Raw genomic sequence first — 70,705 nt, 5'->3', positions numbered from 1 at the left:
GGTATGGTTTTCATTAAGGTTCTATAACTTTTAGGGTGTCTTTCCCCCTTTTTTTGAAAATCAGCCAAATTTTCTCAGGCGCGTAACTTTTGATGGGTAGCACTAAACTTAATGAAAATTATATATTTGAAATCAGCATTGAAATCTGATTCTTTTGATGTATCTATTGGTACCAAAAACTCGTTTTCTAGAGTTTTGGTTACCATTGAGCCGGGTCGCTCCTTACTTACAGTTCCTTACCACGAACTGTTTGAAATTCAGGTAATATGAAGATGTATGTATTGTACGAGGATTTAGGAATCTTTATCTGCCTGAGCAGTATTATTCATAATGAGCGGGTAGAAAAACATGGCAAAATTAATCATTGCGTTTATGGCGTATGCAATAGCAGGGAAAAAAGTCGGCCTATAGTAGGCGTAACTCTAGAAAAAGTAATATTATAACAATTAACCCATCAAAAGACTTTTTTATGCTGGTTCTAAATATAAAAAATCATGAAGTTTAATGTTATCCATAAAAGCTACGAACTTAATAAAATATTCCAGATTTTCAAAAAATGGGACAAACAACCTCAAAAAGGGATCCTCAGGGTGATTGTATGGAACAACGGTCGTAGAAGACCGACAGAGGGCTCATTCCAACGGAAATGAAAACTTCTAGTTTTAATTAACCAAAAAAATTGAAGGACAGCTAGCCACCCTCCCACACCCATTTTTCCGATCTAAATTTTGATATAGCCATTGGGTTAAGCATAGTTTTAAGCTCCAATAACTATTCCCTTGGGAACAACTTAGCCTCACAACCTCTGGAGAATGGGCTGTAAATAATGCAGTTTACCAATTGCTTACATATAGTATTTGTTCTTGGGAAACACAGAAATTTTTAGGAGTAAATTTTCTGTGGGAAGGGGAACTTCTATGGGCCGAGTTTTCCGGGAAGAATTTTTCGGTGAAATTTTACACGGCAAAAATTTTCCTGAATTCAATTACGGAATTCTTTTTATTTGTCTTACTTTCTCTTTGGCTGCTCAATTTTGCATGTCGAGAGAATGCTCCGGGGAAATTGTCCGGGGTAAACTTTCAGCAAGGAGGGACTTGTTTGGGGAAAATTTTTGTGGGAAAGATTTTCCTTGGGGGTATTTTCCGCGAGATTTACTTTCCCTGGTGGAGGGAGAGGAATTTTCAAGGGAAAACTTTCCACGGAGGAGACTTCCGATGTGATTTGAAAAGCGATTGGGAATTAAATGAAAATCAAAGTTTTTTTAATAAAGGAAGGAGAATTTTTCAGGGGGAAGCACCCAGGGGAAAATTTCAATCAATATTCAGAAAAATTCAACTAAACATTTCAAGCAAATACCTTAGCCACTCCAAGTATTTTGCAGATGGGCCTTTTTGACTACCTGGATGCATATATTGTCGTTCAATTTAGTTGAACATCCCCCAGTATTTTTTGATAATGTAAACTCAACATCCTTAGACCTTCATGAGGCAGTGCAGATACTTTCATTTTGACAACCTAATCCACATAGTACCTTTTAATTTAGTTCCACATATCCTTTGCATTCTCTGAAAGTTCAAACTGATATCCTTAGTTGTTTCTGGGATATTGCGCAAGTGCCCATATGACAACCAGGGTGCAAATAGTGTCTTTTAATATAATTAATAAAAAAAAAACTTTTTTTTAGCATTTTCAGTTCATATTTAAGGAGGTACAATCTCTAACGAGAATTTTTTTGAGAGGATATAAATATTATAAGCTAGCCAAAAGTTTTTTGGCGATGCATTTGGGGCCAAGTGAAAAGTAGGTCGTCCCCAAATGGGGCGAGAAGAGAACAGAAGATAGAGGGTAAAGAGTAAAGGCTCGAATAGATTGAGATGGAAAAGCTTGCAAAGTTCTGTTGGCCTCACGCAGGACCGTATCTATGATTTTCTTTTTCGGAGGGTTGGAGTTTACACAAGATTTTTTTTTCCGGGGGGAAGATAACAAAAAAGCTTTAAAAACGCATCAATTTTTTTTTGTTACGCTTTCACGAGTAGGACAAGCATACCTGGGGGGGGGGATCAACCCCCGTAATCCCCCTGGATACGACCTTGGTCTCAAGGGGCTTGATCTTACAGTGAGTTGTTAGTAAGACTAGTTTTAGTAGTTGGAATTTGCTTATTTAATACTGTTTTTAGGTGGATTAATTAAAAAAAAATTTCCGAAAAATAAGTTTTTCAAAGAAAAGCAAAGGTCATTTTAAAATTAAGCTCAGCAGATACAAATACTTCTTAAAATTGAAACTCAAAATGACCAGAAATAACTATTAAAGAATAAATAAAACCCAAAAACAAACAAAAATTAAATAAACAATCATAGCCAAAAACATACAACAAGTAATAATCTAAAAGAATAAATAGATCTTAAAGCAAATAATGCTTAGATTGAATATGAAAATCAAGCTTAAAACAAAAACAAAAATTCCTATTGAAGTATAAATGAAACTTAAAACGAACAGAAATTATATAAACAATCAATGCATACAAATATACAATAGATGTTAATATAAATTAATAAATAAAACTTAAAAAGAGTGAAACTTAAATTCAATATGTAAATCAAGCTTAAAACGAACAAAAATCACTACAAACAAGAGTTTGGATATCGCCTCTTTCTCTCACTGTAAAAGTCTCAAACCTACTGCGTCATTGGCGCTTTACTGAAAAGCAATTTTATTACAAATATTTCCTTTTGTACTTAATATTGAAAATAAACATTAAAATTATAGTAACATTTTGAACTGATGAGCTTTCAGCAATTAATATCATTATACATCAAATATTCAGTTTAATTTATTAGTTCTTTCTAAGGTTGTTCAAGACGAATATAGATTCACTACAAACAACTGTAAATAAAAACCAAAAGCCTACTGCGTCATTGGCGCTTAATTGAAAACGAATTATTTTGCAAATATTTTCTTTTCCATTTCTTACAGCATTGAAAATGCAAATAAAATTACAATGAAATAAATTCTTGAACTGATGGATCTTTCAACAATTAATATCATTATACATCAAATATTCAATTTGATGTTGTTATATGCCCCCACGGCATAACTTACAACGCCTACCCCCGGGCCCTTGCGGGCTGTGTCAACACCGGAGTTTTTGTTATCTGGACTTTGAACTATTTTTAAGAAAATGTCTATCTCAAAGAGCATTACTCATAACGCCTGCCTCCGGACCCGGGGGGTTGCGTCGACACAGGAATTTTTCTTATCTGACCTTTGAACTACTTTTAATGAAATGGCTATTACAAAAATTTTATCGGATGGGCTTGGAAAAAAGGGTGTATGTGGGGGGGGGGTCTAGTTACCCTCAGATATCTTTTGACTCCTAAAAATTGAACTAGAACTTTCAATTTCCAATCAAATGAGTCCTCTCTGAAATTTATACGAGCACCCCTTTCATAAGAACCATATACGCCCCCAGGACACCACTTACAACGCCTATCCCCCAGGCTCTGGGGGGAGTTTTGGTTATCTAATTTTTGAGCATTTTCCAAAAAACTGGCTATCACAAAATTTTTAGCGGATGGGTTTGGGGAAAAAAGGGCGGGGGGGGGGGGTAGTTGCCCTTAAATCTCTTGACTCTTAAAAAGTGAACTAGAACTTTCATTTTCCAATTAAATTAGCCCTCTATGAAGTTTATACGAGAATCCCTTTCATAAGAACCATTTTTATCAAAATATATATCTCAAAATTTTCATCAGATGGGTTTGGAAAAAGAAGGCGTGGGGGGAGGGCTAGTTTCCTTCGGACATCCTCTGACAATTAAAAAGTGAGCTCGAACTTTCAATTTCCAATCAAATGAGCCCTCTCTGAAGTTTATACGAGCATCCCTTTCATAAGATCAAGCATGCCCCAGGGCACAGCTTAACGCCTGCCCCGGACCCTGGGGGGTTGTGACGACACCTGAGTTTTGTTATCTAACTTTTGAGCAATTTTTAACTTAATGGGTATCTAAAAAATTTTATTGGATGCATTTGGGGAAAAAGGGGCGTGGGGGGGGGGGGGCTAGTTGTCCTCCAATCTCTTTTGACTCTAAAAAACTGAACTAGAACTTTCAGTTTCCAATCAAATGAGCCATCTCTGAAGTTTTTACGAGCATCCCTTCAATAAGAACCATATATTCCCCCAGGGCATAACTTACAACACCTGCCCTCGGGCCCTGGGGGGCTGTATCGACCCCGAAGTTTTCGTTATATGGTCTTTGAACTGTTTTTTTTTTTAAAAAAAAGCTATCTCAAAGTTCTTATCGGATGGGTTTGAGGAAAAAAGGGCGTGGAAAAGGGGGCTAGGTGCCCTCCAATATCTTTTGACTCTTAAAAATTGAACTAGAACTTTCAATTTCCAATCAAATGAGCCCTCTTTGCAGTTAATACGATTATCCCTTCCATAAGACCCATATATGCCCCCAAGGCATACCTTAAAACACCTGCCCCCGGACCCTGGGGGGTTGTGACGACATCGGAATTTTGTTATATGATCTTTGAACTAATTTTAACAAAATAGCTATCTTAAATTTTTATTGGATGCATTTGGGAAAAAAGGGTTTTGGGGGGAGCTGGTTACTCTTCAATATCTTTTGACGCTTAAAAAGTGAACTAGAACTTTCAATTTCCAATCAAATGAGCCCTCTCTTAAGTTTATACGAGCATTCCTTCCATAAGAACCATATATACCCCCAGTGCATAAATAATAACCCTTGCCCCTGAAGACTGTGGGAGAATGTCCTGCTCAAAGATATAATTTCTAGAACTTTCAACGACGTTGAACAAAATGGCTATATCAAAATGTTGATTGCATGTGTTTGGGGAAATGGTGGACGTGGAAAGGTTGTTAGTTGCCTTCCAATCACTTTCGACTATTCAAAAAGGATCTAGCCATTTAAATTTCCAATTGAATGAGCCCTTTTTGAAGTTTCGACGACAACCCTTTCTATAAAAACCTTATACGCCCCAGGGCATAACTTACAGCACTTGCCCTGAGGGCTGTGGGGGAGTTTCCTCCTCATAAACCTAATTTCTCTGTGGAAATTAACTATGCTGAACAAAATGGCTATCTCAAAATTTTAATTGGATGTGTTTGGGGAATTGGTGGGCGTGGATGGGGTGTTAGTTGCCTTCCAATCACTTTTGACCCTAAAAAGGGCACTAGAACTCTCGATTTCCAATCGAATGAGCCCCTTTTGAAGTTTCTACCATTGCCCCTTCCATATGAAGTGCCTCTGGGAAAGATAAAACAATAAATAATATAAGCATTGGAGCCGTATGGCCTTTACTATAGGCAACGCTATAGCGTTGCTTCTGATCAACGTTCCCTTTCAAGATGCTCTGAAAGTTTCAAGCTACTATCCTTAGCTCTTCCTGAGATATTGCAGATAAGTCCTTTTGACCATCTAGATGCACATGGTGTCTTCTTATTCATATCAACATCCCCCTGAGTTTTCCCTGAAATTTTTGAACTTAGTTTCCTTAGATACTTATATAGAGACTAAATTTAGATTCAGGAGAAAACTTTTACCTGCCTTTAGTATACCATTAAAACAATCAGTGACAATTCTAACTACAAGTTAATTAATTTACGAAGGACTTTGGAGAGATTCAAAATTCAAAATTAATTAATTAATTAAGTCTGATACTTATCACATTCAAGAACTTCGACAATATATTATTTTAAGTTACTTTCCTAACTTGTTTATTTTAGGAATCTAACTGCTGGACTTTGTAGAGACTAAATTCCTATTCAAGTACCCCAAACCCCCAAAAAAAGGGTTTGAAAAAACCTAGACGTTGATAAAACTTTATTTGTTATGGTATTAAGCGGTGAATACGAAATCTTTGAGCTGAATTTGATGGTTATTGCTTTGCCCCTTCAATAGAATTTTCTATAGGGCACACCCTTAAAAAGCCAGGCAGCTGGGTCCAATACAATCAGAGCAAGATGGCCAATTCGTTGCCTACGCAGCAGACAGTTGACGAGAGCCATCAAATATTTATGACACCAATTAGTAGGTATAGTCCCCATGAGTTAAGATACTTTTTTTTCTTCTCCTTTTTTACAAAATTGAAACAGATTATTGACCCTCTACTACACCAGTACCTACTCAATTCCTATAGTAAGTTTTATTGCGCTAAAAGCCTTAGACACTACAAAACAAACAGAAAAAATCACATTTAAATAATTGTCAATACATAAACATTACATAACATAAACAAAGAAAACACAAATCACAAAAATCTACCTCTGTGCTCCATGGCCAACCTGAGAAATCGTCCTAAACTTTTAATACTTGCAAAATATACATCCCTCATTATATTCACCAGCCATCTCTCATCAAATCCACACTTTCAATACACTTCTTCTCTAAACTCACTTAATTTTACACATTCATACATCACATGATCCATCCATTTCCATCCATGCTTCCACACGTCGGGCAAAAGTAAGGACCATCTTGCCCTCTCCTCTTCCCTAAATACTTCCTTCTTACCCCAAGTGGTAAAATATCCCTTCTTATTCAATTATATACTTCAATTCTTTTTTTTAAATTCACCAAAAAACAAAACTCCTTCACCGACCAGTAGAGGCGAAGGGGATCAGAAAGGCTTCTTTAATATTGCCGAATCTGTATCTTTTGATCTCGCAGAATATTACATTTGCAACCTATATTATGTCCGCACTTGTTTTTTTCCTTTATTCTATCTTTTTGTTTAAAATGTAATAACAGTCTATCCCCCGGGAGAAATGATATCTACATCCCACTCCTTATGTTGATGTCCGGCTTAACTGTTTGTGCCCATCTGTGAACAGATTTTTTTATTTTATTTATTATTATTATTATTATTATTGTGAGTGAGGGAATTTACGCACGTAAACTAGGGCTAGCCCTAACACAAAGGTCAAATAAGCATTTCCCTATCTAAGATAGGCTAAAGTTAAAAACCAATTTGTACCAATGAAATTTATCCAAAAAATAGCTAAGCTATCTTTGACATTTTACAACTTTTACATTTACAGTACTAGCTATGATTTAAACATAACTAAAATAAACAAAATAAAAAACAACAATTACACGCAACTACAAACACATTACATAATACCGCTTAAAATCATTTTTTGTTCTTCCCTCGGTCATTTCTAGAATGATTTCTTAAGAACGATTTATATATAGATTATATAAGCAGGATGTATTTCAATTTTTGTTCATGGACTGCTGCCTGAATTCACTAAGGGTATTCAGAAAATCCAACTAGAGAGCGGTGAACTGCTTTACCAAAATTGCTTAAGGAAAAAAAAGAAAACAAAATATGCAATTTTACTATAATGTACTTTACTATAAGTGCTATTAACTTTCGCAAAATAAATAAAACGTGTGTGATAAGTTTCATTTTAATTATAAAAAGATGCTAAAATAAGGAAATAAATTAAAGTTTTTTTTTTTTTTTGAAAAGACGAAACTAAGTCTAAACGATTTCTCCGAAAACAACCTTCTTCAAGAAATTCAACGCAGAGGTTAGATCAAATGAGGGGCTTTTGCCTTCCTTGAACGGTAACGGCGGATAACCTCGGAAAAATCCTGACACTGATCTAACAGCAAAAACAGGATTGTCAATAACGTGCAAAGGTAAAAATAAACAAAAACAAATCAACTGGATAAGCGTGTTGCCTTCCCACTCTAGCTGTTCAAAGGTCGGGATATTTTCACCATATTTTCGTTTGTATATATCAAGATTTCCCAGCACCATCAAGAATGGCAGCCAACATCATCATAAGTACCAATAATACTCGTGTCGAAATGACAGTACTGTTGACATTTGAAACTTTTAAGGAGACTGAAACAGTCGTGAAAATGGTTGAGGACGGCTCTGTGGCGATTGCTTCTCCTGGAAGATTATTCTACGTGGCAAGAAGACTACGTTAGAAGATCTAAAGGTGTTGTTATGCCCGATTCCTCGGTATTCTTATTCATGAGAGAATATCTTTTTATCACCATATTCACTTGACAAAACAAATGTATGCAGTAGTTCTAGTTTTTTAAAGCACAGTGGCGTAATTTTTTCAAAATCATGGGAGGGGGGGGGGGGGGAGATTTGGAGCCAATTTTCAAAAATCAAGAGCAAATAACAGTGAAAAATGAAAAATGAGCTATATAGTACCATAAAGGCAAAGATATACTAAAGAAAACTGACCCCTTTCTCAGGATACTTGAATTATGCAGGCTTACCTTAGTTTTGACAAGATTTTGAACAAACTAAATTTTAGCGGGGGGCAAAATGGGGTCGGTGGGGGGACTGGGGTATGAAGGAGCACTTGCCCTTCCTGCTTCACAGCAAATTATGCCCCTGCTAAAGTATATAAGTATATTTTTCCTGGATTGATTTTGAGAATCTTATTTCATTGTTTGATCCAGCTGTATATCTCTTATTGTCCAACTACACGGGTTTCAACTATATAATCCTTTGTGAAACCACTTTCATAGGGTTACAGGCCCCCCATAGAGTAAAAAGGGGAAATGAATAGACGTTTCTCAGAAGATATGACATTCATATAGTAAAAACCCATGGGCAAAAAACCGATATTTTGGGAACCAGGTTTTCCTTACCTGATTCAGATTCATCACATTCTTTCGTATACACCTTTTACTTTTCTTACCACACGTGTCTTATTATAGACTCATTTTTTTTCTTTGGTGAATCTTCTTGTCTTCGGAATTAAAAAAAAAAATCGGCAAAGTCTCCTAATTCCATGAGTAAGATGGGATGTTAACCTTTGACTGCATTTTTATAGTTTGGAATAGACATAATGAGTGCTCAAAATCCTTCCTTGATCACTTCCTTGGTAAATAGCTCAAAATCTTCAAAATAGCTCAAATAGCTCAAAATAGCTCAAAAATAGCTCAAAATAGCTCAAAACTGCTCAAAATCTTCTATCACTTCCTTGGTAAATAAAAACATACTTAATTTTTGAATATATGAGACAGGAATTTCACTTAAAAAAGAACAAAAACCAAACAATAAACAAATGCACGCTACTAACTGAACTGCTAACACGCAAAGAAGAAATAGATAATAGATGGAAAGAGTATTTCCACGAAATATTAAACTTTACCCCTTCTGCAGGTCCTGCAGACCCCCCCAAATGGTCGACCCCTTTTCAAATTGGACATAAGTACAGAACCAATTAGTTTACATGAAGTAGAGATAGTACTATGCAAACTAAAGAATGAACAAAAAGCTGGCATCGACGGTATACATCCTGAACTATTGAAATACGGTGCTGGGGATCTAACTGAGCCGCTACACCAAGTGTTAATTCAGATATGGGACATTGAGGATATTCCCACAGATTGGAAGAAAGGGGTCATAGTGAAACTATTTAATAAGAGTAGAATTGCTGATTGAAACAATTGGCAAGGTTGAAGGTGAGCTTTTTTCAAAATTCTCCTGCATTCGATTTCAAAATATCATTTCGCTTTTAGAACTAACAAAATATCATATACCATTTATGATTCGCAGAATCAGATATAAATGGAGATTTTTCTCAATAGATAGTTATTTCAACATGTTTTCGAATGTTTGATTACTACTGACCGGGTTCATTCTTTACTAGGTTGCCCTTGCAGGGAAACCAATGATTATTCTCGATGACGTCATTTTTAAGGAAGAAATGGCACCGAGAACGGCACCTGTGGTGCCATTTCTCGGGTTTTTGAAAACTGGGAAGCGAGGAAGGTTAGCAATGTAATCTCCAGGGTCAAAAGTCCTAAATCAGAGGTTTAAAATCACCCCTCATTTGCGCTCCCCTTAGGCTTTAGTAAGTTTTACAGAATCAGTAGCTCACTAGCAGAAATAGCAAAACGCTCCAATATCGAAAAGAATAATTGGAACACTCAAACGGAAGGTTGTGGAAGTTGAAACCCGTGCATGTTTTTCATATGCTATTTCTCTGCAGTCATGGTTTAATTTTTCAACTCAAGACACCAATTTTGATATCTTTCAATAGCTGATGTTGAGTTTCATTCATCTACCGGATAAAATTTTTGGTTTTTGCTCTTTGTCTTCTTTTCGATTAGAACTTCTTAAAAAATCAATAAAAAAGAAGTTTTTTTTTCTTAGCAAGTTTAGATCATATTGTATGAAAAAGTCTAAGCAATATCACAATTCTGGCTCAGTGGAGAGGCCTTGGTCCTGGCTCAGTGAAGGCCAGTGAAGGCAGATCGGAAAGGGCCTTGGTCAATTTGTGGGCTTGTCACAAAATTCCACGCTTTAGGGGTAACACAAACACTCAGCATACTCCTTCCTACCACAACTTTTATGTAAATTAATTTCCTCCTCTCTTTAAGATTGCAATGCCATCTACCATCTACCGGTCAAATTGCTGTATGTAAGCTGGGACAAGTAAAATGGATTCATCGGATGTAGTGGTGAAATTGGCCTTCTAAAGATATTTCTTCTCGAACGTTTGTTTGTTCTTAATGAACCTTTCTACTTGTTAAATCTGTGCAGTAATACTAAATGGGTTAAAGTCCACTTGCGCAGATTTTCTCTACTGTGGAACAGCCAATAAATTGTCTCCAGAAACTCGTGTTGCATTATATATAGTATTTGACTTTGCCTGACTTTAAAACAAAACCCAATAAACGATCAACTAACAATCTATGATTCTGAAAAATGAACTTACACCCTTTGGTATAACAAACAGGAAAAGACAGATTACGGTCCTATACTTTCTCGTCAAAAAGTGTGCTTTTCTTCAATTGGGTAATTTTTGTGACATATTTTTAAGTCAATTTGACTCAGCTCAATAGAAACTTAAACTATAAAACGGAATTTTGATAAAAATTAACACATAAAAAGATTGACTTTTTATGCTGATTTCGAATATATAAAATTCATTAAGTCTAATATTACTCATCAATAGCTACGAGTCTGAAAATATTTGCCTGATTTTCGGAAAAGGGGTAGAACACCCCCAAAAATTAAACAATCCATAGGAAATTAAACACTATAAGAATTCGACGTATCAGAAAATCCTGCTGTAGAAATTTCAAGCTACTCTCTTCAAAAATGTGGAATTTTACATTTTTTGCCTGAAGACAGATCAAAGATGTGTGTTTATTATAATCTTTATTTTTCCTTTCGCCCTGAGCCAGTGATCCTAGAAGATCAGGAGAAGAATTATTCGGACGGGAATTCAAAGTTCTAGTGCCCTTTTTAAGTGCCCAAAAAGATTGGAGTTAAAGAACTAGCCCTCCTTCCACACCCATCCCCCTATTGACATCTGATTAAAATTTGGAGATTCAATTTGGCACAATTGAAAGGTCCACCAACTATGCCTCTTGGCATGAAATGACCTCCAACAGCCCCATTGGAAAGGGCTATGAGTTATGCAGTTTACCCACTGTTTATACAGTGTGTTTGTTATTGAGAAATATACGGACAGTTTTTGGATAGAATTCTCTGGGGGGAAGGGGGTCCACGGGAAGTGTTTTCTGTGAGGAAGAAGTTTTCCAGGGGGATTTCGAAGTAAACTTTAACTGGAGGGGGAGACCTACTGGCATGATTTGTAACGTCAGAAATCAAATTTAATTAACAAGCTTTTCCAACAGAAAGTAAGGAGCAACACTAAAACTTCGAATGAACAGAAATTATTCTGTATACGATGGGGGCTGTCCATTGTTCATCCCTCGATCTATACGTTAGGAAATTCAATTCTTTAATTACAATTCTTTAAGAAAGGCTGCTCAAACACAAGAGCCATTGAATCTGAATGAGAATTATTTTTAAAGAACTTTAAGACTATAGGGTAAAGTTTGTATATTTCTATTTACTTTCAGTTGTAAAACTTTTTTTTTAATTTATGTTAGAAAGGGAAGCAAAATACCCTCCAAAACTTTTTTTTTTTTTTTTTTTTTTTTGTATAAATTTTAAAGCCAGTACAAGGACGAGACGTTTTGTGTCACTACATTTTTGCAGGTTATCTCTCCTTTTCTTTGAGAAAAGTAATCTAAATTTTAAGGTTTATTTATTTTTAGTGGAAATAGAATTATTTTCTAATGTGGGAGTCCCCTCAGTAGGTATATGTGTTTTCAGATCAATCCACTAAAGCAATTTTTAGATGGTAATTTACTTTATTCCTAAATATTAAGTGATATTTCTCTTACTAAAGTCAAAAACAAAGTCAGATTATGTTCAAAAAGTTTATTACGTTCTAATTGTATTAATCATATTTCACCGTTTATGTAAATATTGTTGATACGCACCATACAGTTCGAAGAGTAATATGTACCTCATAAACTATAACCCAGGCTACAATGGTCTTTTGGGTGATCAAGTGTATGCCGTAATCAATGCACAGTCAATAGTTTTTATGAATCTAAAATTTCTATTATTTAGAAATTCTGAAATTTTTCAAAATGGATATTCCATATAATCAGTCACGTTTTGTGATGATGAAGTTTATTTAAAAAAAATTCGCCCGGAAGTCTTTAAATGGTTTTAATCAGTACTACCCAGGGTGTGGAAGTTGACACTCGCTGCCTCAACTCAGGAACCAAATCGGAAGCTTTTTCAGGAGCTAATTATTTTGTTTTCAAAATAATAAGCCTTGAGTTACTATCGGCCATGGTTCATTCATTGCTAGGCTGCCAGCTACCACTGCAACCACGATTACGTACGCTGGTTGCATTTCAATTTCTTTCATGGACTGCTGCCTCAACCTTTTTTTTCATCAAGATAACTTTCATACCTGCATAGAGTAAAAGTACAGAGTGCCAGGGACCCTGAAAAAGGAAACACTGAGACTATTAAAAAAAGTCCAACTCGTAGATAGGGTAAAACTGTTTTATCAAAATGCCTAAAGGAAAATCCACAATAAAAATGAGAGACATGCAATTCTATAGTAACGTAGAAGTGCTAGTATAGAAATAAATAAGACGCTTCTGAGGAATTTCATTTAATTATTAAAAAAGGATAAAATTAGATAATAAATTAGTGTACTTAGTTTTTTTTCGAAAAGACAGTAAGTCTAAACAATTTCTCCGAAAATAATCTTCTTCAAAAAATTCAGCGCAGAGGTTACATCAAATGAAGGGCTTTTCGCTTCATTGAACGGTACCTGCGGATGGCCACGAAGAAACTCTTGACACTGATCTAGCAGCAGAAATACAGCTTTCAATAACAACCGAAGCTGAAATAAAAGAAACAGATTCAATTGGAGAAGAACGTTACCAGAGGCGATTTTAGGGGGGGAGCCTTGCCCTGAGCGCAAAAATTTTAGAGGCACAAAATAGCAAAAAAATAATATAACGGTCAAAATCCTGTTATAATTTTTTAATTCTATTTTTATTAAAATAAAGTAGAGGGCACATGTTGGCAGTGAGTGTAAGCAAATTGAACCCGAAATTTTATTTCTCCATTATCTTCATTACCATTTCTTGAAAATAAATGTAAGTAGACCGAATTTAATCAATTTTTTGTGTGTGATGTATGGTATTCAAGTTTTATTAATAAATGAAACTTTTGACAAAAATTTGGCCCGAAAATTTGTAGGAAACGGGAGAGAGGGCTAATCAAGATTTTGTCCTGGGCACAGGGGAGGCCAGAACCGCCATTGATCGTCACAAATCAACTCCAGCCTTTCGAAGGTCAGGACGATTCACCATATTTTTACTTTTTTATATCAAGATTCCCAGCACCAGCAAAAACGACACCCAATATCATCACTAGTACGAATAACACTCATAATGATACGACAGAATTCTTGACATTTGTCATTTTTAAAAGACTGAAACTACTCGTAAATATGGTTAAAGACGCCCTTATGGGTTAATTGCCCAACCGTCTGGGTTCTTAGTTTTTAGTACCCTATCCAAAACAGGACAAGAATACTCAATCACGAGCCAGATATCTTGAACCAACGGTGACGAAAATTACTTAATCACAAAATTTTTTTGTGAAAAATTGCAAAAATACTGAAAATTGCATAAATGGATTCAGTATATATAAGATTGTACAGAGATGGGACAAAATTTTAGATGTTCGATTTCGATTTAGGTGTTCGAAATTTTAGATGGGACAAAATAGGTAGAAAAAAATCTTATCCGTCCAAAAAATTATTGCTTCTGTCGCATTTTAAAGCTGCTTCTACTGAAAAGTAAGTTGAAGATAAACAAAAAGAATTACCAATTAATTTAAAAAAGAACAAAAGTGAACAAATGGATTGAAAAAAATTCTAAACAAAAAAAAGAAAATATATCTTCTCCTTCTGTTAGAAAGTAGTGACTTTTCAGTTAAAACTATTTAGACCTCTTACTTTTCTTTCCTTACATGTAGAACTATTAAAAGTCACTGTTATTTACATGTCTTGTAGCAGGTCTTTTAGTTCCAGGACCTGGATAATCCAGGTGTAGATTGATATTCCAGTTTAACGACGATATTCCAGAATTATCATGAAAGGACGACCATCGCTTAAACATTGTTCTTCATACAAACGTTCAGCATAACAATGCTTCAAGAAAAGGAGCTCATTTAGGTATATTTGCTTTTCAAAATAAAATAGACTTGACAACAGTGAGAGGAATCAAATCACCCTCTTGTCATTGAAGGTCAACTTGGGAATTTTTGAACATTTTAATAGCTTTGAAAACATTTGTGTTATTTTACTATCTGATTTTTTTTTTTTTCAATGAAAAATTTTTAAATTAAAAAAAATCTAAAATTAAAAAAAAATCAGCTTTTTTAAAAACCAATGATAGGCTCTTTAGTGGCTTTTTATACTTCTCAAATTTTTTGATTACAAGTAAAAATATATCAATTAATAATCGATTTTCAAAACCAAAACAGAATTAATAATCAATAGTTAAGTTTAACCTAAAACAAACAAAAATTACCACAAATAGGAGTAGGGTTTTCTCCCTTAAGTCTTCTAAAGACCAGAACATCAATGGAGCTTTACAGTCTGAACAGCCAGGCTCTTAATTGATGGCGAAAGTTTGTGGTATTTGAAACACTTTTGACAGTTTATTTTAAAGGGTACGCTGTACAGGCGTCATCACATTACATTTTACCATATAAAGGTCAATCGTTTTATTTCTGATATTGCAGTATCTACAATATGGGGATGAGGGAAATCAGGTTATCGTATTTCAGATATCAAGAGCTTTATCATCTTCAGCTTCCTCAGCATAAAGAGAAAAAGCAGAAGAACTTTTAAAACACAGTTCTACCTTGTCAAGCTTTTCTTATAGAAGAAAGGCTTAAAAAAAACGAAGAAAAAATTGTAAAAGCTAAAAGCAAAGCCTGATTAGTTAAATCTAATTTTTTCCATCTTTTTCCATCATTATTTCCATCTTTTTTCCAAAAAAACATCAATTTTTTCCATCTTTCAGTAGAAGTGTTCCACAGTCCAATTTAATCAAACAAACAGTCGACAGTCTTTGGTAGATTTCAACGATTACATCATAAGACCCAAAACCAAAGGGCGTCTTTTATTCTAAAATTCTTCTTTCGCTTGACAATTTTATTTCAAATCGCATTTTTAAATTTCCGGTTACCATGGGATTCACTTCGCTCTTTGCTAGGTTGTAGCTACTGCTGAAACAGTGATAAATTGGAAGAAATGTAAAAATATCGCATTTACTATTTCAGAGGAGCAATTGTTTTACTTCAGGTTTTCGAAGATTCAAATAAGAAACCATCCGTAAGAGTTACGCAGGAAAGTTGAATAATGAGCAAAATTAAGTCAGATAGTCTTTCAGCTAGACATATTATACATTTAGTCCAATCATTGCGGCTCTGCAAGGCCTCAATCAAGTGAGCCTCAAAAATTACTTATCACAGTAAAAACTGCAGTATTCCCTTGATTTAAATGACGTGCATCCTATATATTTTTATTTTTAGGCTTGATCCTGTATTATAATTGATTATGTTGGGCCACATAATCAATCTCGGGCCACATAATCATTATCTTAATATATAAATACATCGTAAATAATTTCTAAGACCACACTGGCTAATCTTGACAAAACGAAACAATATTAAAAAAAGAGAAAAAAGAGGATTATACAAGCCAGTGAAACATATGAACTAAAATACAAATATTTCGGTCAAGACCTCCACTTGACCGTCCTCAGTGCAAGATAATAACATCAAAATTACTAATAAAACTCCATGGAGACTATAAAAAGAAATTCAAACCTTGAAACGAAAACCAACTAAAATTTGAAGACCCTCTCCATGTAACGGTGAGAGGGTAACTGAATGAAAAAATACAGTACTGAATGGGAATTCAATTTTTCAATTTATACAGAGCATCTTTAAAAGCCAAACGCTTTCCGGTTAAAACATCATCAGAGACTAGGTTAGGTTGCAAAATGTGACTTTTTTTAATTTAGTGATAGGGTTGGTTTTCAATCATTGAACCACATTTTAAAAGACCATAAAAACCGACGTTTTTTCCTTAGTAACATGATTTCTAGAGTTCGACATTTTTTACAGTGTAACCTCTCGTCACCAGATTTTCAACAGATTTCTAAAATAGCTCAAAGTTCTTTCCGTCACGGCTTTTTTATGGCTAGAGCTCGTTTATCATAAAAGTTTTTAAAATTACAATACGAAAAATTTCAAAATTCCAGACGTTTCCTCCCTAGATTCTGTCCTGGCCCGGCCAGTGAGAACCTATCTTCGAAAGTTCTTACACCGGAAGAAATCCATATCTTGTCTAAGGGACCAAAATTTTGCTTGCCTCATCCACGAGTAAATTTCTCAGAGATAGTATCCAGTGTGGAGGCGGGTATATTTGGCTCAAGAGGTAATGTGGAAAATCCCGATTTACTTCGAGGGGAGGTTGTTAAGAATCTTCTGAACTTCACTCCTTATTCCTCAAATTCAGAAACTCGGGAAACACAAATTCTGGTAAATTTGAAAAGAGACCCAGACATCTATATCACCAGGGCTGACAAAGGGAATAAAATTGTTATCCTTGATAAAATTTCATATAATAAAAAAGTTACGGATATTTTGTCCGACACTCACACTTATAAACGTATAGAGTCAGATCCCACCGACAAATTCACCCGTGAAGTACGAAAAGAGTTGGCAATTTTACAAAAAGAAAGACTCGTTACTCCACAAATGCACAAAATGTTTTACCCTAAAGGGTGCTCCACTCCTAAAATCTATGGTCTCCCAAAAATTCACAAAGATGGAGTTCCTCTGCACCCAATTGTGGCCTCTTATAGTTCGCCAGCTTCCAGACTGGGAAAATGGTTAGCCACAATTTTTCGTCCTCTTATGTCGACGCAAGCTTCTTACATTAAAAATTCAGTACACCTTGCGGAAAAATTAAAAAACCTTGATATAAAAAAAGACACAATTTTGGCCAGTTTTGATGCCATTTCGATGTATACATCATGTGATATAAAAAAATGTGAATTTGCCCTTCAAAAGAAGCTAGAAGATAATATTGACCGGATGGATTACAAAACATTAGATATTGAAACTATTACGCGACTTGTTCGCCTTTTCAATAGATATTCCTTATATTTTCGGTACAACAATCAATTTTTCACCCAAACAAATGGGCTCCCTATGGGTACAAGCCTTTCACCTTTTTTGGTCACTTTTTACATGGAATTTATTGAAACCTCCGTTTTGAATACTTTTCCTCTGAAACACCGGTTCTGGGGCCGGTTTGTCGATGATGTGATCTCTGTCTGGAATCACAGAGAGATAGAACTTAACGCTTTTTTACTTCATCTTAATAGTTTCGATTCCAACCTTCAGTTCACCTTGGAACTAGAAGATAATCATAAACTGCCTTTTTTAGACGTCTTAATCTTCAACAAATCTCCCAGCCTTGAATATTCAATTTATAGAAAACCTACACACAATGATAGGTATTTGCATTTCTCTTCCAACCACCCTCCTTGTGTAAAAAGAGGAGTAGTTAGATCTTTAGTTGATCGCATCATAAGAATTTGTTCAAAGGCTCATATAATCCCAGAATTAAATTATCTGAAGGACATTTTGTTTTGCAATGGATATCCCATCAAGTTACTGGAATCCATCATAGAAAAAAGACAAAAGAAGGCAGAAAAAGATTTATCATCTCCACAACCTCCAACGGATATCATCCCTTTAGTGGGTGATAAGAAAGTTTTTACTGTTTTGCCCTATTTTCGCAAATTAGGTGACAAATTGCAAAGAATACTTAAAAAACATAACTTAAATGTTACCTTCAAAAATTCTAATAAAATCCAGAACTTTTTTAACAGTGGTAAAGATAAAACGAGCCCTAATTTGGGCAGTGGTGTTTATAGGGTTCCTTGTTCTTGCGGCTGTTTCTATGTTGGAAGAACCCATAAGCAATTGGGGGAGAGATTGTTGGAACACAGGTCCTCAATCGACAAAGCTATGGAGCTATGCCAAAGGCCTGAGACTTTTGATTCCGCCTTAGCTCAGCATGTGTATGACAACCCGCACCATTTCGTTTTATTCGATAATACCTCCATTATTGCCCCTGTTGAAGGCCTCATTCAAGTTTTCAGGGAGGCAGTTGAGATAAAAAAGTACATTCACCGAAAGGTTGCTCTCAATAGAGACACGGGAGAAACTTATTTAAGCCCCATTTATAATGAACTAATAAATTCTGATCGTTTTTACTTAAATATTAAAAAAAGTCACATTTTGCAACCTAACCTAGTCTCTGATGATGTTTTACCCGGAAAGCGTTTGGCTTTTAAAGATGCTCTGTATAAATTGAAAAATTGAATTCCCATTCAGTACTGTATTTTTTCATTCAGTTACCCTCTCACCGTTACATGGAGAGGGTCTTCAAATTTTAGTTGGTTGTCGTTTCAAGGTTTGAATTTCTTTTTATAGTCTCCATGGAGTTTTATTAGTAGTTTTGATGTTATTATCTTGCACTGAGGACGGTCAAGCGGAGGTCTTGACCGAAATATTTGAATTTTAGTTCATATGTTTCACTGGCTTGTATAATCCTCTTTTTTCTCTTTTTTTTATTATTGTTTCGTTTTGTCATAAATACAACGCCGGTGTAAAACCCACAAAGTAAGCTCGGCAAGCTCAGATGGTAGAACACGAGACTCTCTGTCTCAGGTTTGAGGTTTGTGGACTAGAGCTTAAAATCGACTTCTTTTTTTGGTCAGTAAACCGTACAAATATTAATATAAAAAAAATTATTCAATCCTCACGAAGGATTATACGCTACAGAGACTTTGAAAGAACACCCTTCTGTCAACAGTATGTATGTTCAGTTTCCAAACATCTTTGATAAACACTACTTATGCTCAGTCTTCTGTCCTTTTTGGTAAACTGTACGTAAAGTCCGTGCTTAACCCTCCTCTGATCAACAGTGCACATAATCCGTCTAAGACCACCTTTGGTCAGCAAGGTGCAACAAACTCCTTCGACCAGCTTTGCGAACGCTTGGTCTAAATCTTCTCCCTCCCCTATAGTGCATATACTCCTTTACGTCTGTCTTTTATAAACAGTGGATGCGCTCTGTTTCCGACCCCTTCGTGTCAAGTAGACCAACGACTCCCTTTTAAAAACAGTACGTGCGCTCTGTCTCCAAACTCTTTGGGCTAAGGGAACGAACATTCCCCCTCCGACCTTATTCGGTCATCAGTACAGAAACTCGGTCTACAATCCATTTAGACATGATCCCGGTCAAAACAAACCACATATTTCATAGAGGCTATTTGTCAATATGTTGCACCTAAAGTGGCGTAGGCGGCTCTTAACTTCGTAAGGACATAAATATTGCATCTTTCTGACTCGTGATCATTCAGGGTAAAAAAAAGGTAAAAATTTAAAGGATACAGCACTATACTCTTAAAGTTCAAACCGGAGATGCTGATCTCCGTCTTAAGACCCTTCAGCCAGGAAGTGTAATGGGGAGATGGGGCCAGCCATCCTGTGCTTTAGCACACCCTTCCTGCTTACCTTCCCCAGATTTCTCCAGGTACCAACTTAGAGTATGGATCGACTGTGGCTGAGTTTACAGAGTCACGCCACTGACCCCCATCCCAAACCAAATAACTGACCACACCAGGAATCGAACCCTCACCTTTCGGACAAAGGACTCTAAATTCAGTGAGCCATCCACTTGGCTAGGACGAATTTGGAATACAGGGGCCACAGGTGTTCAGGAGCGACTTGGGAATACAGTTAAAGGGCCTAAAAGAGGATCCTTATGATGGAGCCCCTTCCAATCGTACGCCTAACTTCAGAGATGTTGAGAGGACACACCACTTTTTATGGTGATATTCCACGGATCATTTTGGGAGTGACCCTAAATGACACAACAACTGTCCTAAATCAAAGAAATAGAGTAAAATTTCATACACATGCATAATTTTCACAGGTCAGTAATTTAGGATTTTTGAGACCGTTGACTACAAATTCATTGCGGTAATAAACCTTAATTAAATTACACGGGCTTTTCAATCTATATGGTTAGAGGGCGTGAATAGCGTTTAAATTTCACTTAAAATCGTAACAAATTTGAGCTGGTTGATAAGAAATACGAGGCTACTATTGCAATGAAGACGTCCAAAATTTAAAAAAAAAATTAGTAAAAATTTCACTACAGGGCCAGAAACCGATTTTGGTTATGAGATTATGCGAGAGCGTCTCCGTAACAACCCACAAAAGAACAAAAAGAATAAAAAAAGTGGATTTGCGAAAAATCAAATTTATGCAAGATACTGGTGCTTGACTGGAGGGCCCAAACTGGAATCCTTGGACAAGTGAACTTTCCCGCCCCCCCCCCCCCAACATTGACTATGAGACATGCGACGTTTGTTTCCGAATTATAATCGTTTAGTTACTATTTCGGGAATGGATCAACATGATTAAATCTTAATCATCCAGAATTATGTAGATCGCAGTGTGGCTGTCATATACAAAAAACATTTAATAAATATTTCTATATTTAGTGTATATCCCCCCTCCGCTGATATTTTAACCACACTATTTTTTGGTATTTTCATCGAAAATGACTATTGTGCGCTATTTTCAGAGTAAAAATACTGAAAAGAAAAATTGGCCCATCCCCTAGATTTTTATAAATACATGTTTGTCCATTCTCCTAATTACTGTGAATTTGCGTCACTTTTAATTTATATAAAACTGTTTAAATTGAAAAATCACAAAAAAATAGATTATTCCCTAAAACGTAAATCGCAAACTTAAAGTATCAAAGAGAGTGTGAATAAAGTCTGATTGATTGAACTAGTTAAATGGATTTACACAACCATATCATTGGCAGCGCAATAACGCTGCCTAAGTAAATAACGATGCTGGCACAATGTATTTTTTTTTTTTTTTTTTGGTGTCTTGGTCTTAGACCAGGGCACTTCGTATCGAAGGAGTTGTCACGGAAACTTCGAAAACGGCTGATTCGATTGGAAATTGGAGTGGCGTGTATCCTTTTTAAAAGTCGCAAGTGATTGGAAGGCAACTAACACCCCTTCCACGCCCACCATTTCCCCAAAAACATCCAATCAAAATTTTCCGTTTTGTTCAGCGTGGTTGATTTCCAGACAGCAATTATGTTTTCGATGAGGACATTCCCCCACAGCCCTCAGGGCAAGGGTTGTAAGTTATGCCCCGGGGGGCATATAAAGTTTTTATAGAAAGATTTGTCGTAGAGACTTCGAAAAAGACTCGTTCGATTGGAAATTCAAAGGGCTAGTGCCCTTTTTAATAGTCGAAAGTTATTGGAGGGCAAGTAATACCCCTCTCACGCCCAACTTTTCCCCAATCCCATCCAATAAAAATTTTGAGATAGCCATTTTGTTCAACGTAGTTGAAAGTCCTGGAAATTATGTTTTTGAGGAGGACACTCCCCCACAGCCCTCAGGGCAAGGGTTGTAAGTTATGCCCTGGGGGGCATATAAGGTTTTTATAGAAAGATTTGTCGTAGAGACTTCGAAAAAGACTCGTTCGATTGGAAATTCAAAGGGCTAGTGCCCTTTTTAATAGTCGAAAGTTATTGGAGGGCAAGTAATACCCCTCTCACGCCCAACTTTTCCCCAAACCCATCCAATAAAAATTTTGAGATAGCCATTTTGTTCAACGTAGTTGAAAGTCCTGGAAATTAGGTCTCTGCGGATGACATCCCCCCAGCCCTCAGGGTAAGGGCTTTAAGTTATGCCCCGGGGGTATATAAGGTTTTTAATGAAAGCTTTGTCGTAGAAACTTGAAAATGGGCTCACTTGATTGGAAATTGAAAGGGCTAGTACCATTTTTAAGAATCGTAAGTGATTTGAGGGATTTTTCACACCCACTTTTTCCCCAAACACATCCAATCAAAATTTTTAAATAGACATTTTGTTCAATGTAGTTAAAAGTCTTAGAAATTAGGTCTTTGAGGATGATAACCCCCTCAGAGCCCTCGGGGCAAGGGTTGTAAGTTATTCCCCCGGGGACATATAAGGTTTTTTTTTATAGATAGTGATATTGTAGAAGCTTCAAAAAAGGTTCATTCGATTGGAAATTAGAAGGGCTTGTACCCTTTTTAATAGTCAAAAGTGATTGGAGGATAAAAAAACACCCCTCTCCAACCCACCATTTCCCCAAACACATCCAATCAAAATTTTGAAATAGCCATTTTGTTCGTAGTTCAAAAGTCTGGAAATTATGTTTTTGAGGATGACCCTCCCCCCCCCCCCCCCAGCCCTCAGGGCAAGGGTCGTAAGTTATGCCCTTGGGGCATATACGGTTTTTTTTTATAGAAAGCCTTGTCGTAAAAACTTCAAAAAGGAATCATTCGATTGGAAATTGAAACGGCTAGTTCCCTTTTTAATAGTCGAAAGTGATTGGATGACAAGTAACCCCCCTCTCACGGCCACCATTTCCCCAAACAAATCCAATAAAATTTTGAGATAGCCATTTTGTTCAACGTAGTTGAAAGGTCCAGACATTATTTCTGAGGATAACAACCCCCTCAGAGCCCTCATGTAAAGGGTTGTAAGTTATGCCCTGGGGCATATAAGGTTTTTATAGAAAGCATCGTCGCAGAAACTTCGAAAAGGGCTCATTCAATTGGAATTTGAAAGGTCTAGTGCCCTTTTTAATAGTCAGAAGTGATTTGAGGGCAACTAACCCCCCTCTCGCGCCCACCATGTCCCCAAACACATCCAATCAAAATTTTGAGATAGAAATTTTCTTCTACGTAGTTGAAAGTTCTCAAATTAGGTCTTTGAGGATGACCCCCCCCCCGAGCCCTCAGGGCACGGGTTGTAAGTTATGCCCTGGGGGCATGTAAGTTTTTTATAGAAAGAGTTGTCGTAGAAACTTCAAAAGGGCTCATTCGATTGGAAATTGAAAGGGCTAGTGCCGTTTTTAACAGTTGATAGTGATTAGAGAGCCACTAACCCCCCTCTCACACCCACTTTTTCCTCGAACGTATCCAATCAGAATTCTTACATAGCAATTTTGTTCAACGTCGTTGAAGGTTCTGGAAATCAGGTCGTTGAGGATGACAAACCCCTCAGAGCCCTGAGGGCAAGGGTTGTAAGTTATGCCCTGGGGTATATGAGGTGTTTATAGAAAGTGTTGTCGTAGAAACTCAAAAACGGCTGATTCAATTGGAAATTGAAAGGCTAGAGCCCTTTTTAATAGTCATTAATCAAAAAAACTTTTTGCACAAAATAAGTTTTTCAAAAAAAAGTAAAAAACTCTGTTAAACCAAAAATGAACAAAAATAGAATCAAATAATCAACCAAGCATACAACTACCACAAGTCAGTATCAATAAATAAATTAAACCCAAAACAAACAGAAATTAAAATAAGTCAAACTCAAAACGAACAGAAATTAATCCGAGTCGGGTTCCAAGCCCTATGTTTTCTAAAAGCCAGAATATAATTTGTACTTTACTGAAAAAAGTTCAAACGAATTTACTGAAAAAAACGTGCATTGTCAGTTTGAAATACATATGCTGATTTTTATACCTTAAAATCTTAATTAATTTTTGATTTCTTAAAGCTAACACTTTCCATATGACATTATATGCCCCCGGGGCATAACTTACATCCTTAGCCGTGAGGGCTGTTGGGGGTTGTCATACTCAAAAAAATAATTATTCGTACCGTACTATTCGTACCGTAGTAGGACCCTTCAACTACGTTCAACAAAATTGCTATATCAAAATGTTGATCGGAAGTGTCAGGGGAAATGGTGGGTATGGGGGGGCATTCGCCCTCATTTCGCTTTTGACTATTAATAAGGGCACTAGCCCTCTCGTTTTCCAATTGAATGAGTTCTGTTCGAAGTGTCAACGAAACGCTGGCAAAGACCTAATTTCCAGAACATTAAACTACCTTGACCAAAATTTCTGTCACTAAATTCTTAATAGATATATTTGGGAAAATGGAAGGCATAAGAGGGGCATTAGTTGCCCTCCAATCACTTTCGACTATCAAATAGGGGACTAGCGCTTTCAATTTCAAATCGAATGAGCCCTTTTTGAAGTTTCTACGACAACGCTTTCTACAAAAACCTTATATGCCCCCAGGGCATAGCATACAACCCTTGCGCTGAGGGCTGAGGCGAAGTGTCATCCTCAAAGACATAATTTCCGGACTTTTCAACTACGTTGAACAAAATAGCTATCTCAAAATTTTTATTGGATGTTTTTGGGGAAATGGTGGGCATGGGAGGGGTGTTAGTTTTCCTCTAATCCCTTTTGACTACTAAAAAGGGCATTAGCCCTTCATAGTTTTCAAAGTTTCTATTACAGCGCTCTATAAAAACCATATATAGCCCTACGGTATAACCTACAACCCTTGCCCTAAGGGGCGTGGGGGGGGGTGATCATCCTCAGGCATAATATCCAGAACTTTCAACTGCGTTAAAAAAATGGCTATCTCAAAATTTTTATTGGATGTGTTTCGGGAAATGGTAGGCGTGAGAGGGAGGTTAGATGCCCACCAATCAGTTTCTACTAGCCTATTAAAAGGGCACTAGCCCTTTAAATTTCCAATTAATTGAGACTTTTTTGAAGTTTCTACAACAACTTTTCCTTTAAAAAACCTTAGATACACCCAGGACATAACTTATAACCTTAGCCCTGAGGGCTCTGGAGGGAGTGTCATCCTCAAAGACCTAATTTCCAGAGGTTTCATCTACGTTGAACAAAATGGGTATCTCAAAATTTTGTTTGGATGTGTTTCTGGAAATGGTGAGCATGATAGGGGGGCTAGTTACCCTCCAATCACTTTCGATTATTAAAAAGAGCATTAGCCCTTTTAATTTCCAATCGAATGAGTCTTTTCTGAAGTTTCAACGAAAACACTTTCTATAAGAAACTTATATGCCCCAAGGGCATAACTTACATCCCTTGCCCTGAGGGGTTTGGGAGGTTTGTCATCCTCAAAGTCATAATTTCCAGAACTTTCAACTACGTTGAACAAAATGAATATCTCAAAATTTTGATTGGATGTGTCTGTGGAAATGGTGGGCCTGAGAGGGGGCGGGGCGTTAGTCGCTCTCAAATCACTTTCAACTATTAAAAAAGGCACTAGCCCTTTCAATTTCCAATTGAATGAGCCCTTTTGAAGTTTCTACAACAACGCTTTCAATAAAAACCTTATATGCCCCCAAGGAAAAACCTACAACTCTTGCCCTGAGGGTTGTGGGGGGGGGGGGGGGTGAGGGTTGTCATCCTTAAAGACCTAATTTCCGAAACTTTCAACTACTTTGAATAAAATGGCTATTTAAAAATTTTGATTGGATGTGCTTGGGGGAAAAGTGGACGTGAGAGGGGGGTTAGTTGCCCTCAAATCATTTTCGACTATTAAAAAGGGCACTAACCCTTTGAATTTTCAATCGAATGAGCCCTTTCCAAGTTTCTACGACAAAGATTTCAATAAAACCGTATATGCCCCCAGGGCATAATTAATAACTCTTGCCCTGAAAACTGTGGGGGGAGTGTCCTGCTCAAAGGTATAATTTCCTGAACTTTGAACTGCGTGGAACAAAATGGCTATCTCAAAATTTTTATTGGATGTGTTTGGGGAAATGGGCGTGGAAGGGGTGTTAGTTGCCTTCCAATCACTTTCGACTATTAAAAGGGGCACTAGCCATTTCAATCGAGTGAGCCCTTTTTGAAGTTTCTACGACAACGCGTTGTATAAACCCCTTATATGCCCCCAGGGCATAACTTACAACCCTTGCCTTGAGGGCTGTTAGGGGGGTTGTCATCCTCAAAGACCTAATTTCCAGAACTTAAAACTACGTTGGATAAAATGGCTCAAAATTTTGATTGGATGTGTTTGGGGAAAAGGTGGGCGTGAGAGGGGGGTAAGTTGCCCTCCAATCACCTTCGACTATTAAAAAGGGCACTATCCCTTTGAATTTCCAATCGAATGAGCCTTTTTTAAAGTTTCTATGAAAACACCTTCTATAAAAACCTAAAATGCCCCCAGGGTTTAACTTACAACCCTTGTCCTGAGGGCTGTGGGGAAGTATCCTCCTCAAAAACATAATTTCTATCTGGAAATCAACTAGGCTGAACAAAATGGCTATCTCAAAATTTTGGTTGGATGTGTTTCGGGAAATGGTGGGCGTGGAGGAGGTGTTAGTCTCCTTCCAATCACTTTCGACTATTAAAAAGGGCATGAGCCACTCTAATTTCCAATTGAATGAGCCCTTTTCGAAAGTCTCTACGACAAATTCTTTGATACGAAGTGCCCCGTTCTAAAAAAAAAAAATAATAATAAATAATACATTGTGCCAACATCGTTCTTATATGGCTCCAGGGCATAACTTAAAACCCTTGCCCTGAGGGCTGTGGGGAAGTTTCCTCCTCAAAAATATATTTTTTATCTGGAAATCAACTACGCTGAACAAAATGGCTATCTCAAAATTTTTATTGAATGTGTTGGGGGGAATGATGGGCGTGGGGGGGGGGGGGCAAGTTACCCTACAATCACTTTTGACTATTAAAAAGGGCACTAGCCACTCCAATTTCCAATCGAACGAGCCCTTTTCGAAGTTCCTACGACAACTCCTTCGATACGAAGTGCCCTGGTATGGAAAAAAAAATAGTACATTGCGCCAACATCGTTCTTTACTTAGGCAGCGCGATTGCGCTGCCTATGAAAGGTGATTGGAAGGCTTGACGTTTTTACAGCAAAGATAGATGTGATTACAATTTTTTTTTTTTTTTTTTTTTTAAGACCAGGGCACTTCGTATCGAAGGAGTTGTCGTAGGAAATCCGAAAAGGGCTCATTCGATTAAAACTAAAAAAGGCTTATTCCCCTTTCAATAATCAAAAGTGATTTGAGGGCAACTAGTCCCCCTTACATCCCCCCCCTCCCATTTGCCCCTTATTTTTAAAAACAAAATGTTGCCTTAACAGTAAATCACAATGCACTGTGTAATGCTAATTCCCAATAAGGCATCTCAGCAGTATCCCAAGAATGACTGAGGGTATTATGTTCAAACTTTCGGGGCTATTTCTGCTCTTAAAATTTAACCAAATCAAAAAAGCGTAAGTGTATCCAAGCTATCAAAGAAAGTAAACAGATTTTTTCGCGAATGGTATAAAGTTTTCTATTTCCGGTCAACTAGAAGGGTATGAAAGTAAATTAAACACTACTTTTTGTGTCCAGATTTTGAATTATTCTATAAGAGATGATTTGATTGTTTGGATTGAGGGAAAGATCGAGAGTTTTTGTGTTGAATTAGAAATTGAACAGAATAAAATAACTATTTGCCTGGAGTTTGCCTAGCACACGCTTAGACGAATTTATTGAAGATTTTGATCTGTTAATGCCTGGTATGTCCCGTGGTGGTTTAGATTTTATCTTCATGAGAGATTTTAATTTAACTTGCTAGATTTGAATGATGATAATTTGGATTTTTTTTTAATTACATGGTTGCTAATGATCTTTACAATTTAGCGTGCGCACCTACAAGGATTTCTAGTCATTCAGCTACTTTTATAGACAACGTTTTTGTCAGCTCTAAGTTGCTAAGTACAAGTTATGCTAATGCGGGTATTTATCCCAGATGTGACCATCTCCCAGTTATTGCGAATATTACTTGCGGGCAAAAACCTAGAATCAAAGAAAAGAAAAGTGAGGCAATTGAAAAGGGCTAATTTAGATAAATTTGCGGAGGCACTGAGTGCACTTAGCTAGGTTCCTGTTCTTGAAATAACGGGTGATGAAAATTATGCGTGCGACACATTCTGCTCGATTAAATAACCTATTTACGAACAAACATATCCTCTAAAAATCGTCAAAGATAGTTAGGATGCACCCGAAACTCTGGATGAAAGTTGAAATTATTCATGAAATGGAAGACAGGATTCATCTTTATGAACAGTACCTTGTCATCGGGGAGATGATATCAAAGAAGAGCAGTTGCGAGCCTCTCTCAATATAGGTAGATGGGACTACGCTCCATGATCCTATACAAGTGGTGGAACATTTTGCAGATTATTTCTTTAAAATTGGTCAAACAGTGCAACAGGAAAATAACCTGAGTCCTGAATCCTTCCGCGAGTATGAGTTTCAAGATGATAGAGGGGACAGATTAGCCTTTGAGTTTGAGAGGTGTACCTGTGATGAACTACTTACAATTGTTGGAAGCATGAGCTCCAATTCAGTGGGGATAGATGGAATGAACCTCCGAGCTTTTAAGTCTGTTTTGGTTTACCTTCTGCCTAGTATTGTTCATATAATAAATTTGTCACTAGGAACTGGTCTCTTTCCTGAAGGCCTCAAGACAGCCAAGGTTTTTCCCTTCACAAAGGTGGCTCGAGATCTGACATTGGGAACTGGAGGCCAATCTCCATCCTTCCCCTTTTCTCAAAAGTACTTGAAAAAGTTGTTCATTGACGACTGTACCAGTATTTGACACATCATGGTATCCTTAGTGATACTCAGTTTGGCTTCCGCAAAAGTCACTCAACTACACATGCGGCGTTACACCTATGTGATTTTGGAAATCAGTGTCTTGATAGTGGAAAAATACCTCTCACTGTTCTTATATATTTTAAAAAGGCATTTGATACGGTCGATTTGATTATTTTATTAAATAGATTAAAGCTTTTAGGGGTTAAAGGAGCTTGTTTGAATTGGTTTGATTCTTTTTGAAAGGGGAGGTCAATAAAGGTTGTAATTGATAGAATAACTTCTAGTCCATATCTTGTGAATTGTGGTGTTCCGCAGGTTTCTGTTGCTGGATTCGCTTTTATTTTTGGTTTATGTTCACACTATGAGATTTTATCTTCGTGATTCGTGTCTTACATCGTTCGCAGATGACACTGCTATTTCTTTTCGTGGGGTTTTTGTGGATGAGTTAATTAATAATGTAAATATGGTATTAAATTATGTAAGTCTGTTTACGTCTTTAAGTATGTTGGTGGTTAATGTAAAAAAAAGACAAATTTTATGGTTTTTAGTCGAATTGGTAAGCCCATTGATATCGGTGGACGAATATTATTTTCGGGTAATTCTCTAGAACAGGTTAAAGGAATGAGGTATCTAGGTTTTTACCTAGACTGCAATATGTCTTGGAAACGTCACAGTGATGTTGTGGCATCAAAAGTTGCATGAGGCCTTGGAATTATATGTCGACTGAAGCACTTCGTACCAGGTCGGTTGGTGTTGCTTCTTTATCATGCGATTATTATTAGCCTCTATATATCGAACGGCTGTGTGTTATGGGCACAGTTCATATAATTATCCAGTATGATCATTCCCTATCTCACCCATTATAAAAACCCGGACCGGGGTGCGAGTGTTCAAGAGAACGTAGAAACATAAGCGGCGTCAGATCTTTTCACGGGTAGACAAGTCAGACGCGAAACAATCGGAAACAAGTGGAAACCCGCTATTAATAACTGCACGAAGAAGTGGGAGGAGCTTTTTGTTCACACCGAGAACGAAGACCAGAAATGATCTGCGATAAGCTTACTGGATAATTATATGAACTGTGGTTATGGGATAGCAATTTTTTTGGTAATTTTAAGCGTGTACAGGTATTACATAATAAGGCAGTCCGTTTGATAGGGGGGTATGTTAAAGAAACTAATAATGCAGTAGATAGTTATAGGAAATTAAAGGTGATGGATAGTGTTTGCATGAAGTGTGTCCATCAGTGTTTCTAGATTATTTTTTTTTCGGCAGAATAGTGATTTGCATGATTATTATACAAGGAATAAGAATAATCTGGTAACAGAGTATAGGAGTTGAAGTAGTACCGGATTTCAAATGAAACATCAAGGCCAGGGGGTATGGAATTCCCTCGCAAGTAGTGTTAAGGCGGCTGAACACCAGCATTTGTTCAAAAAGAAAGTAAAGAATTTTTTGTTAGGGGGGTGAGGAGCCAGGATTCAGAGATTGAAGATTTATGTTATTATTTATTTTCTTTTGTTATCATCTTCTTTTTTTTATTTTGTTTTCTTCTTTGTTTCCTGTGAATGGTCATCAGTATGTGTGAAATTGAAGTTTAAAATTTACTCAGAAATTTAAAAGTTATTTTTTAAGTATGTTGTATCTGTTTGTGGTAACCGCCCAGTGCCAGTGCATTAATGTCTTCCCATGGGCGGTTACCTATGGATCATGTTTAACTAGGTTCTTTTTGTAATAAATTAATCTAATCTAATTTGAAAAACTTATTTTGTTGAAAAAGCTTTTTTAATTAATATGCCTTAAAAAATTGAATTGAGTATGTGAAATCTGCATTAGATATTGAATGGTCAGATACTAAATACCTGAAAAAAATGAGAAAAAATTGAGAATTCATTTTTTAATTATAACGATCTCCAAATACAGTTATACAGCTTGTGGGTGTAGCAGGGGTGAAATTTAAGACAAAGAAAAGCGTGAGAAAAATCACATAAAAAAGTTGAACATGTATGCCATCAATCACCGTAAGAGGGCGTAGTTTTCTTTAGGAGTCCAAAGATTATTAATGTTTGAACTTTTGCAGACCAACCCCTGGGTTTTTGACCCCCCCCCGTTCTGAGTAAACATTCTGGTCCTCTGTTTCCAAATCCCTCTGTTTTTACTGTAGATCTTTTACTCTTTTTAGTCGGCAGTCTGTACACTTCGCAGCGAAATCTGTTTGGACGGCATCCCATTTTTCACTTTTTGGTAAACAATGCGTATACTCGATCTCTCACTCCTTCTATTAAACAAAGCAGATGCTCCGTCTTTGACCCCCTTTTGGTCAACAGTGAGAACGTTTTATTTTTGTTCTACCCAGCTCTAAATGGGTACCTGGAGAAATCTGGAGAAGATAAGCAGGAAGGGTGTGCAAAAGCACAGGATGGCTGGCCCCCAGCCCCCCATTGCACTCCCTGACTGAAGGGCCACAAAACGGAGATCAGCTCCGGTGGTTTGGACCTTCATGGTCTAGTGCCGTCATACTTACTTACTACTACTACTTTAGCAAATATGTCAAAAGTTCAATTTCCAACCCCATATGGTCTGGTCCCGACTGCAGCTAGCGTGAATCAAAAGAAACAAAGTTCAAAATTCATAAATTATGCTTAATTTTATCACAAGAAAAAAAAATGGCAAAGTGCACATTTCCTGATTACAGTTAGATTTTTCCCAAATACAGCATGTAAGGATTTTAAACTTTAGAGCGCACAAACTGTCATTATCAAGTTCATAATGCCTGGGGCGCATAGACAGGCACCACTAAGGTAATGACAACGAGGGTAGATAGACCGTCATTGCCAAAGTCATAACGCGTAGGGCTTTCAGACCATCATTGCTAGTCACAATACCGAGGGCTCACAGACCGTCATTTTCTAAGGACATAGCGCCTAAGACGTTCTGTTCTGGCAAGGGCAAGTTGTAATGGAGACTGTAACTGAGATCGGTCCCAGTGTCTAATTATAAATATTTTATTTCTTTAAATATTGGTTAGAGGCATGTATTTATATTTTAGTATTTATTTGATTCTAGGTAAACATTAATATTTTGTACCAGAATTTTATTCTGGTTACGGTGGGACAAATAACTATAATTTAAGTTCCCTTTTTATTTCCCTATATTGCAGTTTCAATAGGTATACACATGTATATTGTTTGATTTTCTAAGGTACGGATTACCTTACATTAAACCTTAAAACCTCTTGTGCCTTCAGAGGCACCCATAGCATCAAGAGAGAGGCGAAAATCCTCCCACAGATTTGCCGCTGTCAGAATATCCTCCCACAGAGGCTAGATTAAAAAGTTCACGTTTCATACATCTGTCTGATAGGTTCGACGCATGGTGCTTCTGGGTCAGCCCCTGTGGCATGATCCCGGTGGTTGCCAGCACAGCGCTGCATTTGGTAGCTCGAGATTGTTCATACGTAGTATGTAGGTAAGGCATCTACATCGGCCACTTCTTAGGACATCTATCACAGTAGGCTGACCTGTCTTGTAGCAGATGGATTGGTCAGTTATCCTCTACTGCTGGTAGATGTTGATAATTTTTGTGAGAAAGGTGTTATTGAAAGTAAAAATTCTCCTATCCTATTCCAGGTCCAAGTGCCCGGTCCTGGCAGCATAAAGCAGAAGTGACGTGGCGCTGGAAGTTCAACCCTCTTTTATCAGGGAAAAAAATCCCAAGTTATATATTTAGCGTGTAACATGTGGGGATGAAAAACGCATGTTCTACTGCAAGTGGAACTCCAATAGACATTAAAAAATCACGTTTAGTTACCACTGAAAGGGTTTCCGTACCTCCCTCGTGTGTTTTTTAATATTAAGTTGTAACATGGATTCAAGGTTTTCAAGGTACCTTTGATTTTTCTTCATACCTTCACGTGTCTTCAAATATACCGTCAATACTAAGGTATTATCCCCAAAGGCGTATGGACCGTTATTACTAAGATCCTAACGCCTAAAGAGCGTATAGGCTGTCCTTGCTAAGATCATAGCGCTTTTGGAGCGTACAGACTATCACTGCTAGGTTTAACACCCAGGGCGTATATACCTTCACCACTAAGGTCATAAAACCGAGAATGCATAGACCCTCATTGCTAATTAAGTCATTACTGTTTGAGGCTTGTTCTGTGTTAGAATCACTGGGCTTGAATTCGTTTTGAATAGGCACATTCGAATAAGGTTCGTTGGCTTCCTGGGGAAAAAACTTTTTTTATTTGGCCAGTGGCTCTATGGTATTGATTTAGCCATCAATTTTACGAATTAGGTTTTAAAATGAGTTTTTCTCCAGGATTAGAGGACTAGTTTAAAATGGATATGAAGTTCCCTACGAGAGACATCCAAGTAATTGTATTGACGTTGTGCCAGTATCATAAATATATTTATATAAGTTTATTCCCCAATAGTCTTTTTCTCATCTGTTTTTGGAGATGTAGAAACAGATCTTGTTATAATATCATTAGCGACCTACACACAGGGAATGTCTAGAGTGGTGGTTAGTAAAAGAGAACGGGCTCCTAGAACCTCTCAAATTTATCACCACGTGAAATGGATGCCAGAACCATTTTTTCCTGGTAAATGTCTCCCCGCTCATGAAGAGTTTTAGAGTTATGTTTTTTTTTTCAAATTGAAACTGGATCTGTTTTGGATTGCAAGTGGTTTGTCATTGTAGGAACAGGTTTTTTTTTCTCAGTGTTGTTTTGAAGTGTCGATTTTACCTCGATTTGCATTTCGAGTTGGGGAGAGCTATTGTTAATATAGACCTTGCTGAAACCAATAATGCATGGATCTTCATATGAACAATTGGATCTTCGAAGAACTGAGAAGGATCTTAGCATTCGCAGTATACTGTCCTAAGCATGAAGCAATCCTGCTAGGATCTTCATGTGAAAAACTGGATCTTAACAGAACTGAATTGGAAAACTGAGAGGGATCTTAGCATGAATTATTTTAGTCTATGTTTTTATTGCAATATGACTGCCGAATTCAAAGCCAACGAAGTACATACTTCACAAATGGTAAAAAAAATCCAGCAATCTTTGAATATAAGAATTTGTGAACTTTTTAATTACAAATCTGATGTTCAAGCACACGTGTTGGGTATGTCAGCCATAAGAGGATTTGCGATCTCCGGATAAGTACTATTTTAATTACTCTTCGTTAGCACTGTTTTGAATACTAGTATTATCCTATGTACTATTCTTTAGTACTAAGTACATATTTGACTGAAAAATTTAGGTTTTATTTTCACCAAGATTGGTGTTTAAAGATTGTTAAGCTTCTTCAATCCAAATCCAAGGCTAATGTGGTGATTTAGGATTCCAAAATATGAGAACACGCTGTGCATGCTTCCCAAAACACTAGAAAACAAAAATAAACATGTCCTAAAAAATAATCCTCGTTCCATGTGTGCTCAAGGTTGTTTGTGTTGTTATAAAACAACCCATGCTGTCTCACCTCTCAAATCAGACAGCAGCTCACTGATCAGTGGGTTATTGACCCAAAAGTTGTATTTACTACATTGAAAAAGTCTGCAAAAGTATTTCTGATGCTAGATTTTACCATGACCTGGAATCAAATAAATTTTATACATGATTGGCAGTTTAGATTTAAACAAAGACTATATCCCTGCTAAATTACGAGGCATGTTTTTTTAAGTAAGTACCGTTTTGGAATTAAAAAAAGACGTGCAAAGATATTGCAATAATTTTATTTTTACATGAAAGCCTGTACCTTAATCTACTTTTCTAATTAATTTATGTGAATATTGAGGCACTTGTCATAACGTGGCACCAGTTTTTCAATACCCTCCTTATCAAATTCTGCCGCCTGATTTGTATCACAACTGTTTTGAGTTCGTTATCGTCTTGAAGACACTGGCCACCCAGGTGTTTCTTCAAGTGCAGGAAAAAATGGTAGTCGCTGGGCGCTAGATCAGGGCCGTATGGTGGATGACCCAGAGTTTCCCATTGAAAAGGTTTGATGAGCTCTTTGGTCCGATTAACCATATGTGGACGGGCATTGTCATGCGGCAAAACGACACCCTTACTCAACTTGCCACGTCTTTTGTTCTGGATTGCACGACTTCAATGTCTCACAATAAGACGCTGCATTGATTGTCTCATTACGAGGCAGAAAATCCACTAGCAATACTCCTTTTTTTGTCCCAAATTACTGTGCACATGATTTTCCGGGCAGAAATTGTTTGCTCAAACTTCACTTTTTTGGGTGATGATGAATGTCACCATTCCATGGATTGTTGTTTTGATTCTGGTGTGACGAAGGCCACCCATGTCACTCCTAATGTTTTGTCCGTAAATTTCATAGATCTCACGATGAATATCGATTAGTTTTACGCCTTTAGCGCTAAGAAGTCGTATAACAGCCCGTACTTCACAATCGGCGGGATTCACGATTGTCGGAGGCATCTTAAACACTCAGTAAACAACGTATACAATGAAGAATCAGACTGTAATGGCGTCAGTGCGTAGGCAAGAGATGTAGGTAACCAGCGCGCATGTGCAGAACACCCACCGTAGCGCTGCGGCGGCGGAATCACACAACGGTACTTACTTAAAAAACATGCCTCGTACCTTTTGGGTTAGTAAACTGAGCTTTTGGCTCAGGGATAAGTCATAAGGTTATTCATTAGAAAAGCTTTGACATTAAAACGGATTATTTATTAAAAGGACTTTCCACAAAGTTTGGCAGACCATCTTGATTTGCACGCTCAAACCATATGGAACCTATGACCAACTATACAGTGAAGTTGAAGTTTCTTAAATAATAACTCTCCGAAGGTTGTTCTTGACAGTTTTAGATCCCGTGCCCATCTTGTGAAGGATCGGGTTTCCCAAACTAGTGTACTGCCCCCCGTCATATTTTTTCGTGACCTATATCAATGACATGAGCGATTATCTAGCAAAACTTTTACATAATTTTGTCGATGCACCAGAACACCCAATACAGTCAGTTTGAATAAACAGGGCCTTCCCTACAATACTTCCCTATTCCTTTCAAGCTGACCTCTTTGAGATTAGAATTGTGTCAAATATGGATGGTCAACTTTGATGTACTTCCTTCTCTCTCCAATGACCTGCATTAAAATGTGGCTGAATCTCCATACCGGGTCTCCCAAAACACAATTGACACCATAGGTATCGCCAAAAAGTGTCTCTTTCAACACCCCTCCCTCTCCCCCACTCGCATGGGAAAAAAAATGTTTTAAAATTTTATCAAAAGAAGCTCCAGATTAGTACTGATGGAGAATTTCTGGATAACATGTAGATTAATATGACAAGAGGACCAATTAAATGCAATGTACAATCAGTTATTTTTAATAACAAAATTATGCTCAAAATCTAGTTTATATCAAGACAAATAGTAAAAATAAACTAAAAAAAAGTGGGTTATTTTTTAGACTGAACAACAAACTGGGTAATTTTACGTACCTTTAGAATAATGATATAAAAACAAACAAGTTCTCCCAAATGAAAGTAAAGAGCGACAATAAAACTTCAAGAGGACAAAAATTATACCGTACATGCGAGAGACCCAAGACCCAATCCTCAACTCCCCCACCCCTATTTACGCTAAAGTATTATAGTGAATTTGCAAAAGCAGTGCAAAGTGCAAAAATATATTTTATTTCAATTCAACGGCTCTTGTGTTTGAGCATTGGTTCTTAAAGAATGGGGACAAAAAGTCAGTCTTTCAAAAAATTCCAAGGGAGAAAGGGATCTGTATTTTAGCTGACTCCAGACACCTAGACTACACGCAAAACACAAGAGGTTCTGTGAAAAAAGGAATTTTTTGAAGAAAGTGATTCAAATGAAATCTACACAAATATTTGAGCAATATGACTAACAGCCGTCCTCAGAGAAACAAAAGAAAACAAAGCAACAATATCATTGATATTTAACTTACGACCGAGAACCACCTCTATAAGGAATAAAGACAAACTCGGACAAACTAAAAAAAAAAATGGCGTTAGTGTGGACAAAAGAAAACTGTCAATGCCATCTATCGTTTGGCGTCACTTGAAATTGCCCCGGGGCTAGGGAAGATTTCTCAACTCCTAAATTATAGTAATTTGAATTTTTGTGAACTCCCATCACTTTTGGTGACTCTTAAAAAGGTAACTAGAATTATCAACTTCCAATCAAACGAGCTATCTCTGAAGGTTATACGATCATCCCTCACATAAAAACCTTATATGCCCCCGGGACATACCGTACAACACTTGCCCCCAGGCTCTGGGGAGATGTGTCGACCTCGGAATTTTTATTATTTCATCTATAAACTATTTTTTACTAAATAGCTATCTCAAATTTTGATTGGATGGAAATCATTGGAAAGCCATAAAAATGCCAAGTGTGGCCAACGCTAGACGGCGTTGACAGTTTCTTTTTTGTCGACACTAGCACCAGTTCCCACTCTTAAGTTACCCACACTCTTTGCATTATGCGCTAAAACTACACGTATTTTCTTAAAACCTCAGTTTCAAATTTAAAAACACTTTTCATTCGGTTTAAATCTTTAAAACAACGGTCTTTTTTTTAAGAAAACAGTAATCTAGGTGATAATGCGCTTAACCACATTTTATTCTCTTTATCCAGCTATTACAGTCCAATATTTGTTTCTCTGTAGATAATTTCACTAGAAGAGGTAGAATAAATTCCATTATTCTTTTTTCTTGGTAACAATCTAATCTATCCATCTTCTAAACGAAAAACTGTACTAACCAAACGGTAGTACTATTTGACTCCTCAATCAGCATTCAGGGCCAAACATAGTGGTCAATGCCGTCGCAATCTTCTCCATCCCCACCCCTCAAAATGGTGCCAGATATAACCTCAAATTATTTATTTACCTGCTGTTTCTCATTGCTTCAACAGTCGTATCTCTTCTTTATAGGATATTAAATAAAAAAAACAAGTTTTTTAAACTGAAAGTAAGGAGCGACATTAAAACTTAAAACGAACAGAAATTATTCCGTATATGAAAGGGGCTGTCCCCTCCTCAACGCCTCGCTCTTTACGCTAAAGTTTGACTCTGTCTCACAACTTTATTTTTTAAAACAATAAAAAGTTTGACTTTCTCACAACTCTATTTTTTAAAACCATAAAAAACTTTAGCGTAAAGAGCGAGGCGTTGAGGAGGGGACAGCCCCTTTCATATACGGAATAATTTCTGTTCGTTTTAAGTTTTAATGTCGCTCCTTACTTTCAGTTTAAAAAACTTGTTTTTTTATTTAATTTCTGATCGTTTTTTAGTTAATGCAGCTTTTATTTGCATAAAAATTTTACTTTTCTATTGATAAATGGATGTCTTTACAAATTAACTTGCGTAACTAACTTCTATGTTTGTATATTTTTCTTTTGGCAAAAAATACAAAGTTGCAGATTTTTGCACATTTGAGCTTGAAACCTATGTAATAAGGTTTTCTGATACGCTGAATCTGACGGTGTGATTTTCATTAAAATTCTTTCACTTTTAGGGGATGTTTCCCCCCTCTGTAAGAAATCGGGTAAATTTTTTCAGGCTCATACCCTTTGATGAGTAATACTGAACTTAATAAAATTTATATATTTAGAATCAGCATTATAAACACATTCTTTTGATACATTTATTGACATCAAAATTTCGTTTTTAAAAGTTTCGATTACTATTGAGCCGTATCGCTTGTTTTTTTATTGTTTTCTTTTATTACCTATATGTTATTACTTATATGAAGGGGTTCTCCCCTTAGTCAATACCACGCTCTTTAAGTTAAAAGTTAAAAAAATTTTTATTAACAAAACCCAGAATAAAAAACGCCGTTTAATTAGAATAGATAGCTCTTTTTAAAGCACTAAAAAAAAAAAACTGTAGCGTAAAGAGCGAGGTATTGACTTGGGGGAGAACCCCCTCACATACATTATAATTTTTGTTCGTTTTAAGTTCTAATATTCCTTCTTACATTTCAGTTGAAAAAACTCGTTTTTTTTTATTTAATTTCTGATCGTTTCTTAAATAATGCTTGGAAATCCGGCGCCCCCTTCATAGAAATGTCCCTTACCCCAAAGAAACATCCTCCAAGGAAATATTCTCCAGAGTAATCCCCTCCTCTAGCCCCCCCCCTCCAGAAAAAATCCTTCTTGAAAATGGTTGTATACTTCCCAATAACCAATAAATAATGCTGGCAAGTCCGGCGCCCCCTTCATGGCAATTTCCCTTCCCCCATGCAAACTTCCTTCATGGAACGATCCTTCCATATCGCCCCCGCCCCTCTCCGTCCCCCCCCTACCAGAAAAAATCTCCTCTGAAAAAGTCTGTATGCTTCCCAATAACCAATACTATAGGTTAACATTGAGTAAAGTTCATAACTTTCAGCCCTCCCCCTGGGGACTTTGGGGGATCAAGTCATCCTAAAAGACATTTTTATCATATTTTCGACCATGCTGAACAAAATGGCTATCTCAAAATTTTGATCGGGTGACTTTGGGAAAAAAATGAGCGTGGGAGGGGGCCTAGTTGCCCCCCATTTTTTTTGGTCCCTTAAAAAGGGCACTAGAACTTTTAATTTCCGTTCCAATGAGCCCTCCCACGATATTCTAGGACCACTGGGTCGATACGATCACCCCTGGAAAAAAAACACAAAAAAAAACCAAAAAAAAAACAAATAAACACGCATCCGTGATCTTTCTTCTTGAAAAAAATGGAAAATTCCACATTTTTGTAGATAGGAGCTTGAAACCTCTACAGTAGGGTTTTCTGATACGCTGAATATGATGGTGTGATTTTCATTAAGGTTCTATAATTTTTATGGGGTCTTTCCCCTTTTTTTCGAAAATCAGCCAAATTTTCTCAGGCGCTCAACTTTTGATGGGTAGCACTAAACTTGATGAAAGTTATATATTTGAAATCAGCATTGCAATCTGATTCTTTTGATATATCTATTGGTATCAAAAACCCGTTTTCTAGAGTTTCGGTTACCATTGAGCCGGGTCGCTCCTTACTTACAGTTCGTTACCACGAACTGTTTGATTTGAATTCTTAACTGCAGTTTCCGAAACACAAAGAACAGTGGGAAAAATATACAATTCAAAATTATTTGAATACGCAGCTAAAAATGCAAGGACATACAAAAATCTGATTAAAAGAATCTTTTTGCAGATTGTAAAGTGAAAATAGTATTATCATAGTGTTTTCTTGAACTAGTGTGTATACCCTAGGGTTATATCTAGCCCCAATAAGGGGGGGGGGGGGGAGGCGCATTGTCACTATAGCGACGACCATTATATTTGGAAAAATCGTTGATTGAAATATCGAATATTACTAGTCTGTTGTCATTATACTGTTTATTTGGTAGAGGGCATAGACTAGAGTGTTACAGCTGCCATTTTTTTCGTTTCACTGATACTTAGGCTAATTCAAGAGTATTTGTTTGAATACGTGCTCCCATAACATTACTTCAGAGATAGCATACAGAACACAAATGATGTCAAGTAGAACATACTAATCCTGTAAAAGATCTCGTATCTATTCAATTATTTTCCGTAAGAAAAAATACCATTAAAAATATAAAAAATACCGTTAAAAATGTAAAAAAAAACCGTTAAAAACGTAAAAAATACCATTAAAAAGGTAAAAAAAAATACCGTTAAGAAAACAAAATAGTAGACAGCCGTAGTTGGAAGCATAAATCCAGCAATCATAAAAACAAGCATTCCAACAATAATTTGATCTGTTTCAAAGTGACCACTATCAACACATTGTCTGATTGGATTATACTTCTTTCCTCTGAAAAGTCTCCACAGTGAGTTGACCGTCAACATGTTGATATTATATAGCCTACAATAAGATTAAGACTATATTAGTGAGTAACCCAATAATATATTTTTAGTATTGTTTAAAACGGTAGCTGTCGCGAATTAAAAATATATGGGCATCATTAAAGTAAAAAATTAAATTTATCTGTTATCATTCTGAGGATTTTATATTAGAAAATAAAGAAGTACACAAAATAACTATGAGGCTTAATATAACTATGATAGCAATAACTATGAGTCGCCATTTACTCAAAACGGATGGTATGTGGTGGTTTATATTGTAGGCAATTGCATAACTCTACTGTTAGTTGATAGGTAGTTTAGTGAAATTTGGACTGAACCAAATTTTGGATGCGGGTATATTTGTTTTTCTATGTTTACTGGACTGCCCGTTTGGTCAGCCTTGTGGCAGGCTCTCGGGCAACCAAGAAGAATATAATATTGTTATATATACTGTAAATATTTTGTTCAATAAATGAATAAATAAAAGGATGGATCATCTTTTTTATACGGCTGTCAATGATGACAATAACACAGGCATGCCAATTATATGGTATCACAAGACAAAAGACCGGTCATCGAAAACCTTTAGCGAGAGATTTTTACATTCCATCATTATGATCTGGCTTCGGTGCAAAATGTAAGTAAAAAGTACGTAATGTACGTAATAAAACGTGCGCCAAAATGCACGATGTAAAAACTGGTTTTCTTACAGGATATTATAATTTATAATTTAATAGACCGAAAAAACTATAATATAATAGACCAAAAGAACAAGACTGGAGGAGCATAAGCTAGAACAAGACTGGAGCCTAAGACTGAGGAAAAATTAGACTGAAGGATAAAACTAAGAAGGGGAATAAGACCAAAGGATAAGACCCAGAAGGAAAATAAGACTTGAGGATAATGCTAAGAAGGAGGATAAGACCGAAGGAACTCAGAAGGAGAATATGACTCAAGGATAATACTAATACTAAGAAGGAGTATAAGACAGGTGGATAAGAAGAATTAGACTGGGGAATCAACTTTGACAGGGCTTCTTAGTACATAAGTTTCGTATTTCTGACAACAAAGGATTATGAAAACAATATAGCATAGCTAAGGATTATGGATTATAGCATAGTCTAGTCCAATGAATAACAGTTTTATGTATCATAATCCATTGGTGTCCGAAAAGAGGAACTGAGCCACTAAATTGGTCTAATGGAAAAAAAAAGTATGAGCATGCGTAAATTTCATGTCTATAAATCTACGATGTAAAGAATCGATAGATATAGTTGGTGCACTCAGCTTATTACAGTGGAAAGTCAGCGTACAGTCGGATTTTGGGTTAACTGTCTTTCTTGGAAATGAGATGACATAAAAGTTCCATGGACTTACAGTCCATCTTTCTAAGACACATTCTTGCACCCTGCCAAAACAGCTTGGAAACTTCTTTGTATACTAATTCTATACGTGTTTCCCATCGTGGGGCGCAGGATTCACCGGTGGGGAATGGCAATATTTAGGTGGGTCATTGGCAGGGGGAATTTTTCTGGCGCCCTCATTTAGTTTTTTCTCTTTTTTACCCTTGTTTAAATAAACTTGCCAATTTGTTCAATTATTGGCGCCCTTGTTACATTGCCCCCCCCCCCCTCAAGATTTTGCTCTAGATCCGACTTCGGTCGAGGGCAGGACGTGACACGGTCGAGGGCAGCTGACTATACTTTAGTCTTAATAAAAAAAAAATTTCATGTGAATGATGTCACATTCATGAGCATTTAAAAAAAATACATGGTAGTTCTGGAATAGCGTAATACATTGTATAAAAGGTGTTTTATACAGACAATATTTTTCATTAGCATAAAATATGTCTAGAGGACGACTTGAAAAAAAATGCCAGGATGGTGTACCAAATACCAATGGTCGTTCAAGTTTCCTTCAGGTGAACACACGTAAAATTTTGAACAACAAAATTTAAATATCACGAGGGAAGCATCAGGATTTTAGAAATGCCTAGGTGGAGCATGGCCCGAAATCGGTTGGGAACCACTGATACAGGTTAAAAAGATGACTGAAGTCTAATATAAATTAAATAAAAAAAACAGTTTTTTCAACTGAAAGTTAGGAGCAACGTTAAAACTTATAACGAACAGAAATTACTATTATGAGGGGGTTCATTCCTTCGTCAATACCTCGCTCTTTACGCTAAAGTTCGAATTTTGTTCCAATTCTTTAAGAATAACCCCTGAATCACTAAGGTTGTTTAATTAGAATAATTAAGTCTTTTGAAAGTACTATAAAAACTTTAGCGTAAAGAGCGAGGTATTGACGTGGTGGAGAACCCCCTCATATAAGTAATAGTTTCTGTTCGTTTCAAGTTTTAATGTTGCTCTTTATTTTCAGTTGAAAAAGCTTGTGTTTTATTTAATTTCTGATCGTTTTTTAAACAATGCTGGGAAATCCAGTGCCCCCTTCATGGAAAATTCTCTTCCTCCTTGAAAAGATCCTCTCACGGTACCCCCTCCCCCTGAACCCCCAACCAGAAGAAATTCCTCCTGAAAAACATCTGTATACTTCCCAATACTATATGTGCACAATGGACAAAGTTCATAACTTGCAGCCCTTCCTCGGGGAATTTTGAGGGATTAAGTCATCCTCAAAAACATGACCATTAATTTTTTGACTATGCTGAAAAAAATGGCTATCTCAAAATTTTGATCCAGTGACTTTTGGAAAAAAATGAACGTGGGAGGGGGCCTAGTTGCCCTCCAATTTTTTCGGTCACTTAAAAAGGCCACTAGAACTTTTAATTTACGTTCGAATGAGCCTTCTCGCGACATTCTAGAACCACTGGTTCGATATGCTCACCGCTGGGGGAAAAAAAAAAAAAAAACAAACAAATAAACATTCATCCGTGATCTTTCTTCTGGCAAAAAATACAAAATTCCACATTTTCTCAGATAGGAGCTTGAAACCTCCACAGCAATGTTCCTTGATGTGCCGATTGTAATAATATGATCTTCATTTGGGCCCAAAGACTTTTAGGGGGTGTTTCCTCCTTTATGCTGAACACAAGATGAATATTCTCAGGTTCCTCCGGATTGATTGAACTAAACTTGACGGCTCCTATTTGTTTGAAGTAAAAATAAAACTCCGATTCTTTTGATGTATCCATTGGTATCAAATCGCCGTATATTAGAGATTTAATTACTAATAAGCAGGGTTGCTCCTTACTTACAGTTCATTACCACGAATTGTTTGATAATGCGAAAGTAACCAATATTAAGAGACTAATTCAAAACAATGCGAATCTCACTTAAAAAAAAATAAATCACAGTGCGAAACCCAACTGTGTGTAAATTTTATAGTTATGTGGTTTTTCAATAGAAAACACTTGTAAATACTAAAAAAAATATAAAGAACTAAAAATCTAAAAAGATCTAAAAGATCGTTTGTATAATCTAAAATAATGGAATTTTTCGCATGACTCTCCTTATATTTTTGTACTCTCCGTCGGTAATCAATATATTATTATAGCACAACAGCTTCTGATATTACTAAAATATCCCTTAACTGCACTTTTACTCAAAAGGTTAAGTACTTCTTGAATGTCGAAGCTTAGCAAAAATGCTCTTGTAAAATGACTGGAACTCAAAAAATAAGACTGAAATTTTTGGGAACGAAACTATGTTGATTTCCAGTACTCTATGAAATTTGCACACTACTTTCTAACATCTTTTATATATGTATCCATTAAAAACTTTTAAATTGTTTATTAATGTATAGCTTTTTGGGCACACTGTATTAGCCTGGACATACTAAACAATATTAATCTCTTGATCATCCTCTGGGTGGCCATCAAAGTCGCTTAGCATCTTTTACTTCTGTGGCATTTTGCAGAAAGAGCCCAAGTTCACTTCTTTTTCGAAAATGAGTTAAGCATATAGTTCGAAAGAGTTCGAAAGAGCTTGGGCTTATCTTTAATTCTGACTGAGTTTAAAATTGTTGCAAAAGGGCGTAAAAAAGAGTTTAAGTTCCTTATCTTCTAAGTAATGAACAGTTCAGCAGTGTGGACATTTCCAGTCAATCCCGATTGAAAAGTTAACCAGGAATCAGTCTTTAAATTCAGGTTTCTTAAATTTTGATTTGTGAGAAAGATCTTTTCACTGTGCGTTTTTATTTTCATTTTCCTACCCTGTAAAAGTAGGAAAAGTAGACTAAGGCCCTTTTTGCGAAACCCCATAGACTTCAAACAGTGAAAAATCAAGGAAATAAAGCAACATTAAAGGTCTGAAATGTAACAGAGCTTGTTTCAATAGAAAGATTCGAAAGATTAAGACAAATAGAGTCTAAACACAGTGGCAGATTCAGGATCTTGGAAGTAGAACGAAGGGGGGGGATTCTGGCTGGCAAAAAATGCAATTACTTCTTTTATTGCACATAAACATTATACCCAAAGGTCTTAACCTTTTACCAGCAAGGCAAGGGGGCAGTTGCCCCTCCCCCAATAATTTGGAGTGAAAAATGATTATATAGCCTATGCCCCTTGACTCTCCAGTTGTGAACCTCGCCTTGCCCCCCCCCCCCCGAATAAAAAATCTGGAGCTACGCCCCTGCCTTTTACCATTCTAAATTTAACGTTCAAAAGTTTTAAGTACGGAACAGTAGTGCCCTGTACATGAGTCATTGCTTTACCATAAAGTTTTGACAGATTTGAATAATTTTATATTATCATAATCAATGTATTTCAATTGTAGGGAAATTATCCAGGTGTGTATTCTTCTCCAATTTATTTATGGGTCCATATTAATCATGCATTCAAGAACACCTTTTCTACGCGCGGTTACGGCCACACAATAGCTAGGTCATGAGAAAATGTAGATATTAACATAGTAACGGGCAGAAAGTAGAAACTAACAGTAACACCAAGGTCATGACAAACATGTAGGCCTAGATAGTAACGGGTAGATAATACATAGCAATAGCGAATAGAGCAGGAGAAACAGGTTGGTAGAAATAGCAAAAACTTCAGACTCAACAAAGACTTCAATCAAGTCCAATTTCATTGAAAGGTTCTTTAAATTTAGTTCTCAGTCCAGATGATAACTGAATTGAAAGACATGTCAGTGAACAAGGTGTGATTAACCTTAGTTTTCTCCCTCCTGATAGCTCTTCTGGCTGAATCACATCCAAGAAGTTTCAGGAACCAGCTTTCAAAAAGCAACTTCAAGGGACGAGCAGATGGAAAGCGCCTCCAAGGCTAGCCTTGTAAGAAATGGACATACGACTTTCAAAGCTTTAACCTTTCCCACACTATACTGTCTACCACAGTATTGCCCAAGATGATCGAATTTTCAGAAGAAAAGAGCCTCCAATACAACCAGAGAGGCTGGAACCTTATTTAATCAGGCTAAACCTTTATTCTCACTCCTCTTTACTCTTTACGTTTCTCTTTCTACTTTTACTCTTTTCTAAATCTGTACTCTTATTCTTTAAATATTTACAACTCACTCGTAAGTCTATGAAGTCAGGTTAAATTTTTAATTTTGATGTTCTATATTTAAATTAATGTTCTAATATTTAATGTTCTATATTTAAAGATTATGAAGGAAGCCTGGCCAAGACTTGGCAACTGATTAAGTCGGTAATAAGCCTAAATAGTGAATCAATAACTCCTAGTAATTTGCCCTCGGAGTCAGATAGTGGTATAGCCAATAACTTGTGTACCCACTTTTCAGAAGTAGGGCTAATAATATCGACATCTGTGGAATGCATAAATGGTGATTGTTCATACCAGAATTTTCATCCTGAAGCAAGAGATACAACCATTTACCTTCAACCAGTGAGATCGCGTGAACTTGAGGATATTTTAAAAAGTATGAAAAAATCGGCAGCTGTAATGGACTTTTTAACCTTTCAAACAGTTCAAAATATTTACCCAATTATATCTAATCATCTGTTGTACCTTTTTAATCAATATTTTGAATTTGGAGTGTACCCTAATTGCTTGAAAAGTGCTTTGATTATTCCTCTGTATAAAGGAGGCGATAAGGAAGATATGAACAATTACCGTCCGATATCTCTACTTCCAGTGATTTCTCGTATTTTTGAAAAATTGATTTATAGACGACTGATGGATTATTTTGAAAAAAGATGTTTTTTTCATTCAAGTCAATTTGGTTTTAGAAAAAATATGTCTACAGACATGGGCGCTGGCAAGGGGGGAAGGGGGGCATGCCCCCCATGGAAATTGGGGGCTATATAGCACTTATAAGGAAACCAAAGGAAAGAGAGCAGAATAGGGGAAAACCATGGAAAAAATTTGTGTCGCCCCATTGCTGGCTGCCTGCCAATAGGTTTTGACCCATAATAAGGAAAATATAAGTTCTAATTTCTGACTGAGTAACCCCTCACCAGTTTTCACAAACATCTTTTCTATATGATTTGGTTGGAGCAAAAAAAAAATCAAATTCTTCATAGTAATTAATGGTAAGTAAACAACTATCCTTATCAATAACGAAAGTATAAGAGCCTAACGATTGATGACATTCAGTCAAAGAATCAGCTTTTTATGGTGATCCTAAATAAGTATTTGTTTATTAGTAATTAGTGCAGTTATTAGAACACAATAAAACTCGTATAATTATAGAAAACCCAAGGAAAACAACTTAATAAGGGGTAATTTCCGTATTAAGTCACTATAAGCAGAATTGTTTCGCCTGCACAGAATGCTGGTAATTTCTGTGTTTTCTCTCTGAACGGATACATTTTTTGTGTTTTATTGTCAATTCTTTTTTTTCCCAGGAGTGATTGTATTTATCTAGCTGTCATTTTGAAAAATATATAATTTTTTACAGTTGTGAAGCATAAAGGTGTCAAATTTACTGGCTTTTGGTATTCAAAGTTAAATTAAAAATATTAAATTTGAAATTATATTTAATTTTCTCATTCTTAGTTTTAATGTTTTACTTTGAACAAACTACTTTGATAATGCGTTACTTTTTATAAACACTGAGTCTAAAGGCATTAAATATTGTGGTGTTTGATAGCCAAGTTCAAACTGTCGATATTATTAAAAAATATCCGTCCAATGCTTCGGCATTGCTCAATAGATCTGATTGCTGAAAGTTCATATCTAAGTTTTTTTTTTTTTTTAAGTAGGCTATTTTTTGTGTATCCTTTTACACAAGGAATTCAACTTTTACTTAAATTGACATACTGTTTCCATTACCTTTAGAAAATTGTTTGTCTCTAAGCTTCATTAAATAAATAAAAAACGGTTTATTCAACTGAAAGTAAGGAGCAACATTAAATTTTAAAACAAATATAAATTATTACATATATAAGGGGGATCCCCCCCCCTCCTCAGCACCAAACTCTTCAGGCTACAGTTTTTCGCCACTTAAAAAAAGTTACTTATTGTTCTAATTAAACGACCCTTGTGTTTTAGGGGTCGCTTTTAAAAAATTGGGACCAAATTTAAACTTTAGCGTAAAGAGCAAGACGTTGAAGAGGGGCTAGACCCCCTCATATAGGTAATAATTTATGTTTGTTTTAAGTTTTAATGTTGCTCCTTACTTTCAGTTGAAAAAATTTGTTTTTTTCTAATTTCTGATCGTTTTTTAAAAAGCGCCAGGATAACTGGCTCCATCTCCACAGAAAAATACCCCTCCCCATAGAAATATCCTCGGGACAATTCAATCCAGGCGAAAATTTACCCCAGACAATTACCCTTAACATCTTCATGCGAAAAATTGATCGGTAAAGAGAAAGCAAGACATATAAATAAATTTCGTATATGAACTCTAGCAAATTCAACCTACGTAAATTTCCTCAGAAAATGTCAACCCCCCCCCCCTTGAAACTATCCTCTCCATTGAATATTAGTCATCCCCTCCTCACCCGAAAAATGTATGCATACTTCCCAATAACAAATAAAACAAAGGGCGAATTTTATAACTTAAAAACCTTTTGTCATTTTGTCTCCAAAGATATAGTTATTGGCCTTTCAACTTTGCTGAACAAAAAATCTATCTCAAAATTTTAGTCGGACGATTTTGGGAAAAAAAGTGACGTGGGAGGGGGGCCTAGTTGCCCTCCAATTTTTTGATCACTTAAAAAGGGCATTAGAACTTTTCATTTCCGTTAGAATGAGCCCTCTCCCGACGTTTTAGGCCCACTGGGTCGATCCAAACATCCCTGGGAAAAGAAAAAAATAAACACGCAATCGTGATTTATCTTCAGGTAAAAATTACAAAATTACACATTTTTGCAGATAAGAGCTTGAAACATCTACAGTAGGGTTCTTTGATACGCTGAATCTGACGGTGTTATTTTCCTTAAAATTATATGACTTCAAGGGGGTTGCCTTTTTTTTGAAAACCGGACAAATTTCTCAGGCTCGTAGCTCTTGATAAGCAAGACGAAACTAATAAAACTAATATATTTGGAATCAGCATAATAAGCCAATTTTTTTATATATCTGTTTGTATCAAAATTCCATTTTTAGAGTTTTGGTTACTATTGAGCAAGGTCACTCCTTACTTTCAGTTCGTTACCACGAACTGTTTGCTTACCCATCAAAATTCAAACAGAGATCATTGAAATATTGATCGTTTTTTCTGCGTTACCAAGAGTATTATATTCATAAAACTTAACAGTTTCATGAAACGTAATTAAACAAATAGGAAAGTTTTTTTCAACTAAAGTAAGGAGCAAGTTTAAAACTTAAAAACAAATATAAATTACTCTGAATATAAGGGGAATTGCCCCCTTCTCAACCCCTCGCTCATTAAAAAAAAGTTTTTTAGTGCTTTGAATTTTTTTTTCCAATTGCAAATTGTCTTAACAAATTTGGAAAAAAGCCAAACTTCACAGTAAACAGTATGGAGACAAGGAGGATACAGCCCCCTTCATACAAAGAATGACCTGTTCAAATAGATTTCAAATCTGTTCCTTGCTTTCAGTTGAAAAGCTGTTTATTATTTAAATTCTGATTGTTTTCCAAATCATGCCCAGGCCTAACCAAGATATAATTGGAGGTACCGGTCCCTTAAATCCCTGGTCAATTGCTTTTAAAATATGTAAATAAATAATTGTACATTGATTAGCACCGTCCTACGTTTAAATTTGCAATTTTGGATAAAATTTGAATATACTTTGCAAAGTTGGCGATGAATAGTAATTTTGGTTGGATGAAAAGAAGTATTTTTATTTGTATGGATGGAAATTCTGTGAGACTTTTGATCTTCTACACAACTGAAGCCATCACAACCTCTACAATAGGATTTTCTTATCGATAAATACATTACATATATTTTTTATAAGTACATTGAAGTACTTCGTATAAATAGAAAAAGAAAAATATTACCATTTAAAATTGTTAAAAAATAAGTTCCTAGCAGTATTTGCCACCCCAAAGAAATTTCATGGTGGGGTTGATGATGACCTGCCTTGCCTTTTCCACCTCTGTGCTGGTAAATGTAGGAATGTAACATATTAGCTGTATAGAGAAACATTTTAATTAATTACAACTATACCCCTTCCTCTTTCAGCATTTATCTGAAGACTCATGAAAAGTAAGCAGTTCCTCTATTAAAATGTACTTTTTAGGAATCTACCCTATCTCCACCTAAAGAATGACTCACCCCCCCCCTCCCACCTTATTATAACTGATACGCAATTACAGATCACCAAACGTAGCCTAACTGCATCCGAAAAAAAGCGAATCAACTTGGTTAAATCCAGTACTACCACCGTGTGGCATTACTTCTTTTGCAACTGGAAAGCCTAAAATATAGTTATTGATACTTTTAATCAATTAGCTTCTCAGGATTTTAAATTGATTGCAAATTAATCGTCTTCTGGGTGAAGTCGTAGTTTGGTACCCTAAGCCACCTAGACTGTCACACAACCACCACTGCTATTTTGGCGTCTGCCCCCCCCCCTTGAAAAATTTCCTGTCGGCGCCCTTGTCTACAGAGCATGCTTTATTATTTTTGACTGCATTTGCTATCGATTGCCAAGATTCAGGTTTAAAGGCGGCTTCAATTTTTCTAGATATTATGAAGGCTTTTGACTGTGTTGATCATAAGATTTTATTGGCTAAGCTTGAAAATGCTGGGATTCGTTTTAAAATTCTAAAAATCATTGCTTCATTTCTTAAAGGAAGAACTCAAAGAGTACGGCTGGGCACAGTCCTGTCAGAAGAGATGGTAGTAAAGTGCGGTGTGCCACAGGGGTCTGTGCTGGGTCCCCTATTATTTCTTGTGTACATTAATGACCTAATGGATTCCTCAAACAACTGTCAACTCCAAGGTACACTGATGGCCCGGTGCGAGCAATACTTCCAAGTTTTTCTGATGATACTCAGTTTACAATGGCCGCGAAAAAAGAAGCAGGTTTCAAAAATGACATGAAACAAGGAATGGTGACATTCGAGAGGTGGATGCGAGTGAACAAACTGCTTGTTAATCAGAAGAAAACAATGTTCATGTTATATGGCAGAAGTGCAAATTACTATCCATGGATTGAAAGAATTGAGTTAGAAAATTGAAGAATCAAATGGACAAGTATTGTAAGGTATCTTGGGGTGATGGTAGATGAATGCCTAAGTTTTAAAGATCATATTGCATTTATAAGTAATAAATTAGCCAAAAATGTTGGAACTCTGCAGAAGCTGAAAATATTTTTCCCAAAAAGGTTATTAGAATGCTATATTTTTCTCTTATTCATCCATATTTGTTATACTGTGTTAGTTTGGTCGTCGACGTTCACTAGCCATTTGTATCCACTCCGTGTGTTATAAAATAAAACAGTAAGAGTTTGTATTTGTTTTAACCAGTATTGTAGACACGGATTAAGCGATTGATTTGTGAGTGAGTATATGCTTGTGAGTGTTAAAAGAGAAATTGATTTGTGTGTTGATTGAGGTGATTGTCAGTATATGAAAGGAAGCATGATGAATCAAAGATGAATCAAAGTATGAGTGTCGGATTCCTTTAAGTTCCCTGTAAAAATATATTATCCTTAGAATGTTGATTAATTGTTTAGTAGGGGTAGGGGAGAGGAGGAGGAGTCAGAAAGTTTTTTTCTGAGGAAGTGTATTAGTGTATTAGTAGTTGAAGTATCCCTTTTTTTGGGTCATTCCAAATACGCTAATATGCGTCGGGACCTATTTTGATATTGCTAATATTATATGCAGTTTTGTTTTGTTAGTATTTTATGGAGGTTTCTATATTGTGTTTTTTTTTACCCATTTTTTAATAAAAAAAAATTAATTAATCGGTTGAATTAATTTTAATTTAATGTCACGAATTATATATTCTTAGGTCCAGTAGTTCTTTAACGTAGCTAATTACCACAAATTTTACTTTAGAACCAAAAACATAAATTACACCTATATACAGTTTTAATTATAAGCATAGGTTTTCAACGAGGAAGAGGGGGGGGGGGAGGTGTTACAAGTGTCTTGGACTTTAAGGGTAAATTCGCAAGATACTTTGACGTATATATCTCCTAAGATAATGTATAAACACTAAAAATTTGACATATTCTGGTTTTTTGAACCTCAATTTTAAGAAAATGTATTTTTTAGATCATTTAAAATGAAAAAAAAGGAAAAAAATAATTAAAATGAGGAATAGCGGCTATTCTTTTGCTCGATAAGCTGAAAGGCAAAATACTATAAAATCAGCTCTATAGCCCATCTCAGAGCTCAGGTAGGTGTCTTCATATTCATATTTCAATCTCTTCCCTATTTGTAAAGCTTGAAAGGTTTTTTGTTTGGAGTAACTTAGGTTTTTTCTTAAAGTCTGCTTCTCTTATACTGCGGGTCTCGGAAAACCAATTCCTTGGGTTCAAGACCAATACCAAACGATTTTTTTTTTCCAGTCTTGAAATGTTTCCATGATGAAAAGGGAATCTAGGTTTTCAAAAACCATTAGTACGCCAAATAACCTAGTTTAACATGTTGTATAACATTTGGACAAGGTTTTTTTGTGTGTGCGTGGAAGAGGGGTGGTGAAGATCTTGGGAGGTACTTGGGCAGAGAGGCATGAAACATATTTAGAACATTCTGTTGAATTTAAGAACAAATTAAAACATACTGATAGATATTTTTAAATAAAAACATTTTTAATATAACTATTACCTTGCAGCATATACATAAAAGACATAGCAGTGGAATGTGATGAACTTCAATAAGTCTTTCAACCCAGCAATGAGTAAAGAGGCACCAAATAATCCCAGAAAATGAACAAATACCCAAAGACTTGTCATTAAGGACTGAAGAGAAACTGCAATAAAAAACAGATATTTAAAGCAAAATTTGTCATAAAAAAGTACTATTACCAACAACAGTTAAAACCTAACAAAAAATTATTCGCTATTCTATATTAAAAAGAGAAGTTTGAATTGTATATGTCTAGTACACAAGCTATAATGCATTGACTTGAAATTATTTATTTACCTCAGATTTAAAAATAACTTTATAATTAGAGAAGGTATATTTTACTAGATGCACGGGCCTGAAGTCACATTCTCTTTGCACTGCTCTGGCCTCCCCTTCCCTCTACTTTTTCACTCTTATAGCCTCTACAGGCAATCCCTCCTCTAAATATAAAACAATCAATGCTTAGATTCCCCCCTTAAGAGCAAAGAAATGGGAAAACACCCGGGATGCGTAACTTTCCAGAAAAGTTTTCTTTCTATAAACACAATAATCTGTCAGGCAAAACATCAGATTTTGCAAAACTCTGCCAAATTTTTCGATATATTTGGTTAATCGTAACCAGTTTTACAGTTTTTAAAGTACCCTATAAACATGCTTTCACACAAGAACATTGGGCGACATAAAAAAAAGTAAAAAAAATATCCTTAAAAGTAGTGAATTCAAAAAAATGGAAAAAGTTCTACCATTTTTAGTTGTCTAGAAGTAAAGTCAGACCAACAGCTTGGAAAAAGACTAAACAAAAAATAAATGTCCGCATAGAACAGTCTTTGTGACTATAAAATCAACCGGAAGCTTTTGATTTTGTGTTAGCCCTTCATATTTTTGACAATCAAGGTCGTTCTGTTCTTTTGATGACAGGGATCAAATTTCTCGCAAAAAAGGTAAGTAGCAGTTATTGAGAGAGTCGAAAAAAGACATGTATTCAAAAAAAGTTCATACTGAATAGTGATATGGGTTTTTGAACCCCATGATGAATTATTGAAGTTGAACATACGCACATTTTAACAGGTAAAAACAAGGTAGGAAAAAGGAAAACTAAACAAAGCTGAATAGTATATTAACAGCTTAAATTATCATGGAGGAGATTATTTCGTAGCTAAATGTCAGCAGGCAGATGCTTTTCTTTTCTATCATCCTTTCCTGTTTTACTTTAGTGTTACTCTTGAATTTCTTAATAAAGGCGTAGGCCTACACCAGAAATATTCCCGGAAATCAAGAGGGATCAGACATCAATTTTTACCCCACGCCCCCGGTTCTCTAGAACTTATTCTATATTTAACTGAAGTGTCAATGCGAGTTAGGATGTTTTGGAATTAAAATGTACTCTGTGAGGCATTTTCTTGTCTTTTAACTTGATATTTCGCATAGTCAGTGTGGTCTAGGAAATTCTTGATACAAACAGCATGCCTTTCTTGTCTTGGTGTAATTATATTTGCAAGTAGGCTGTTGTTTAAAGACTCTCTGGAAAAAAAAAGTTTTTTTTTTATTTCTTGAGGTAAAAGCAATAAAGGTAAAATGAGCTGAAATAGAAAATAGTGCAAAAGAAGTAAAATATCACAATTAAATCTATATAATATAATAAAAATGCTAGATTTGTTCGTTTTTTACCTTAGTTTATTGAAGAAATATTAGAAAACAGATTTCTTCCATTCATTCTCCGTGATTATCTTCTCCTTAAAATGTACAATACTTAATTTACCATTCTGGTTCATTTGTCTCCTTTCCACGGAGCTTTTACAAAATTTCCAAGGGTCTCCAAAACAAGAAGATTGTCATATTTTAAATCTAAAAAGCAATAAGCTTTTTATTCAAGCTTTATTCAACACAAAAGTAGGAGTGAAAACCCTGGATGAAAAATGCCATCTTTTTTAATTCACAATATAATAAACAAAATCACTAAAAACAAAAGCAAAGAAAAAAAATTAAAAATAAAAACTTATCGATATAACGAAATCTCGTCAACCATTATACAGTACCATTATTAATAGCAACAGTAATAAAACTATTTCACGAAATGACTCAGTGGTTTAGGAGCAGAAACTGTTAGTGCAGGTACAGCAGTTCCCTGAATATAGGTTTCAAGTTTGACTTTGATTAAAGTCAGCTCTTTAAGCACTTTTGAAGGAACAGCTAGGTTTTTGCTATGGACAGTATTAAGATATCAAACCCAGCTATGGAGTTAAGCAAAATGAATGGCTTCATGATTCCAGGCTCTTTCAGACTTTTAACAGTACGACTGATAGCACTTTTTGTCTCTGATGGCCATCTTTAACTCTCAGTTATAAGCAGAGGTCCTAAAGGGCCAGACAAACGCAGCTTTTTTGGCACCGATTTCAGAAGTTCTGTGGGCAAACGATAGCAGCACAGAAACAATACCATTCGCATGATATTTTCAAAACTAAACGTCATGGACATCAATAGTCAATTGCAGTTTACCAATAATGACATGATTGACCTCAACTTATTATTTAGTTTATTATTATTGTCATTAAATTCTTTTATTATTGATTTTTTATTTAATTAGAAAAAGTTTTAAACAAATTTCAAATTCTTTCATTATAAAATTATGAAGTTCTTGTATTATTAAATATTTATTTATTATTATTATTATTTAGTTTTTTTTCTACTGAAAAGAAGAAAACAATTGAGGATTTCTTTTCTTTATGACCACAATGAAATTTGGCGCTATTTTTGTAGGTCAGCTCCAAAAACTAGAAAGTTTTTCAAGCTCAAATCATAGTTGTTTTCTCTACAATTGGCAAATCAGAGTTGAAAAAACTATGTGTGTTCAGCTCTTAACTTTAGATGACAGGATTTTTATGGGACCAATGGCAATGCCCAAAAAAAGAGCCCATTTTTTGTATTCTTCCGTGAAGTCTCTATGACTAATCTCTCTCACCATGGGGTAAAGATAAGGTCTCAATCTCCATTTATACTGATTGCCAAGGTAATCATAACTTACTAATATAAATCCGCCATAAGTAGATATGATACAGAAAAAAAGCTCCCAGTGCATTACTCAATGGTCCATTCAGTTTTAATCCCACCGGATTGTCCATCAGACTAACTGTAAGGCTCTCTAAATAGCTTGCCACATCCTGGAATTTAATAAACAAAATTATACATAAAAATTATGTGAGAATATTAGAAATCTTTAATAAAAACATTATCCAAAAAAGCTTAAGAAATTGCTACCACTGGGGGATGGCAGAGTAATTCATGATGTCTATCCCATCTCTGTTTGAAGCTTTACACTTTACCCCCTTCCACCAAGTTCAAATTCCACTTAGATTCTTGCTAATGACCTCTTTCCAACCCATTTGAAGACAACCTGCTTTTTGTTTGGCTCTAGATAGACAACAAAAAAGCACAATCTTTGGCAATCTACAATAATGCGCAATCTACTGCTCAATGGTAATATGTGACCTAGCCATCTTGACCTTTTTTTCATACCTTAGAAAGAGGGATCAGACCACATTTTTTTTATACTTAGCTTATTAGTTTATACATAATGAGCAGAGCATAAATATATAGGCTATACAAACAGTAGCAAAAAGTTTCTCCAAAAATGATACAGATTAACCTGCTCATAAAAGGATTTTCGCTTGTGCATCTCAGCAATAGTTTCAATTGCTTCTTGGCATTCAGTCAGATCACAGCATATGTCTGAATATTTTTGTTTAATTGTAACTGGATTAGTTTAATGGTAATGTGAATAGTGAATAATGGTATGGTAGCTAAAAATTGCATTGGTGTTGGCTGCACTGTTTGTATACATATTTATGCTTGGATAATGAGTCAGTCCTCTAGCATATTTTCCTTGACATTGTGAAGTGCACATGATTCAGGGTCATAGTTGATCACCATCACTGCCATGGCTTCTGATACTCTTATCATACTTTGGAGAATTATCTTTCTACATTTCCAAACTTTTTCAATTCCAAAAAAAAACACACCATGACTAGGCTATTCTATTTTTTATATTTTCATGGCTTCCACCTATTTTACTAGTAATGCTACTTAGGTAGGCCTAATTGAATTTATCCTTGATTGCTTTTCTAGTTACCTAACATCACCTCTTTACCCATGTGTATTCTTAGTCTAAGCAACATAGCCCCAACAGCATTAATTTTCAGACCTATTCTTGTATTCTCAGCTCTCAAGACCCCTGAAAAATCTTCCATGTCACAAATGTCTTAATCCAGAATGCAAGGAAAACAATTGATCAATGGGATATCTGGCCCTAACTTTTTTAGTGGCCTAGTGCTGTAAAAATTGTCATAAAAATTATCTTAGATCAACAATGGGCCATAAAAGGCTGTAAAATTGCAGCTTAGGGTTTATTCTACCTCTCAAAGTGGCTCTAGTACATGAATAAAACTTTCAAAGGTGGGGTTGCAGCCTAAATTAAGCACTGACCAAGTATTATCAAACCCCTACATTCATGCTGTCCTTCTTGTAAGGCCCTGGAAAATTTTATGTGAAAGTAGATTCTGCTAAGAGAAAATTAGTATTCTGTCATGGGAGGAATGTTACTTCATTTGTCTAGATTTCATTCACTTTCATACAAATTTTTGTAATATTTAAGGTTCTAAAAGCCATAATATTCAAGTCACAAGTCCCAACTTGGAAAAATAGATTTCAAGCTTGGCTAAGAGTGTACTTTCAGGGTCAATGAAGTATCATTGACTAATTAAAGGACAAAAGGTCTCCCTTGTATATTATTGTCCTAGCCTTTTATATAGAATGGAGGGTTGTCAAACTTTGAAGAGGGGGGGGGGGGTCCTTCAATCAAAATTCAAACTTCAAGTGTCCTTTTTCAGAGCCAAAAGTGACTGAAGGAATAATCGTGGGGTCGCAAGATACTTTAAAGTCAAATATTTATATATTAAAGTTAAATATTTATAACATACTACAGGGAAAGACATATATTGTAAAGTTGATGAATTTTTAAAGACTGAAGGTCTAGAATGGAAAAAATTACTGTGGAATATGCCCAGATGGTACAAGAGCCATGATGGGCAAAAACATAGGTTTTAAATCATTTTTTCAGGCTACTCTTTATGACCATATAACATTTAATCATTGCCTTATTCAACAAGAGGCTCTTACAGCCAAAAAATTGGCACCATAATTGAAGGCTGTGCCAAAGAATGCTGTTAAGATTATAAATTTTATTAAGAGCCATGCCCTTAACAGTCACTTATTTTCAAATATTTCTAAGGATTAAATAAAAAAAAAACAAGTTTGTTCAACTGAAAGTAATGAGCAACATTAAAACTCAAAACGAAAAGAAATTATTATGCATATAAAGGGGGTTGCCCCCTCCTCAACACCTCGCTCTTTACGCTTAAGTTTTTTGGAACTTTAAAAAAGTGTCTTATGCTTATAATCCAACGGCCCTTGTGTTTCAGGAGTCATTATTGAGGACTTGGGACAAAATTCAATCTTTAGCATAAAGAGCAAGGTGTTAAATTTCTGATCGTTTTTTTAAATAATGCCAGAAAATCTTGCCCCACCTCCATGGAGAGACCCAATCCCCATGGATATATCTTCTAGACAATTCAATCCCAGTGAAAGTTTACCCCAGACAATTACTCTTAACCACTAGATGTATAAAATTGAGACAGAAAAGAGAAAGCAAGACATATAAAAAGAATTTTGTATAAGAATTCTGGCAAATTCCCCAAGCATATATTTTCTCCTGACAAGTTCACTCCCTGGAAACTTCCCTACCCATGAAAAACCCCCCAGCAGAAAATTTGCCCCCCTCACCAGCCCAAAAATGTATGCCTACTTCCCAATAACAAATACTATGCACAAACAATAGACAAATCTTATAACTTATAGACCTTTCTCCTGGGGCTGTAGGGGCGTCTTGTTATACCCAAAAGCATAGTTATGGGCCAACTTTCTCAAGCTGTCTCAAAATTTTTATCAGACAATTTTGGGAAAAAGGGGTGGGGGAGGGGGCCTAGTTGTCCTCCAATTTTTTTTGGTTACTTAAAAAGGGCATTAGAACTTTGATTTCCATTCAAATGAACCCTCTCTCCCAATATTCTAGGACCACTGGGTCAATACAATCATCCCTGAGGAAAAAAAAAACAAACAAACAAATAAACACGCATCTGTGATCTTTCTTCTGGCTCTGATATGCTGAATCTGATGGTATGATTTTCATTGAGTTCACTTGACTTTTAGGGGCTGTTTTCCCCTTTTTTTGAAAATCAGCAAAATTTTCAAAGGCTTGTAATCTTTGATGGGTAAGACTAAACTTTTTGAAATTTATATTTGAAATCAGCATAAAAATCCGATTCTTTTGATATATCTATTGATATCAAAATTCTGTTTTTTAGAGTTTTGGTTGCTATTGAGCTGGGTCACTTCTTACTTACAGTTCATTACCACAAACTGTTTGATATGGATTCCGTTTATATAACTTTATTATTACATGCTGAAGTAAGATGGTTGTCAAGAGGTTAAAGTTCAAGAAGATTATTATTATTAAAAGAAGGAATTGAAATATTCTTAACCAAACAAAAATGTGAACGTGCTGCTTTTCTTCAAAACAACTTATGGCTATCCAAGCTGTGTTGTTTGACTGATATCTTTGCAAAATTGAATAATCTTAACTTGTTGCTTCAATGAAAAAACTACAATACATTTTCTTCTATAATGATAAAATTAAAAGTTTTATTAAAAAGATTAAAATTTGGAAAGATAGGATAGAAAAAATTTTCTAAGTGTTGACAATTTTATAATTAAGAGAAATCATTGTAAAACTTTTATTGCAAAAATTATTGTAAATCACAAAGTGCTACAAACCTAGTTCTGTACATATTTTACATTAAATATTGATTTAAAAAAGGTAGCTTGAATTCAAAATCTGTTTTTATTGATTTAACTGAGATTGATTGAATTTGCTGAGCTTTTAAGTGATTCAAACTTAAAACTACAATTTCCAAAAAAGCCACTGTAAAGTTACTTTCTGAGCTTTAACACATATCTAACCCCAATATAGTTCATCACTAAAAATGTTGAAGAGGTCTTACATCCAGCAGTGTCAAACATGCCACCAAGATTTAATTTGTTATGCAATGTAAAACAGGCACTTCCATCTCACTAAAGTTCTTCCTTTCATTTTAATTTAATATTTACCATGCAACAACAGCATTCAAATATATTTGGTTGAACTAAGACGGTCAGAATTCTCTTTTATTTATGTTATTGCATAAAATGCAATTTTGATGAAAAATAGGGCATATAATTTTTGTAAGTAAAATAAAGACAACTTTTGTGGAATTTATCATTTTAGATTTTTGTATGTTTCTAAACAAATTCTAAATATATATAATTCTAAAAATATAAAAATATATTTTCATGTGTATATGTAAGAAGAAGAACTGTTCAAATTTAATTGTAGATTGAAATCTCTAGTGCTTTTTTAAAAGGTAGGTTGGAACTAAAATGGGATGGGACCAGTCATCATCCCATATCTTTTATAAACAAGCCCCCCCCCCACCACAACCCTCATGATAACACATGAAAAATTGAGAGAGCCAGTTTGTTCAAATAATTTGAAAGATCCAACAATTATGCCCTGAGCAAGGGCTATATACTATGCAAATTGTCAATCATTAAAAGATACATTTAACACTGGGAAAATGGGGCATGTTAGATTTTGGGTGTCCAATAGCCTCAAATCTCAGACTTGGACCAGAGGATTGAGTCCATTTTCAAATTTAGATTTCATATAAATCTATAAATCAAACAGTTCATGGTAACAAACTGTAAGTAAGGAGCAACCTGGCTCAATAGTAACCAAAACTCTAAAAAATTGGAATTTTGATACCCATAGACACATGAATAGAATCAGATTTTTATGCTGATTTCAAATATATAAGTTTCATTAAGTTTAGTTTTACCCATCAAAAATTATGCACCTTAGAAAATTTGCCTTATTTTCAAAAAAAAGGGGGATACATCCGCAAAAAGTCATAGACCTTTAATGAAAATCACTATCAGATTCAGCATATCAGAAAACCCCACTGCAGAAGTTTCAAGCAACTATCTGCAAAAATTTGGAATTTTGTATTTTTTGTCAGAAGAAAGATCACAGATGCATGTTTATTTGTTTTGTTTTTTTTTTTTTTCCCCACAGGTGATTGTATCAATTCAGTAGTCCTAGAATATTGTAAGAGGGCTCATTTGAACAGAAATTAAAAGTTCTAGTGTCCTTTTTAAGTGACCCAAAAAATTGGAGGGCAACTTAACCCCTGCCCACGCTCATTTTTTTCCCAAAGTCGCCCAATCAAAATTTTTAGATAGCCATTTTGTTCAGCATAGTCGAAAATCTAATAAATATATATTTGAGGATGACTTAATCCCCCACAGTTCCCGGGGGAAGGGCTGGAAGTTATGAACTTTGCCCATTGTTTATATATAGTATAGGTTAATGGGAAGTATAAAGACGTTTCCAAAGGGATTTTTTTCTGAAGGGGGGGGGTGTCAGAGGAGGGGGTTACAGGGGAGGATCCTTCCATGGAGGATGTTTCCTTGAGGGAGGATCCTTTTATGAAGGGGCACCAGATTTCCCAGCATTATTTAAAAACGATCAGAAATTAAATAAAAAAAACTAGTTTTTTCAACTGAAAGTAAAGAGCAACATTAAAACTTAAAACAAACAGAAATTATTACATATATGGGGGGGTTTGCTGCCTAGTCAATACCTCACCCTTTTTGCTAAAGTTTTTTTTAGTACTTTCAAAAGAGCCCTCTATTCTAATTAACCAGCCTTTGTGATTCAGGGGTTTGTGATTTGAACAAAATTCGAACTTTAGCATAAAGAGCAAGGTATCAACTAGGGGGCAAACTCCCTAATATACATAATAAAACATACGAGTATATAAGTTCATTACATAAGTTAATTTGTAATTTATGTCAGAACAAAATTTCAAGAAAGTCATTTAGCCAAAAAAGTAAAATTAATATGCAAATCTCGTTTTAATTATTCATGTATGGTGAGCCAAAGTCAAAGCTGCATTAATTCAAAACATTCAGAAATTAAATATAAAAAAAAGTTTTTAACTGAAAGTAAGGAGTGACATTAAAACTTAAAACAAACAGAAATTATTCCATATATGAAAGGGGCTGTCCCCTCGTCAATACCTCATTATGCTAAAATTTGAATTTGTCACACAACTTTATTTTTTTAAACAATAAAAAACTTTAGCGTAAGAGTGAGGTGTTGAGGAGGGGACAGCCCATTTTATATATGGAATAATTTCTGTTTGTTTTAAGTTTTAATGTTGCTCCTTACTTTCAGTTAAAGAAAAATTGTTTGTTTTTTTTATTTAATCTTAATATAGATCCAATAGCCTCAAAGCTCAGATTTGGACCAGAGGATTGAGTCTATTTTCAAATTTAGATTCAAATAAAATAAGTAATTCCTTGATCTGCCTTTATAAATTAGAACTTAATTTGATTCTTGTCTTTCTTATTCAGATAAAGCATTTCTATCTGTCAGAACTAATTTTTTCTTTGCTGTTGATGGCATTAAAACAAAAAATACATAAGATTGCTGGTTTAACCAAGGAAACTGGCTCCATAAAAATTACTTCAAATAACTTCTATTTAAAAGTCTATTTAAAATTGCCATAATGTAATGTGATCCAATTTAATCATGTCATTCCTGCATATAAGCATAGAAGAAGCATTGTCTGTTAATGTTAATATGCATATTGATATTCTTAGTTTTTTTAACCATATTTTAAACTTTGGTTACTATGGACTGTTTTAACTTTTAGGGCCCCATTAAGGACTCAAAATGTAATTTTCTCCAGAAGTGAATTATGAATTATGAAAGAGCATAAAAAAGGCATCAAGTGATGTATTCACCTCTATCCTAGCTAAATTATGTTTTATAGTGCATATTTATGCTATACTTTACCACCGCCCCCTAATGTACAAATATGAAACCTTTTTCTCCCATGTGATTACTGTTTCTTGATTTTGTTAGCATTGATTCAATTAAGAGCTTGGCCTACACAGGTTGAAACGACAGTGATGCATAGCAAAAATGCAGGGGAAATACATAATTTGGGCTATATATTTCCATATTTGGTGATGTTGGTGGTATAGTACAGTGCAAGTGCTGGTAACATTCTGCTTTAGCTACTTCTGGCTATCTTAGAAAGGGGTAAGGTTAGGAAAATGAAACTTTCAGGGATGGGTCTACAGGCTAAAGTATGTCCTGGGAAGGTATTTTGAAGTATCTACCTCCACTCCTTCTCCTTCTAGAGGACCCTGACCTTCCATAACCTTTAAAAATTTGTGTGCTTTAAAAGTGAAACCTTGCAAAATAGATCTTCTGCTTAAAGGAAGGGGACTGTTCTAAAATCTGGGAACCATGCAATAAGGGAAATTTGGTTAATGTTAATGAGATAAAACAAAATAGGATAAAAATATAATAGTTTATGGACAAATTTAGGCTATATATTTGCATATTAGGAAGGGGGGGGTAAAGCATAGCATACATTAAATATGTAATGTAACCTACCAAGGCTTTTTTTCCCCCTAAACTCCAAAAAACTAAAGTTCAAATATAGTTCTCAGAGTGAGAAACCCCTAAATACTTGTTTATACAGCATTAGATAGCATCAGATCTTTGCTTTTGTCAAGTGGATGCCTTGCATGTTTCCTGCTTTTTTGAACAGTACCAAATGAAGTAAAATAAAATTGTTTTCAGCTTCACAACTTTGCTCAATCCCAATTTATAAGGGATTAAAGATATGTAAATTCATTTCCTAAATTTTGAAAAAAAAAACAATGATAAAATTATACTCATGGCTTAAAATTATACTCAAATAACAGGAATTGCATTTCCAGAACTAAAGACAGAGAAAAAGAAACTGATAACTGAAAATTAAGGTAAAATGTTGTTTTGTCACAATTTCAATAGGCCAAGAACTGTCATGTAGGCAAATTTCAAGACCCTCTAAAGGGAGAAGGAATGAAGGTAGATACTTCAAAATACCTTTCCTGGCCATACTTTAGCCTGTAGACCCATCCCTGAAAGTTTCATTTTCCCCACCTAAACCCTTTCCAAGATAGCCAAAAGTAGCTAAAGTAGACTTTTACCAAAGCACCTAGGAGCAGAGCAAAGGGAGGGGGGCACCCCCTAAGAAATTTTATTTCTTATGTAAATGAGAGGTAAGTAGAAACGCCCCCCCCCCCCCGAATGTGTAAATATATACTGAGTTGGTATATATAGGGGTGGTGGCAAAATTAATTTGAACAAAAAAAATTATTATATTTGGAAAGAGAATAAAAAAGGCATTGAGTGGTATCTTTACTTTATTCATAAGTCAATAATATGAATAACAAAAAATTTACCAGTACCTTTTTTGCCCCTTTAACCCCCAAAAAATTAAAGTTTAAATATTGTAAACAGAGTGAGAAACCACTGTTTGCTATGCTTGGCATAGGAATTCTCCATTGAAAGAACCTGCTTGACTAGTTTCTTTTATCATGTTTACTATACAATATCTTGTGTGTTTTACAGCTAATAAAACAGTACTTCACATTCTTAATATCCCCCCCTAAGCTCAGAACCCACAGTGTGCCTTCAAAATCCATAGGGTAACTTTTCAAGGTAAAGTTCTACCAAATTAAATTAGCCTATTGAGTTAGGAATAAAGTGAATACACCATTTGATGCCTTTTTTTATACTGATTGCAAATATAATAGTCATTTCTATTGGAAATGAATTTCAGCCCCTCCTATATATGCCAATTCAGGGTTAGGTTAGGTTGTAGAAATAAATACCCGGAATTGGCAAATATAGGGGGGGGGGGCTGAAATTCATTTCCAATAAAAATGATTATTATATTTTTAATCAGCATAAAAAAAGGTGGTATTTGTTTAGCCTTCTGTCGAATGATAAGGAGATATGTTAAGAAAACTAATTCTTACTTTAAAATATGTATAATGATCCTAGTTCTTATATTATCAAATAGGAAAACCTTTATCATCAACTCTTTCCTCTAAAAATCCTTCTTTTTTCAGCTTAAAAGAAAATGTTTCCAAAACCCATGCTAAAAGTACCACGTTGCTCAAGTCTTTTTAAATTGCCACCTAATAAGTTGTTTTATAGAGTGTTCCTGCCGGTCTTAAGCATTCATATTTTGATTTTGGCCCATTGCCACTGCTGTTTAAAAAAAAAAAGTTTTAAAAAGACCGGCATGAACGCTCTTTATAAAACAACTTATTAGGTGGCAATTTATAGGGGCAATTTAAAAAGACTTAAGCAACATGGTACTTTTAACGTGAGTTTTGGAAACATTTTCTTTTAAGCTTGAAAAAGAAGGATTTTTAGAGGAAAGACTTGGTGATAAAGGTTCTCCCATTGGATAATATAAGAACTAGGATCATTATACATATTTTAAAGTAAGAATTGTTTTCTTAACATGTCTCCTTATCAGGTGTCACAAGGCTAAACAAATACCAAAAAGACATCAAGTGGTATATTCACTTTATGCGTAAGTCAATAATATGATTTGGTAGAACTTTACCCTTTTCAATGGGCTATGTTATGAAGTAGGCCCTAAGTATTGTTTTCTTTATATATTTCCTTCTCAATAGCCCAAATACTAGGCTTATATGCCACCAGAAATGCTTTAAATCTCCTCTCTCTGAAAAAAGCTAGACTAAATATTGCATCATAGGCCTATAGGGCCAACCTAGCTGTGCAAGGCTACTAGGCTATGGCAGTAGCCTACCTAGAACTTAACAGATGAAAAATGAAACCTCTGCTGACTCCTGTAAGAATGTAGTTCCTCTGAAATCTTTCTCATAATATAAAAATACAAGTATTCCAGTGCCAAGACTTCCAACCAGCCAATTAATACAAATGCATTTCCAGGCTCTCCATAACATAATGGTCTTTGCTTCTTCCAGGGTAGATACTTGGAGCGGGAAGATGCTTTTTCTGGAATAATCAAGTATACTATTCATCACAAATGCCATATAGCCAAGGCCATTTTCTTTCGTATTTCTTCAGTTCATAATAGCCTACACATGTCATCTTAAAAGTGTTATTGCCAGTGTTGACAGCTGAGGAAATTATTATTTTGTATCAACGAGAGGGCAAAAATGTAAGTCTGGCCTAAAAGGGCGACATGTCTATAATTATGGTATCCATGCCAAACTTGTTGGAAAGCTTATGAATTATATACTAAGGGCTGTTTCAAATTAGGAGCACGTTTATGCAGCGATCAGTCACTGAAAGAGTGGCTTCAGTAACAAAAAATTAAACTTTTCCAAACAAGTGAGTCACCAGCCCAGTGCCAGTGCCTGGCTCAGTGGTGTAAATTCTAACGGTAAAGGGCTGGGCACACGTAGCTGATATCAGGAACCGATTTCAGCATCAGTGGACAAACGATAGCGGTAAGAAAAATTTGTCGAAGGAAAAGTTTATTGCACAATATTTTCAAAACAAAAAATCATGGACACAAATAGTCAACTGGAGTTTATAATAAATTGCAAGATTGATCTCAGCTTAGTTCTCAGCTCAGTAGCAGGGTCTTTCACCACAGACATCTCTGGCTGACTATTTATTTGTATCCCAATTTTTTTGATGATCATGAAGAAAATCCGCGTTGATTTTGTAAATCAGAGCCGAAAACTAGAAAAGTTTTCGAGCTCAAATCGATACTGATTTCTTTTAAAATCGGCGCTGATTTGGAAATCGGTTCCCAAAATCAGCTACGTGTGCCCAGCCCTTAAAGTATAAAATACTGAGCACAGTCTTCTATTTCTTAAATCAATGAGTACTGCTTATTTTCTCCAAACAATCTCTTATTCCATACTTTTTTACAACTTCAGACATCGGAATTCTATGGGTCAGTTAATTTGAGACCCAGTAACTAAAAGTAATCCAACAAAATCTATCATGGGGGCAAACAGTACTTACGAAAACTAGACCTTATTGCTGGGAATGGCACTTGAATGTGTTCAAACTAGGGTTTCCACCACAACGAACTAAAAATCACCAGTTTTTAACCAGGAAAATCACCAAAAATCACCAGTTTTTCGCTAAGAAAATCACCGGTATTTTACCAAAATTAACGAAAATCTATGGTCAATAATAATAGGTTTCACGTCAAAAAGACGCGTTGGGCACCCTAAGTTGAGAAATTATGTTTCTCAAAGGCTACTGCTTAAGAAAGAAGAAAGTTTATACCGAAAACCGGAATTCCAGCCAAAACTGAAATTGTGACCTAAAATCTTGTTTCTGGACATAAAGGGGGGCAACCCCTTTATAAAAAGGAACCTTTTTATTTATTTAACTACTATTTTACTTTTATTTGTCTTTACTTTGCAAAATCTTTTTTTTTTCTAGTTTCCATTGAAAGAATAACCACAATAATCTTCTTTCGTCCTCAAATCGAATTTAATTTGCTTATGAGCATTTTTAATCCCCCTGCCACAGTTGGTATCCTTAATGGTAAACACTCTGAAAAAGACCACTCAAATGGTGTAAATTTTTTATATATTTCTATATATTTACCTCTGGAAAATTGTCACGGGTCATGTCTAAGCTGAAATATTGGACAAGTGGTGATAAATTTTATTTCCCTGGTTTCTTTGAAAACAGACCTGCTCTGGCCGACTGTCTAAATACTGTGATTTGGAGGTATCATACAAAAGAAGCATCTTAGCAAAAAAACGCAAGGCCCAGAGAGCACGCAGTTCTACCAGCCAGCAGAAACTGATTTCATCATTAAGTTTTTAACAGCATTCCTTTTGCGAACCAACAACTTCACAAAAAGTACCTGACGGGATTGCCCCCTCCCCCTGTAATAAATTTGTTGTCGCTAACTCCGCTAATTAATATGTAAGCTTGTGATCTCGGAAATGCATTCCAAAGACCTACTTTGAATTTTAAAGAATCTTAAGTCTAATGCTACAGTTTATCTTTAAGCTAAGAAGTTAGATAGGCAGTGTAGACATACAAAAGGGACTGTCAATACTTATAGTATCTTAATAGCTATCTGAAAGTCCTGTCCTCAAACATGAAGTGAAAAAGGTGCCTTTAGCCGTGGACAAACTAGTTGAAATAGGCTACAAGAGCAATGTTTACTATTATTCATTAATTCCATATTAAGTAGAAATATAGGTTCTTTAATTAACCGTCTTTTCTACTACAATTTAGTGAAAACCTTTTATCGATCATGTGCTAATCCTAAACGGCAGTACAAATTATGCACAAGGAAACCAAATCTTTCAATATTCAAATAATATTAATCAAAATCTGTAAATCAAATCATATCACATATAGTATATCATAATAAATCATATTATATATATAGGATCATATCAAGCTGCAAATGTTTGTGGAGAAGATTTAAATGAAAAAAGAAATCCGTGCTCTTCAAATATGAAACAGATTACTACTACTACTATTAACAACTCACCGCAGCACCAAACCGCCCGAGGCCAACACAGCTACACACGCTCCTCCTCCATCCCAATCTAATCAAAGCCTCCCTTTTTACACCCTTCCAGAAAGTTCGTATTTTCTTTAAATCTTTCTTTATGATGTCTTTCCACCCCCAGACGAGGATGACCTGCTTTCCCTTTAGCACTAGATGGTTCGCGAATATGAAATATAAAACAGACGAATATGATACAGAAATAGATAAAAATATTGAAGGTTATCCCAAAAGAACGTATTTTGTGCTACTGGTCTTCCCTTTCCTACAGTCTAGTCTCTGTGACTAGTGATGAGGATATTTCCCATGTTGCTGGGTCTTCAAAAAGCCTATGCACATCCATCAAAGCACTTAAATTTTCTGGCTCTAGTTTATTTTTAGGGGACTTTTGATAATTTTTAGCAGTGAAAATTGCTTATCTGCTGCAGTACTTGAGTGTGGCAGGGCCATCAGGATACCCATGAATTTCGGCAAGATAGGAAAAAAATTACCTTCTCCATTCTTTCATTCAGACAGGAATGGCCAAAATTTAGCTGGATTGTTGCCAGTTTTGAAATGGATTGCATCGTCTCCGTGCCTCAGTAATCAAAACTCTCTGTCCAAATCATTAATGTCAGGGTTCATGTACTTTTCTTTCTTGATTTATGACCGCATATCAATGATGCTGACAATACTTCATGACAAGAAACTACAAGATGATGATCAAGATTTGAGCATTAGCCTTATGATCTGGACAAGAAAATGGCCTAAAAGACTGCAAAATTACCAATGTATCAAGATATAGATATAGATCAAGAATCAAGATATAGATGTCAGACATCAAAGATCAAGACCAATGAACTGCTAATAACTTATTTTCAATAACTTCAATTTGTCTTTATTGATACATAAAACACTCATTTGATAGCCATGTAAATTGTTTGACTTTTCACTCCTGATTGCATCTGCTGAATGCAAAGCACAAAATGGTAATACAATATAAATGGCCAGAAATAACAGTGAAAAAGGGCTTTAAAGAAAGGAATAAAACATGTGTCCTCTCTTTGTCTCAAGATTACTTGCCAACAGTAGGAATAATAAAACGGGACACCAATAATGAAGTTAGTTTAACCCAAAGTCCAGCAAGGGAATGTGGATGATTTGAATCTAATCCATAGTACGAGTATAATTGGCCGAAGCAGGAATATCAGACTTAAATTTAATGTAGCATCCACTATGGACATTCTGCACATAAGAAAATCAGATAAAAATTTAGATTTTAAACTTCTCAAGAGTTCATTCCATTTAATGTTAAAGATTAATTTCTTAGCAAACAACCATCAGAAACCTAGTTAGGCTATGCCTTATCTTAGCCCTGGTAAGGGTGAACTATGCACGTTTCTGTATGTATCATAGACAAGTGGGTTTGACAAAAGTCTAAGGAACCAAAATCAATTATGATAATTTTTCTGTTTAGAGTGTTCAAGGCAGTAAAAACAAAATATATGTTTTTTAAGTCAGAACTTAGTATCTTTTCTTTCCTTTTCCTGAGACTGATAAGTGCCTTGAAAAAAAACCTATCCTAGGCTGCTGAATCTAGGATGCTGAATCTTATAAATTAGAATTTGTTACAACGGGCAAGCCAATTGCCAAGCTAAAAGGATACAGAAAAGCTCAAAATAACGCCATTCTTTAGAAATAACGAATAAAAGCAAGACATAAAAAATGAAAGTCACTGATTATTTCACTTCAGTAAGACAGTGGAAACCAATCATTCATGGAATGCCAACCACTTTCTAAGAAAACCACCTAAATTAATGATAATCACCAAAAATCACCAAATTACGAAAGAAAATCACCAAAAATCACCAGATTCAAGAAAATCGCCAGAAAAATCACCAGGAGGATGGAAAATACCAGATCTGGTGATAAATCACCAGTGGTGGCAATCTTGGTTAAACTTAGTACTAAAATATTTGCACTATTGTTGAAACTGATCTTCAAGTTAAAGGACAACAACTACAGTGATTGAAACCTCTCTTAGCATGTATCATATATTAAACAAATAATAACAATGAATAGTCTAAACAGAAACAACAACAAAAACTTGTTACATAATTTATCTGATAAAATCTTCAATTTCTGGCTTCAAAATAGCTTATTCTTCTTCTTGGAAAAAAGAACAAGTTTAAAAGCGAGTAACTGCACCTAATGCACTGACTTCATTTGTGTG

General features: G+C 35.6%; 1 protein-coding gene across 1 annotated transcript; it reads right to left on the bottom strand.

Annotated features, from left to right (window-relative positions):
• Nucleotides 1-12,978: 12,978 nt before the first annotated feature.
• PIG-Q (phosphatidylinositol glycan anchor biosynthesis class Q) lies at nucleotides 12,979-66,094 on the bottom strand. Its single transcript, XM_089093060.1, has 5 exons — nucleotides 65,807-66,094; nucleotides 55,962-56,097; nucleotides 52,919-53,063; nucleotides 40,615-40,807; nucleotides 12,979-13,231 (listed from the first exon to the last, which is right to left on the bottom strand). The coding sequence occupies exons 1-5, from the start codon at nucleotides 66,023-66,025 to the stop codon at nucleotides 13,070-13,072; spliced, it is 855 nt and encodes a 284-aa protein (XP_088949186.1). The 5' UTR covers nucleotides 66,026-66,094; the 3' UTR covers nucleotides 12,979-13,069.
• Between the last annotated feature and the right edge of the window lie 4,611 nt (nucleotides 66,095-70,705).

Source organism: Artemia sp. Qi Xiang Cuo, chromosome 8 (genome assembly GCF_049724085.1).
Source record: "Artemia sp. Qi Xiang Cuo chromosome 8, ASM4972408v1, whole genome shotgun sequence".
NCBI classification, from domain to species: domain Eukaryota; kingdom Metazoa; phylum Arthropoda; class Branchiopoda; order Anostraca; family Artemiidae; genus Artemia; species Artemia sp. Qi Xiang Cuo.
The sequence above is the reverse complement of the archived record's forward strand: the minus strand, read 5'-3'. Positions and strand labels throughout refer to the sequence as shown.

What these genes read in the sequence shown, in the direction of transcription:
- PIG-Q (XM_089093060.1), bottom strand. Translation starts at nt 66,025, where the DNA reads ATGGCATTTGTGATGAATAGTATACTTGATTATTCCAGAAAAAGCATC. An exon ending in CTTATGGCGGATTTATATTA is followed by an intron (nt 53,064 to 55,961) that starts GTAAGTTATGAT and finishes TTTTTATTGCAG; the next exon opens with TTTCTCTTCAGTCCTTAATG. An exon ending in TTTTATGTATATGCTGCAAG is followed by an intron (nt 40,808 to 52,918) that starts GTAATAGTTATA and finishes ATCTTATTGTAG; the next exon opens with GCTATATAATATCAACATGT.